Genomic DNA, 60,948 nt, shown 5'->3' on the forward strand with positions numbered 1-60,948 from the left:
AAGTGTTCAGAGGATTCTAGGGGATCAAGAGAAGTAACACCCTACACTTCCCTGCCTCAGCCTGTTTTGGCTATTAGAGCAGATTCAAGAGGGTGGCTTAGTTCAGCCAGAGGATATCTCCCCTCTCACCATATCACACTCTCAGCACCGTCCCCTGGCTGGCAGGAGTCCTGGCTCACCTAAAGTCATCAGGATGCTGGGATTCTTATACCATTTTTCCAAACACTTGATTTGTCACTTTGCTCAATGCCTTCCTCTCTTTGAACCTGTTTTCTCATTTGTAAAGTGGGGAAAATCTTTCTTTTCCTCCCTCTGTTATAGGTTTGTTGTGTCCAATGAGAGTACATTGCTGGTATCATTACTTGTAAGAGAAAAAGGCAGAGGAGGCCTGGACCAGGAGGGAGGGGTGGGAATAGAAAGACCTTCAGCCTCAGGAGGCAAGAAAGCTTTGCAGAGTTATTTAATTCCTCTCCTTACTTGGGGCTATCCCCGGGCAGTGGGTCCTTTGCATTGCCCCTCAATCACTGGTGCGGTGCTGTACTCAGCCTGGTCACCCCTAGAGAAGACATGTGAGACTCAGGGACCTTGTGGGGACTAAGCCTAAAGAAAAGTTTCCAGTCAGAGACCTAAATAGATAATTCCTTGACACAGGTGTGAAATCATCTAGGCCAGTGGTTTCCAAACTTTTTTTCATTAGAACACTTTCTTCATAAGATCTTAAAGCAAACCCCTTATCAGCTACTTCTGAAGAATTGCTGAGACTCCAGGAAGCACCACTGATTTATTGTGCACATGGGAAAAGTGAAGCTTGAAGAGAGGATGGAATGTGACCAATCCACACAATAAACCAGTGGTTAAAACAAACAAATTCTTCAAACCACCTTCAGCTCAGGCCCCTAACCCTCGGCACAGGTGTCTCTAGCTCAGCGGCACCTCAAAGGAAAATGGACAGTGTTTTCACTTCCAGACTACTTACACATCCTGAAGAAGAAGGCTCAGAAAGGGGGCCTGGCGTAATAAATGGGGGCAATGTACTGACACAGTTGTAATACACAAATCTTACTGGGGCGCTGGGGGCTGTAGTCTCCTTTGAAAACAAGAGGGTTTGGCAGGATGTTTCCAAGTGCTGAGCCCCTTGCTGAAATAACGCAGAAGCAGGCCCTGCAAAACTAGACAAAAGGGGATTCCTTCCAGCTGCCTTGGCTCTGCCTTCTCCCTTGCTCCTCTGAGACCTGGCAGCCAGGCTTTGTTGGTGGCCAACATAAGACTGACCCAGCTGCAGAAGAGCCCCAGATGTCTTCCACCAGTGGTTACAGGGCACATCATGAGCTATGAGGCAGAAAGCAACTTTTGGTGGGCTTCTTGGGTTGGCTTCCTGCCCTGGGAAACTGACAGCCTGGGGTGGGGAGTGGGCAGAGTTGACCCACAACCACTCCACATGGTAATAAGGGAGAGGTGGACAGGGATTGAAGACCAGGCACAGGGCATTGTTGCTAAGAGATTTAGAAATCTGACCTCGGTCCCAAAAGAGCTGAGGAAGGCAATTACCCTGATATCCATCCATGTGGCCCAGAGAGGAGGGAGGAATGCACCCCAGCTGCTCAGCTGGGAGGCAGGAAGAGGCAGGATTGGTAAGCATCAAGAGGAGACTCGTGGAACCAGCAGGGCTCCCAAGGCCACTGGGATGTGTTGCCTCCTGTATGTGAATGGGTCCCCACTACTGGCACCTCTGGAGCTGTTGAGGAGGTGAGCCAGGCAGAGGACAGGTGCTACTGGGGACTGACCAGGGAAGGCTGCAGAAGGTCCTGCGGCTGTGCACGCTGGCATCTGCCTGCCCAAATGACATGGCTGCTCCATTTCTCTGATCTAGGGAGTAGGTATTGCCACTAGTTTAAACAACATTTGCTTTCTGAAAGGAGTTGAGGTTGAGTGAGAGGTCCCTGAGCCTGATCTCTCCAGACGGAGATTTTGGTCACCTAGAAAAGAGACAGGTCATTTTGTAGAGGAACTCGCAGACAGGTTCTGAGCAAACCCTTAACCCCAGTCTCTGCTGGGATCCGGCAGGCCACCACATCCTCTATGTTCAGGGCCTTCCAAGCCCCAGCTATTCCTGGCTATGAGAAGCTCTCAGAATGTTCCGGCTGGAGGGGCCTTCAGAGACTAAAGAGTTTTGTGGCTTTCTCAGTGTTCTAGACCTAAGGAGAGGCCTCCACCATAGTGCAAGGGAGGCCAAGGGGTGAGAGCTTAGACTTTCCCCTATTCTACTCAGGACCCCAACTTTGAGCTTCACTACATTGAGACTTTATGAGACTTATGTCCTCTTTAGAGTTTATTCTCATTTTCACTTTGTAGCGCATGGCCTTGAGCAACTTAAAGACCTCTGTGTCTCAGCTCCTTCATCTGTAAAATGAGAAGGATAACAGTATTGTCTTCATAGAGTCATTGTAAGGATTAAGTGAATTAGTGTATGTAATGCACTTAGAACATGTTGAGCCTAAGTTACAGTAAAAAATGTGTGTTAGGAGTGGTTGTTATTGTTATCATTACTATTATTTTAAGATGAGGAGAGTGAGGCCCAGAGAGGAGAAGGGACTTGCTCAAGTGACAAGGAAACTTGGTAGCAGAAAGGTGATGAGCACCAAGGGTTCCTGACTATCTAGTGCACAGGTGGCAAACATAAGGCCAGTGGGCTAACCTTGTTTTATCTGGCCTGGCACCTTGTTTTGATCTAGTGGCAATGCCAAGCTCTTTGCCCCTAGTTAAGGAGTAGTTACATTTATATGGTCCTAAAATTACATTTGGTCCTTTGAAGGCAACTGCGAGGCTGATATGGCTCCCAGTGAAAATAAATTTGACACCCTTGATCTAGTGGAATCCTTATGTCTTAGACATTTTGAGGTTGATCCTCCATGGAAATCTTTGAAGATAAACAAAAGCCCATTTAGGAGAGGCCATGCTGTCTAAGGGGCCTCTGGCACAACCTCTATGGTCCTCAGAAGAGGAGGAGGGGGAGTGAGGGTCAGAAGAGGAAGAGGAGAGGAGAAGGAAGAAAGTAAGGAGGGAAGAAGAGGAGGAGGAGGTAGAAGAAGAGTCTTGAGCCATCTAAGAAATGGTTTCTTAGCTTGGCCTGCTGTAACAAGGTACCACAGACTTGTGGCTTATAAGCAACAGAAATGTATATCTCATAGTTCTGAAGGCTGAGAAGTCCAGAAACAAGGCGCCAGTATGGTCCAGTGAGGGCCTCTTCCTGGTTCATAACTGGCTCCTTTCATTGTGTCCTCCCATGCCTGGTAGAAGGGGCTGGGGAGTCCTCCGACTAAAGTACTATAAATTAGTACTTTATAAGGCACTAATCCCATTTCTGAGGGCTATACCCTCATGACTTAGGCACCTTCCAAATGCCCCACCTCCTAATACTTTCATCTTTGAGGGATAGAATTTCAATATCTGAATGGGGGCCGGGGAGGGAAAAGCCCAAAGCAGATGATCTCCCTGGGGATGCTCTTCTTTTTCAAAGATTTTATTTATTTATTTTTAGAGAGATAGGAAGGGAAGGAGAAAGAGAAGGAGAGAAACATCGATGTGCAAGAGAAACATCAGTGGGTTGCTTCTCACACACCCTCAGTGGGGAACCTGGCCTGTAACACATGCATGTGCCTGGACAGGGAATTGAACTGGCAACCTTTGGGTTTGCAGGCTGTCTGTCACTCAATCCACTGGCCCACACCCAGCCAGGGCCTGGGGTTGCTCTTGAGGGAACATCTTCATTAGGTAGAGGAACTAGACCTCAAAAATATTTCAAGTCTAAGAATTTTGTGTTGGGGGATAAGTACTACACTTTTGGTGGCTCAGGGTCTCAGCCTGATTTATGGCCAGTTTCAGTGCAGTCATAGCCTCCTTTCCATCTGAGCTGAGCCACAGCCCCCAGTGGCCCAAGAGAGGTCAGGGAGGTTGCAGCCAGCTTGGCAGGAACCCTGTTCTTTGTCTGAGAAACAGTCAGTGCTTGTGCTCAGGAGTTAAAGAGAATCTGCTTCTGAATCCTGTCACTTTCTGACTGATTAGGTAAGGTATTTGAACCTAAGCCTCAGTTAAATCATCTATAAAACTGGGATTATAAATCTTGCCTCATAGTATTACTGGGAGGATCAAATGGGATAATGCGCATACTGGCACATAGGAAGTGCTCAGTAAATGCTTATGATTATTGTTATCAAATGTGGTTTCCTGCCCCTAGGTGTGTGCAATGGCTTCCCCATTCTTGGTCCAGCTGGGGCCTATGTTAGTTAGGATTTAGTTTGCCTAGAAAAAAATAATTCCAAAATAGTGGTAATATAGAAAAGACAGAAGTTTATTTCTTTTCACATAAAATCAAGATGGGCGGTCAAGAGTGGAAAGTAGTTCCCAGTGTCTGGCATCCAGACACTACTTTGTAATGTCCATACATGGCCTTGACCTCATGGTCCAAGATGGCAGCATCCAAGTTTAAGGCAATAGAATTGAAGGGATGAAGGAGCCAAAGGGGGCTTATAGCCATGTCTTAAGGAAGGTTCCTGAAGACTGTTGTACAACTCTGTCTGCTTATATGCCAATGGCCAGAACATAGTCACATGATCGCCTTTAGCTGCAAGGGAACCTGGGAAATGTAGTCTTTATTATGGATAGCTATGGGCCCAGCCACATATTGATGTATATATTCCTATAGAAGGGAAGACTGGATATCAGAGACCTGTAGCAGTCTCTGCCCCAAGCCTCTGTCTTGTTCAGGCCAGCTAGGCAGCTGGGAGCCAGGTATCTGAGCACTAAACAACTGAGAAATGAGCATCAGTCGATAGGAGTATGCTGCTTCTACTTAGCCACCAACAGTGGCTCAGTCTGCACTGAGAATGTGGAACTGGAATTGGAACTCAGTCCTCCTGCCATGGGTCAGAGAAAGCTGACCCATTCTGTTTAACCACCCCCAGGACTCTCTCTAGCCTCAACTCTAAAGGCAGGAAGGATACTGGGGAGGCAGCTGACTGCTTCCTTCCAGCCAAGGAGAGGACACTGGACAAAGCACATGTTCTGAGGGCTCAGAGTGGCACAGCAAGTTGGTGGGCTTGGCACAGCTTGATGGCTTTGGCTACAGCAGAATGCATTCCTGAAAATTGTGGGGAGGTCAGGACACCAAGAAATGCCATAGTCCAAGTGATAGAATGGATGGGCAAATCTGCAAAGGGGGTTTCTAGACTTCTTTTCCTGGTCAGGGGTTCTGTCAGGGGTTCAGGGAATATCTTCTCCCCTCTCTCTTACCCTCTTTCACCACACAAAGGTCTTTGAAAAGGGAAGAAAAGTTCACCAGCATCTCCTTACCCTGGTGCTTCTGAAACATGCCCCAGACCCTTTTTGTTTTAGGAGTTACCCCCACTAGTAGCTCCAAGAGGACAAGCAAACCCACTGCCACAGATTCCCCAGCCCTCCCCTCATGTGTGTGCAATAGAAGAGCATAGACAAGGGGAGGGACATCTAGTTTCTAGCCCCAGACCTGTGACTAATTCAGACGAGGGGTCCCCTCTTCTTTTACTGCTCCTTTCTTGGCTGTGCCTTAGAGACACCTCTTAGAAATAAGATTTCTGGGCTCCACTCCAGACTCACTGGTTCTGTTTTAACCAGTTTTCCAGGAGTTATGCGTGCAGTTAGTTTGGAAGCGAAGGGGCTAGTGGCTTTTAAGGTCCAGCTTGGAGTGACTGTTCTGATGGTTCTGAGGGTCAGACCTGTCTGAGATATCAACCCCTCCGCCCTCCCACCATCCTTTTATCCCAGGGACTGGGAGTCTTCAAGCCTCTCAAAATTACGGCACTTGCTTTTCAAGAACTCTGTCCTTGCTGGATATTGGGCTTGTCTCATGCCACTCCCCTCAGTATGAATTGCCCTATCAAGTGCCTTGCTCCTATTTCCACCTGTCAAAATCCTCTTCACTTGTTAAGGCTCCTCTGAAACATGACCTCTTTTAGGAGGCATCTGGAATCTTCCCAGTCAGAATTCCCTTCTCTGGGCTACCACAAATGGTTGTACATCCACTGCAGCTTGCTAGGTTGGGGCAGAGCCTACCTGCCCCACATGACAGGAAACCACTTGAGGTGGGGAATCAAATCTTACTGCAGATCCCCTGCAGTCTGATTACAGGCAGCACTTACCCCTCGGTCCTTGGATACTGAAAGAGAAAAGACAGAGAGGAAGGCAGGCCTGGCTAACACACAACTGAGAGATAACAGGAAGAGCCAACACAGACAGTGAGGTGGAAGGAGCTGGTTCATCCCCATCCCAAGTGGAATGAATGGGCTGGATTCCTAGACAGTTTCAATGGTTTTTACTTCAGAAATACCCTCTTCTCTACTTGGGATGCACTTGTCTGGGCTTTTGGGCTTAAGCCCTTCTAGCCAATAATTCCTCAGTCTACCTAGCATCCCCTTCAGGAATTTCCAGCAAGGAGGTGATGGAGGGATGTAGAGTTTATTCTGCACTTAAAATGCAGAAAGGGTGCGCCCTGGCTGGCATAGCTCAGTGGATTGAGTGCGGGCTGGGAACTAAAGTGCCCCAGGTTCGATTCCCAGCCAGGGTACATTCCTGGGTTGCAGGCCATAACCCCCAGCAACTGCACATTGATGTCTGTCTGTCTGTCTGTCTGTCTCTCTCCCTCCCTCCCTCCCTTCCCTCTCTAAAAATAAACAAATAAAATATTTAAAAAATACATAAAAAATAAAAAAAGAAAGAAAGAGGTTGGGAAGAGAGAAAAAAATGCAGAAAGGAGGCACCTGGAGGAGAAAATTTCCTCCTCTGTACCAAGCCCCTGGAAGGAGCAGGGCAGACAGAAAGGTGGTCTCTGGCTGTTGTGGTTCAACCTTGACTGTTTCTCAGTTTCTGTCTCTGCCTCTGGAACAACCTTGTACTAAGGCTTATGCATGTCCAGAAAGGTTGGGTGGGGTTGGGTGGAGCCCTGGCTATGCTGGGTCATGCCCTGAGTCTCTCTCCCTCTGTCAGGCACAGTACTAGGGAGATTACACACTCACCTGATCTACAAAACAACCCTGCAAGGTACCCATTGTCATCCCTACTTCAGACATTTAAGAAACTGAGACTGGAAGAGACTAGATTACTTGACAGCATTATACAGTCAGATTCAAAGTCATTTGGCTCCAAAACTGTGTTCTTTCTACTCAACCCAGAATGAAATTTCCAGCAACCTGTTTCTTTCCCATCCCTCTGGTGGCAGGGTCTCCAGGGTCCTTCCATCTCTAACAGGGCATCACCAGTGGACTCGCCTCCCCAGGGGCTGACCCCTCAGGGACCCCAAGTTTTTCTCTTCTTTTTCTGCTGCAAAAACCCAAGCGCTTCCCCAAGAGCATCTTTCTAGTGTTCTATTGTATGCGTTTGTTGTATACTTAACCTCACAAAAAATAAGCTGCAAAGCTGAAAACTTCAGTTGGTCACACTCCTTGAGGTGGCATCCACTCTTCCATGTCTCTGCTCAGCCTGAGCATCTGGTCTGATTCTACCTTCAGCCTTCAGATTACATGTGCAGCCCCAAATGTCACAGAGGCCCCACCCAGTCATTCTGCAAGTGGTCCCACCACCATGTGCTTGGTCATCTCATATTGTAAGCTTCTGGGCAACGCCCAGAGTGCTTTTTCAGGGACACTCACTTTTAATTTTTTCTTTGAGAAAGTGAGGAGACTCCTCAAGTAGGGAATGACCCTTGCCCACTCATGCTCCTCATATACAAGGTTAGTCCGGAAGGTGTCCAGCCATGTGATGTGAAAAATAAAGACATTCATTGAGGAAGATAAAAAATACAAGAAACATTGTAAAGAGAACAATGACACCTCAGTCCCCTTCAAAGTAGGCATCTTGGGACCTCACACAGTTCTCCCAATTGCCATCAGCTGCCCCATCGTATTTTCCTGAATCTCATCAATGGTCTGAATCTCTCCCCTTTCAAAGATGATTTTAGTTTTGGAAAAAGCCAGAAGTTGCAGGACACCAAATCTGGGTTGTAGTGGGGCTGAGTCACCCAGATGATTTGATGTTTGGCCAAAAAACTGAATAAGATGTGAAGCATGAAGCAGGCACATTGTCATGATGAAGATGCCAATCACCAGCTGCCCATAGCTGCGGCCTTCTGAATCATCCAAATAGTTTCTGACTATTCAGGCTTAATGCAAAATTTGATGCAGATTCATTGCTTTACTCATTCAGTCATTTGAATACAATGGACACACAGTACACATGCTCACTCAATGGCATTGACCACCCTCACTGACTAGCACAGTGAAGTCGTCATTGTTCACACCTCCCAGTCCACTCTCCTTGGCTGCCAGGTTACATGATATTGTGCAAACCACTCTCATTATATTAACAATGGTTTGACTTTTTCTGGACAAATATTGGTATGCCATCGACCTAGAGCTCCAAGGCTGGGCAGGGAAGAAGACAAATTAAGTTGTGTGTAGCTTAAGTTTTATTTATTTCTGGTAGAATAAAGCATTTCACTTCCTCCCCCAAATCATGGCACTTGTCACCCTGGGTTAAACTTTCTGGCCTCCTGAGCTCTGGGAGGGCAGTGGGATGCCTGCCATTGGACACGCCTGCTCAGGACAGGGCCCGGTACAAAGAAGAAACTCAAATAATAAAGGAACAAGGAGTGGAAACAGATGCTACTAAGCACAGGGTTGACATCTGAATATGGGAACACTGAGGGCACTTTGGATTATCATCAGCAGTTGCTCCTCCATTCCCATCAATACCCCCTGAAATCACATCATGCCTACTGCCAGTCTGTTCCATTGAAACAAGTCTGTTGACCCTGCCAGCCCACAGGGAAGTTTAAGATGCCCTTCATAATGTCAAAGAACTTTCATCAGGTCCTAGTGGTCTGTTGCTCTTTACCCTGTTTCCTTGAATGTGCCCTTGAGTCTCCCTAAATCATGTCCTTTCCATTCAATACCATGATCTTTCTTTTTTCCTTATGGCAAGTCCCACACCATTTTGTACACCTTTGGTCAAACATTGAGTCAAAACCTTTGGCCAGAATACAGTATAAGTAGGAGAGAGAGAGAGTAAACAACCCAGCAACAGAGCTCACAGGCAGGGGCGCAGTAGAAGCCCACTGGCTGGGAGTGGTCCCAGCCAGGCAGTAGCCACAGAGCCTAATGCAGTCTGTCAAGTCAGCTCACATCATCTGAGAGCACCACTTAGCAGCACTGACACCCCAGGAAAATGAACAGTTCCTCTTGAAACGGGGTTGAGGTGGGGGTGGGGGTGGGGCTGACTGCAGCTGAGGTTGGAAGAGCAGCCAGCTCACTGCTATTTCTGAAGGACCCCAATGTGGTTACTCAGGGAGCTGTGATTAAGCTCATCTATAATTTGATGAGTGGAAGCAGCCTCACATTTTATAGAATATTAAGTCTCACTGAGAGAACAGTACAAGGTGTTTTGGGGCCTCAGCATCCCCTAAGGTTGGTCCCCATTTACATTCTCTGCTCTGACATATGTCCATTGATGCCAAGGCCAGGATGGTCCTCAGCCACAGTACTGAGAATACTTTCTGGCCCTGCTTTCTACACCTCCAGCCCTCCATAGTGCCCAGGCCACTGACAGATCTCACAGATACAATGGACACAGTTGCAGTGAGACGCAGGAGACTCAGCCTCCTTTCTGTGCTGCTCTCTGCAAAACTGTGGGCTAGGAAAAAGTTCAGTTTAATGCTCCCCACACCTCACAGGCTACATGGTCAGCCTCTGAGTGAGCAGAGTCCAGCCCAGCTCAAGGTCCCTAATGGGGAGACTGAGGTCAGCTGGGGGCTAGAGGAAGGGGTCCTAGGGAAGGCCTCGGATTCTTTCTTGGCTCTTCCACTTTCTGTATCTTGGGCAAGTAGCTTTACCTTCCCGAGACTCAGTTTCCTCATCTGTAAAATGAGAATATGGTCTTACCTAACTCATAAGCTGTTTATGAGGATCAGATGAAAGGTAAGTTGTAAGCACACTTGATTAGTTGTGAAGGGGCATGTGCATGTGAGGACTTGCCAACAGCTCCCCAAATGTATTCAAACCTGGGTCAAAGCTTTTGGCTGCTTGAGGGGACTCAGGTGGCCACTCAGCCTGGTGTGTGCCATCAAGAATGAGGGCTGAGATAACCACAGCTACAACCTTCTGCTCAGACAGCGAGGAGTATGAAAACCTTGCAGAATGAGGGCCCTGGATTCTTGACCTGACTGGGCCATTTCCAAGTATCCATTGGACTTGTTGAGATTTAAATTGTTCTATGTGGGTCTGAGTCAAGCCAAGTGCCAAAGGAGTTCAGTTAGAGGTGGTAGATTTCCACTCAGTCTTTGGATAAATTTTCCCCAACCAAGAACACACCATCTGGGGAAGTGATGAGTTCTCTGTCACTGGAGGGTTTCAAATCCTGGCCAGCCCCCAGGAGGCCCCCAGGAAGTGGAGAGTCAGGCTTGATGAAGGCTGAGTCCCTTCTTTCCTTCTCTGAGTTTTGGGGGTCCTGGCAGCCTCTCCCAGCCCCAGCTCCTGGCCTGGTCCTTGGTGCTTACCCTATACCTCTAAAGTCACCACTCAGAAACCACCTCCTTTGGAGCCTATAAACCTGGGGAAGGCCTTATGGTGCTGGGGCTTTGTCTGTCAGGCTTCATGAGAGCACACAGCACCACGGCCCTCCTTGTTCCAGCTCCTCACCTGAGGGTTCTCAAGCTCTGTGCTCATTAACCCTCAAGCCCTTTGGGGGCAGCTCCAGAATCTCTCTGTCCAAGGTTTGGGTTTGGGTGTTCATGAAGCCCTCAGAAATGCCCCAGATAGGGGCAGTGTTAGCCCAGACAAGGCAGAGTTCCTGCTGGAGGGCTGCTGGTGAGCTCCTCCAGTACCTTCTCTCCTAGGTAGCGGCACCCAGAGCCCGGAAGGGAGGGAAGCAGCAGCTGGCTCACGTGGCAGCGCACTGCAGTTGTTGCTGGGCACGTGTGTGCAGATTTTCCCACTGTTACCTAATGGAGGTATTTTCCCCTTCTTATTTAGGATCCTGGTGCCAGCTGCTCTGATTTTCATGCATCACTAGCTCTGGGTTGGAGGTTAAATCTGATATGGCTGCCCAGTTGAATCCCTTACTTGCTGAGAGACTTGGAGTAGTCTGTTTCCTTAGGTATAAAATGAGATACTTACTCCACCCTGCCTACCTCCCAGGGCTGCTGCAAGAATCAGGAGAGAGAAAGGGGTGAACTGGCTGTGTAATGGGTCCAAACTATACAGATGTCTCTTGTTGTTACCTGGCATCCTGAGCCTGGTGCCACCTGAGCTGGGGGAGCCTCTGCTTGCTCACATCAGCACCTATACCAGGTTTGCACAGCTTTGCAGAGCTGGGCACTGTTTGAAACAGGTAGTGAACAGGCCTCACAAGTGGGGACTCTTTGGCATGCCCCCTGCTGTGGGCAGCAGAGGCACAGCCCAAGCAGCTTGAGGTAGGCAGGGCCAGGCCAGCCTGTCACCTGCTCACAGCGCCTCTTGGCCCTGGGGTAGAAAGTTAAGCATAGCTCTGGAATAAGGCATTGTCAGGAGCATCTTGCAAAAAAAAAACCCTCCACCAGCCTCCAGCCATCAAGGAAGGTTTAGTGCCTGCTGAAGGCAGCAGGCCATGGGTCTCACAGACAGATGTGCTACTGGGCAAAGTCCGGGGTGCAAGCTGAGCCTCTCCTGACACCTGTCTCACAAGTTCTAGGCTTTATCTACATGCTTCCCCTCCTCCAGCCTGAGGCTCCAAATGAGGCCCTGGACTGAGAGCCACCTGCTGAAGTTCACACCACAGGGGTGGCAGAGTGGGACCGGCAAGGGATGCTGGACTCTCTCCCCACCTCACAGGCTCTGGGGAAGATCAAATAAGATCAGGAATCCTTGGTCCCTGACCCAGGCACCTGCTGACTAGGAGATGGGTGTACATATCAAGGGGCCCAGGCCCGTGCTACAAGCTCAGAGCGGGAGAAGTGTCTTCAAGCCTCCCTGACCCAGTGAATCCTTCCAAGGGGTAGATGCTGCAGATGGTGCTCCTGCCCAAGGCAGTGCCATTTGTTCCCAGTAGGACTGGATAGTGAGAGCCAGGTGACAGCCTCTGAAAAGTCTCCTCCTTCCTCTCAACCCCACAAGGAGGGGCAGCTCTCTGCTGACAATGAGTGAAGAAGGTTCCCAGGGCTGTTGGGGCCACAGGGTGAGTGAACAGCAGCACTCAGGAGCCTTTCATGTTGGTGCTGGGTCTGCCCTGATCCACTGTGATGCCAGAGGAGTCGCTTCCCTTTTGGGAATAGCCATCTCTTCCGTTCTGCCCACCTCAGCAGGCTCTTGTAAGGATCAAAACTAGACTCTGCACCTCCGTAGACACTAAGCTGCCAAAAAATGAATGGTAAATGTGAGGTTTTAACTAGTACTGAGATTATCTGGAAGGGGAGATTCTCTGGGCTTTTCAGTCATGAGGATAAAAATTAAAAATCAGGGCAGCCTGCAGGCCAGCCTAGCAGTTTTCTTTCTCCTGGAGACCCCAGCAGACTTGGAGGCAGGTTCTCCGGTGTTCAGCTTACTGCTGATCCCAACTCAGAGCGTGTGCCCATCTCTGCTTCTTGCTAGTTCCCAGCTATCCATGCATCTGTGTGACAAGTGTTACATTCATTTCCCTTTAATAAACTTAAGCATGAAAACAGAAGATGTAAAAATGCAATTCTGAAAAGCAAGCTCTGTGAGACACACAAGGATCTTATTATTATATAAACATGATGGCCATCAAATGTCCCTCTCTGGGCTCTGGAGAATTGCAGACCTGTCTGCCCTCCCTGTCATCCCTGCAGGCCCTCTTGGCCTTGCTTTGCAGAAGGGAGCTGGGACAGGGCATCCATGATTGAAGACAGGGGACAAAGGCCCAAAGGGCAGGGTGAATTTGCCCATTGTGGGATCCGCTTTTCCTTGAGTTCTGTCTGAGCCCCATGGCCAGTCTCAGCTACCCAGGAATGCTGTTTCTAAAGGGCCTTGCATATTTGTGCCAGTGGGGATCAGGAACCTCTGAGGCTTCAGGCTTGAGTGGAAGCTCCCAGAGGGGAGCAGAGGCTGCGGAGGCAGTGCACCCTCTACCGGCAGGCCTGGCCCTCCCAAGGAGAGTGGAAGGGCCCATTTTTGTGGGAGTGAGCACTCAGGAGCCTGTCCTAGGCCTGCAGCCATCTAGGATTGTGCCTGGTTTTGGTCCAAACATCCAGACCCTGGAAAACTTCAAGGACAGCAGCCTTCAAACCCAAATCCTAGAAGCAATGACACAGACTCTGCCTATTGGTGACCTTGCTTACTAATTAAAAATAAGGCCACAGCACGAAGGCAAGCCATCAACAAAGACCACTTTGAGCTCTACAGAATATGTGTGTGAATGTGTGAGAATATGTGTGAATGTGTGTGAGTGTGAGCACCACGCGAGACAGGAAGAGACTCCAGACCCACACCTGGAGGAGAAGGAGCCAGTGTCTGGCCTTTGTACCACAGCTCCTGCCAAGGATGCCCCATTAACAGAGTTTCCACCCCAAGCAAAACTAAGCAGACTCAAACCAGAAACCGCCCTCTTAGTCAAAGAGCACCTCCATAAGTCTGTCCTAAGTTTTAAGAGGTTGGAGAAATCTGCAAATAGAAACCTTCACAATGTCCCCACTCTCTCCACATAGTTCTGAATTGCCGGCCATGGTGGCACACAGCAGCACCACCCGCAGGCAGAGAGGTGAATGACGGGCACGTGGCGAGTAAGGCCCGTGAGAGGCCACAGACCTCTCAGTGGAGACCTGGCCAGATCCAGAGCACCCTGTAACACAAAGTGTGAAGTAGTGCCACAGCAGGGACAGGAACACATGGCTTGGACCATTTATAAGCAATAAAAAGATTAATCATGTATCCAATTTGGGCTACAAATTCTTTGCGTACAAAAGAAAGAAATCAGTTCCCTTACTCATGAGGTTGGCTTAAGGATCAAATGAGATAAATTTTTTGAATGGGGATTTTGGCTTAAAAATCTAAAGGATCTGGATTCTATTTTATAATAAATCAGCTTTTAATATAAAGATGTTTCCCAAAAATCTTTGTATGAAATCAACTCCAGAAAGAAATGCAACATGTTTGCCCCGAGGAATAGGGGCCCCGCCCACCATTCTGTAACCCTACCCAGGAGGCCTGGGCCGGCCACCCCCGTGGCTGACACTAAAACTGGTAGTGGGGTCCTCCAGGGATGGTGGATTACCCACAAGTGGGTAATGAAGAGGCAACTGTACAAGCTCCTTCTTCCCTCCCTTCTCACCCCTCCCACCAGGGCTCCTGGCAGAGGCCAGCTGGAAACTCTTCAGTGTATATAGATCCTGTCGGAGATCGCCCCAGGCAAGTGGGTCATGATCTGCATTCGCAGCCACCAGTAATAGTCCATGGGGTGGTAGCGGGTGTAAGGCTTGGCAGCAGTCAGGGCATGGGTGACAGCATCGATAACAGGGGACGTGTCAGTGGAACCACTGTTGCAGTAGGTATGCATGGTGGCGGTCTTCTCATCAAAGTACTTCTTGCCGTAGTCCTTGCGCACCACCTCAGGCAGCTCATCCCACATCTTATTAGCGATGGCCTGGATGCGCTCGGGGCTATAGAGGCTCGTGGCAGCGATGAAGTTGCCAGGTTCCACCACACAGACCTTCACACCCAGAGGATGCATCTCATAGCGCAGGCAGTCAGAGAAAGCCTCTACCCCGAACTTGGTGATGCAGTATGGGGAGCGGGCTGGATTGGCCATGCGGCCCAGCATGCTGCTGATGTTGACGATGCGGCCTACAAGGAAGACAGTAAGCACCTGCTCAGAAGGCGCTGCCTGGTGAGGCAGAGGGCCTATGCCTGGCATGTTTCTAGACACCTAGCTAGACCCTGGTCTCCTGGCCCTTGATACTTATTTTGTTGCCTGCCAGGTAAGGGCCCGGCCTTCTGCACCACCCAAGATTGGGGGGCCTTCTTGTTCATAGTCAAGGCCAGGTCAGGCCCACACACCAGCATCAACATCCCTGACATTTTCCAGGTAGCCAGCTGTACTGGGTAGAACAGGGGAGGAGAAATCAGTGAGAACCAGGCCTGCATACGAGGAGGGCACAGTATAATGTGCAACACACAACTAAGTTGTGTCTCACCTCTCCCATTATATCTTCCCCCCAAAATGTTATCACCTGGCAGCACTCTCTCAGCAAGCAGGGAGGTGCAAGGGCAGGGGCAGGGTCCTGAACCTGTCTTCAGGACTAGGATACGTGAGCAGAGTCTCAGGCGCTGGGAAAGAGGGATGACTTCAAGCAACCCTCCCACAGGTCCAGCCTGGGTGTGCTGGGAGCTGACCACAGCTTCTCCCAGCCCTGGGGGTGGTGGAGTGGAGGTGGAGCCCATCCAGACAGACAGCCCAGGCAGACCTGGGGCCTGTTTACCCTAGGTGTGCACCCAGGAAGTAAAGGCACAGCCCTATCCTGGGCCCTATGAGAGGCTCCTTTCAGAAACCTCTAAGTTGGAAGTCACTGAAGGGTTCTTCTAAAACCCTTAGCCCCCTGTGGGTTCATCCTATCATTGCTGGGACCTTGGGACAGATCACATGGATCTCCCCTTCTTGCCATAACATTTGCTGTTCTAGGGAGAACATCTGAATTAGTGACTTCTTAGGTGGTCTGGTTACGTTTGGTTACCTAACATGGTTTGGGCATTTTGCGCTCTCCAAATTTCTAATCTCATTATTGTTTACTTATTAGCACAATTGTCTCTCTCTCTTTTTTTTTTTAAGTATGGCATAGTAACACTAGAGTGGATATACCAATATTTACCTAACCGTATCCTTACTGATACTATGATATATACAAAGCTCTGTACACAAGGGTGGTTATTTCTCTAGATCAGGTTCCCAGAGTAGGATCCTTTGCTGCATAGACTGCCTCTCACAGGCTGCATTGCTTGCCTCTCACCTGAAATACCTTCTTTTCTTTCCAAGATTTTATTTTTAGAGAGGGGAAGGGAGGGAGAAAGAGAGGGAGAGAAACATCGATGTGTGGTTGCCTCTCACATACCCACTACTGGGGACCTGGTCCACAACCCAGGCCTGTGCCTTGACTGGGAATTGAACTGGTGACCCTTTGAATTGCAGGCCAGCACTCAACCACTGATCCACACCAGCCAGGGAGAATCTGAAATACCTTATGAAAACCACACATCCCTTTCTGCCTGCCAGGTGACAGCTCTTCCACCCACCACCACACCCACAGGTCCGACCGGCCCCTGGGAGTCATGTGCTCAGCCTCACTAGGGTACCCACTAGGCTGTGGGTATTGGATATGCTGAGACCTACTCCCATTCTGAGCAAAGATGAAATTGTGGGGCAGGTCCAGGGGGTAGAAGGGAGGTCCCTTTCCAACTCACCTTTGGCTCTTCGGATGAGGGGGAGAAAGGATTTTGTTACCCTCACTGTGCCCCAGAGGTTCACTTCTGCCACCTCCTTGTAGGTCTCCATGCTGGTGAACTCCACTTCCCCGAACGTTGAGATGCCTGCATTGTTAACCAGGCCCCACATGCCTGGATGGGAGGGTGCAGAACCGAGGTCACCACATGTACTACGTCACCCATCAGCCTGCTGCCCACTCTCCTCCCCACTTTCATCCTTTTTCCCTATGACTTGCCAGCTTTGTTCCCAAGGCTCTGGGGATACCTTCTAGAATCACCAAAGAAAACAGGAGATAGACAGTGCTGGCTGTAACCCTCCCTTAGTCTAGACCGTCCAATCCTTATCTTTTTTCCTCCTTAAACGAGCTTCTGGGCCCATGATGACCCAGGCCTGCTGGTGCCCCTAGCCTGGAGTCCCACCTCACCTCACACACTTCCACTCTATTCCAGACCCCCGGGCTCAGCCCCACACTCCTCACCCAGGCAGCCGTGTGTTATCCCTGCCTCTGAACCTTTGCTGGCGTTCTCCCTCTTGCCAGAGGCCCGGGGAAACTCGGGAGCCTTCCCGGCCAAGCTCTTCTGGAAGACCAGAGAGCTGACCCAGCATCCAAAGTCACACAGCAAGTAAGAGGCTCAGCCAAGCCTTGATCTCAGGTTGGGCCCCCAATCCTACTTCACCCTGAGACCCACCTAACCGTGACTCCATGCTCTGACCTCCCTTCTCTGAACCATGCACTGTTGCTGGTTATCATGTGGTGAGCCCCTGTGATCCAGTAATCTTTTCATCACTAACTCATCTGTATTCACCTGGTCTTTGCAGGTACAGAACACCCCTCTGACTTGTGTGGTCCTGTGGGGCTGAACACAGGGTAAGAGCAAATGCATATTCTCCAAATATACCTGGGTTGATTGTTTCCAGTAAGACCAGCAGCTGGCCTTTACAGACACAGAACACTGGTGCTAGAAGGCTCCTTAAAGGTCACTTAGTCTGATAACTAATCTTACAAGTAGGGACACAGAGGCCCTGAGAGGAAAAGACTGGTTTCAGTTGGCCCAGTAAGTTAGAAGCAGAAGCTAGTTGGGGAAAGTGGTGGTGAGGAGGCAGCCATACAATACAGGGCCCCCTTTGAGTTTGGTTTTTTGGGATGCAAGGACAGGACGGGCCAGAGCCTCAGGACAGAACAAGGCCCTGCCACTATGGTGTGGAGACCCTCAGGGTTCAGTCTCCAGGGCGCATGAAAGCCCCTGTCTTGGTGCAGCAGCCTCAGGGCAGGGCTGCCCTCCCGGGGGCTGTCTGAGGGAGCTCTGGCCAGCTTGCTTCTGAGTTATTCATGGACTTTGTGTAAATGACAGAGTAATTGGTCTCAATCTGCCTCCCTTTCGTGTTACCCAAATTAAAGCCTTGTCAACTGACCTTTGGTGTCTTCTCCTTCAATTATGGCAAGTTAAGGACATTTATTAGGGAAAGGAAATTGCTAGTTAATATAGTGCTCATGGAGTTCTCACTCCTACTCCCCAGCAAAAGCTAATGCCTCTGTTCTCAGATTTCACTGGTGACCTTGCACCAACTCAGCCACTACAACCCCCACAGCTGCAGCCCAGCCCTGCATAATTCCCAGTCATCCCCCCACCCGCTTTCTAGGAGGCATCTCTCACCGCTTGGCGAGGCTGACACTTTACCCTCCACCTTCCTAATGGTAAGCCGTCAGTCCTCTCTCCTTTTTGCAACTTCAACTCTTCCATTGGCCCAATCTCCTTCCCTTCAACATTGTACACATTAGGTGCTTAATAAATGGTTGTCAGGTGAATGCAAATACAATGTCTCCATATCCTAAAGAACCTTCTCTTAATCATGCTACTCCCTCAGACATCTGCTCCCTGTCCCTCAGCGGCCAGGCCTCTGAGAACACAAACTAGCTCTCCAGTGCCCCACTTCACGGGCACCCTGGGTCCCAGCCCTACCACTGCTCCGGTGACCCAGAGTGCTGCATGCTAAGGACACCAGACTCTCTCTGTCCTTGCTCTCAACTTCTCCACAGTATGGGTACTGCTCACTGTTCTTGATGCTCACTCCTCCCTTGGCACTAATAAAACCCATACGTCTCCTCCGCCCTCCTCGCCACCTTTCTTCTGCCTGCCCCACCAAGACACAGGGGTCTGGTCCTAGACTGCCTCCTCTGAAATCACACTCGGGGCTCAGGCATCCCCTTCTCTTTATGTTCATGGAGTTTTCCAGCTGCTTTGTGTTTGATTTGTATGGGACAGTATCATACAACTCAAAATAAATCATCTTTTTTCCATCTAATGTTAATTACAGCCAGGAGCTGACACTGATATCCAAAAAAGTTGAACTGCACTTGACCTGTGAAAGCACATTGCTCCTGGATGACAGCTCCATGGCCTTGATCAGAAGTGACAGTGTGTGGGCCCAGGAGCTCACCCGAGTCCTTGGCCAACATTCTGAGTAAACCCATGACATCCCTGCTGGTCTGGGTTCCTGCAGTGACCCCCCTTGCTCCTCTGCAGAGGGGCCCCATGTACCCCTCAGAGACGTGGCTCTCTCCTAACCCCAGTCTCCTCTTTCTGACAGTCAGTTTCACCCAAATGCCCCACCGGTCCCCAGCACACCCTAACCACACCAGTATATCAGGTTCCCAGCTGCCTGACCTCGCTCCTCCTCCTTGTTCATAGTTCCACTTTCATTTCTTCTCCAGCTCCTCTGTTTCTCCTCCCATCTAATGAGTACTGTTACCGTTACTGATAAAGATCAAAAGGCAGCTGCCAGGCCCTGACCTAAACATTTTGCATCTATTAATTCACCTGATCCTCACAACCAACCTATAAAGTAGATATTAAATTGTCCGATGTCTGAATGAAGCAGCTGAGGCTCAGAGAGGTGGAGTGCCCTGCTCATGTTGCCCACAGTGAGGGGACAGGGCAGAATGTGGATCCAGGCCTATGTGAGGACACAGTCCTTATGCTTAACCCTGTGCTGCTCTTGGCTTCCTCTGCGGTGTCACCAGAATTGATGTCTTCTTTCCTGTTTCCATGGCATGGCTTGGGTCCTTTATGCCTCCCTCCTGTATTACAGGAGAAGTTTCTCCTGTGTCTCCCTGTCTTAGTCTTTTCTCCACCTTCACCCTGATCCAATCTCTTTAACCAGAGGTACCTCTGCCAGTCATTTCCTGCTCCGGAGGTTCCCTTCCGTAGTGGAGTGTGTCAAGTCTTTCCAGGCTTTTCCCACCCAGTCCCTTTCAAGTAGTCTGCCTTCATGAAGCCCCACCAGCCTGCTGCTCCTCAGACATCACGGCCCCTCCTGCTTCTGCTGCTTCCTGGCTCTGTGCAGCCTTCCCACTCCTCGGCTTGAGAGCAGCAGACAGGTCTAGGTGTGAGTACTGGATGGCTAGCAAAGCACCTTTTCCACTTCACAGATGGGCAAGCAGAGGCCCACACAGGTGAATACACAATCCCAAGGTTACACTTCTAGTGAGAGGTGAAGCTCAGAGAAAAGCCAGCTTTCTCACTCCCAGACCAAGGGTATCACAGACAACACGGTCTTCCCTGCTCATGGCATAAGGTCTCTGTGCTACCACAGTTCCCTCGCAGGTTCTACCATGAGCTGCCAGCTTCCACTTGGCTGCTATCCAACTGCTAACTCCTCCTGCCAGGTCAAACCCCTGGTGCTCAGCAAGTACTCAATAAATGTTTACTGACTGTGAGGTGAGTGGTTTCAAGATTGGATCATGCCCACAGCCTGTTGGTAGGCCCACTCACTCAGCCTTTCCCTGGGGTGGAGTCACATGCTCCAGATGTCCAGTCCCTCGGAGTCCTGCTGGGGAGCAAAGGGGCTGGTGGCAGCTGGCTCACAACTGTAGCAGACAATCCCTTCATCTCACCCCTGAGACTGGCTCCCCTGGCTTTGGCAGTAACTGTTCCATTGAGCCAGGGTGAAGGGCACCCAACTTGCCATCAAAATGTACCCTCCACTTGTCTCCTGGGAGCTTCCTGCTCCTGCAGAGGTTGAGTCTGAAGCTACCACCCCTTTAGGAACCAGGAGCTGGTCTGAAAACCCTTGGGGGGTGCGCCACCTGGAGTTCAGAGACAGTACTGCCAGAGAAGGAGAGAATTAGAGCTGCTTTACCTACCAGGAAGACAGCCCTGGGAAAGAGGCAGGGGACAGCTGGGAGGGAGGGAGACAGGGAGGTGGGAGGGGGTGATCTGTGCAAACATATACCTCACAGATTTATTTTCTTTTCAGACCTAGAAATCTTCAAATCTTTCCCCCCAAAATGCAGTTTTGGTTAAGTAAGCTCATGTTGAATGGTTTATCAACCTTCACTGAAATGGGTCATGAGGAAAAAGCAGGGAAAGGTTTTTGCATCAGGGGTGGTACTAGGGTTTGGGCACCATCCAAGGACAGTGGTTTGAGCGCCTCGCTCTTGTGGCTCTGGATTCACTCTGCTCTTGCTGGTTAGGCTATCTGCTCAAACCAACGCAGGGAATGGAGGTGGTTCTGCCCTGGTGGCAGGGGACAAGGACTAGAGCCCTGAGCAGCCCCCAGATTTGGTGCAACTCCATGTTATGCTCAGTTCTAGTGATGATTCCTTTACACGGGCATTTTAAACCACTACAAACCCACAGGCCAAAATGAAGTGGCTTTATGGTGCTGACTGCAGCTGTTTCCCTGCCTAGTAGTTTGTGAAGGCAGCATCCCAGCTGCCAGGGAAGGCGGAGAGGAGGAGGATTTACCACGGAGAGTGGGCAAAGCAGAGGGGGCGAAGCAGGCTGCACCGTCTGCACTGGTAATCATCCCAATGGATTTCCCATCCAGACTTTCTTAATGGGATAGGAGCCCTGGGCTGTCTGGTAACTACTAAACAGATATTCTGGAAGTCGCAGGCCTCTCCTTAGAGAGCAGAGAGGCCTGGGAATGCCTGCCGTGGGGTGGGGATGGCACTGGGCTGACAAGGTGACACATCAGTGACAGGCTGGCTGCCAGAGCAATAGCTTCTCTAATATCCACATAGCGCAGGAGCTGCTAAGGTGAGTGCTGGGGACAATGGCATGCCCACCTGACCGATAATGCCCAGCTGAGTGCCCAGCACAGGCCCTGGTCACCCACTTTTTTCTCTCCCCACCCCCAGCAACTGAAGTCACTGCTCAGGGAAGCTGTCCCCACCCCCACCCCATTCTGGAGGAAAGCAGAGGGCTGAATGAGGCATGCTATTTCCACCTGGGCTGTCAGGAAGCTCAAAGGTAGATGTCATAGATGAATTCAGCAGACCAAACTGGCTTCCCCAGGCAGCACCATCTCCCGCTGCGCTGCATTCTCCATGAATGGTGTCCCCTCCCATCTGATGCACAATAGAGCCCTGCCCACCAGGGTCCTCCATGGGCTGAACTGGGGGGACACTTGAGTAATTAACATTATGGAAACTTTCTGTACCATGTGCCCGTGTTGGGTACTACCCCCCAAACTTTCTGTCCCTTCCACGTCCCCAACCTCTCTGACAGTTGCCTCTTCCCCTTCTCTGGTACTTAAATGCTCATGTTCCCCAGTAGATCCTCCTCGCATCTCCCCCCTTCCTAGCCTGGCCTCCAACCTTGGGCACCCAATCTCCAGCCCAGATACTCTCCCCAGGGGCACTTTAGCATCTCCACATCCCTCGACCCTCCATGTGGGGGTACCAGGTGTCCAGGATAGAGGCCACTTGTCTCTTCCTCATCCTCATGTGCATCAGTCACCAAGTCCAGCCAGCTACGTCTTCTCAGTACTTGCATCTGATCCTCCTCTTTCCCAGTACTCACTGCCCTCGTTCAGGACTCTTACACCTATATTGTCCCTTTAAATCCACTCCACACTGTCAGCACAGCCCCCAGAGCAAGCTTTCACAAGTCTGACCAGGTCATTCCCTTCAGGAAATCCCCTTCAGTGGCTCCCACTGCTCTCAAGAGAGTGGCTACTTCCCTTGCCTGGATCCCCAGGCCCTGGACAAGTTCCCTCCCAATCTAATTTGCTGCGATCACCTTCACCAGACTTGACCCCTGACTTGTACCCCCTGGCACACCTTGTGTGCTTCCCACCATTATTCATGGGCTCCCCTCCTCCTGGAACACCCTTCCCAGCACTCTGCCACAGTCTGCCCTAACTGACCCCTTTCCCACCTCACCCCAAGGTGTTCAGTCCCTCTGTCCTGTGCTGCTCCCCAAGAGGGGACCTGGAAATCACCTGGTTTAGTCCCCCAGTGAATTGCGAGGTTCTCAAGGTCAGGGACTATGTCTTGGCCATCTGTGTTCCCAACCCTTAGGCCCAGAACCAGGCTCTGCGTGGGCAATCTATGGGTATTGGCTAAGCTGACCTGAACCAGCACATCCATTCATCAATCTTGTAGATTCTGAAATCACCTTTGGCTTTATTTCGCAAAGTGTGTGTCATTTAACCTACTGTGCAGGAGTTCAAACACTAAAGAAAACCGTCTTTGGCAGGAAACCTGCAAATAGAGGGTGGTGTTTAGAAAGGGCTCCTGTGAAGCACCTTGAGGCCCCAAGGTGCCCCCTACCTTTCTCAGGGTCCTCCAGGCTCGTGCGGACAATCTCCACCACTTTCTCTACCTCCTCACTTTTGCAGACGTTGAGCTGAACAGTTCTCAGTCGATCACTTTTCAAGCTGTCCAGTTCCTTGGCTCCAACATCCCCTTTGTCCTGAGGAAGAGACAGAAGCTGCTTCACCCTCCTGCCTCCAGGCTGAGGACGAGGGCCAAGGCAGGCAGCTGGCCCCAAGTCCCTGCTGAAGTCAGGGCTACTGACAACTGAGGCAGTGGTCCATAGAGGCCCACTGCCTGCTCCACCAGTTGGGGAGGGGGTGGCTGAAGATGTATCAAGCACGAAACTAAGTGCCATAGACATAACTATGAGCCCCTAAATCCTCACTGGCAGGACCATTTCTCTAAGCAGAGGTTGAAAATTCAATACCTACCAGTTCCAGACATGTGGGTATCACATGGTGAGAAGGGGTGATACTCAGGAGTGGAGCACAAGTCTTGTCTCTCAGCACCTGCCAGCTGTTATCCACATGTACATGCAAGCTCAGGATTAACAGATGCTTGTAACTGGAATGTCTGTGTAAAATCTTTTAATTTTTTAAGTGTTCACAACTTATTTGTGTTTTCCAAAAAAAACAATACGTGGGCCAAAGGACATCCACAGGCCACATGTGACCAGCAGGCAGCATTTGCCACCTCTGTTCTAAGCCAAGGGCCTATCACCTGCCAGAGCCAGGCTCTGCTGCCAGCTCAGTCACTAACCAGGCTCTGCACGCTCAGGTGCATCCTTTAACAGGTGCCCAATTTTTCCAGCTACAGTTAGTCATAAGGACTTTGCCACCTACTCTGACCTGCTCAGGTTAATGGAATGACAAAACTGCTTTTTTAAAAGCCTGCTAAGTGATAAAGCACTATGCAAATTCAGGTAATATTACACATGACAAAAGTATCACTCACTCAGCAAACATTTCTTGGGCCTCTATCATATTCCAGCACTGTGCTAAGTACTGGAGACACAGAAATAAATAACAGTGCCTGTTCTCAAAAGTCCGCATTTTAGGGAAGGCAGCAGATGAGTAAGCAAACCGCACAAGGAGTATTTGCTGCAGAAAACCTTGTGGAAGGTGGGGGGCTGCATAGAAGGTGGGGTGGGCAGGCAAGGCTTTCCAAAGGCAGTGACAGCTCAGGACAGGGGCTCCTGAGGCAGCTGTGGGGTGTGAGGCTGGAGAGGTGGGCAGAATCTGTGTGGTGAGCTGCAGGAGGGTTCACATAAAAGCAGGTGTCATTTAGCGAGTGTTTACTGCACTTCACATTGTGCTAAGCACTTGACATGCATTTTCTCATTAGTCCTCACTCACATCATGAGACAGTTTGTATTTTCATATTTCATCTCTTCTATGACATATTTTTTCACAATAGGGATGAGCTACACACAATGTGAAAATGAAACACTGGAGCCATAGTATAATTGGCAGTGATTTTCTCAATGGTGATGGAACAGTAATGCATCTTACAAGAGGATAGGAGGAGCTACAGAGGATAAAGTGGTAAGAAGATTGCCTGCTCTCAGACCAGGGCTTGCCCGGGGCATGTACAACTGGTACTAAAGCAAGGGCTAGAGTAGAAAGCACAGGGATGGTCAATATGTCAGGGGAAAGTTCTCTGTGAGTTAGGCAGAGTCTTGCATAAGCAGTTTGAACCAGGAGGACCCACACCCCAGGACTGGAGCCAATGTCAGAGGGACACACTGTCAGAAGAACTCAGAAGAGAACAGTAAAGGGACTGTGTCCAATCGGGCCAAAGGTGATAGAGATTAATCATTCCGGAGAGAGAATTCAGAGAGAACATGGTGGCAAGAGACCAACCTGTGCTATGCAGCCCAGAAAACAGAACCAGGGCCAAGAAGTCAAATTCAGCTCAAAATGATGAGTGACTTTCACAGGCCAGAGGTGGCATGGACCACCTAGGAGGTGTTCAGACAATGAGGGTGGAGGTGGGGGTTGGGGCAGGGTGGGGAACATGGTGCATAGAAAACCCAGGCATCAGACAGGAAGTCAGGCTGATCCCCCTCCTTTTAGGTATCTTCCACTCCTAAATTGCTATCTTCTCCAGGGAATTCCCCACACCCCACCCTAGCAGCCCTACTGCAGACGCAACACACATGGCTCCTGAGGCCCAGTCTGGCACTGGGAATGGCAGCTACTCCCAAAATCCCCTCTGTACACAGCAGCCAGGTGTGGGGCTTGGTTCACTCAAGGCTTGGCTCTGAAAGACCTGGATGTGCCAGCCTTCCCAAACGACACGGCAGGTGTTCCATCCACAGGACAGACAGGCCTGGACTTTCTGCTGCCATTCCCATACAGGGCTCACCAAAGAAGAATTCCCTGGCATGCCACCTTCAACGCTGGAGGGGCTGGTGCCTCAGGCACCTCTCTTTTCCACACACAGCACACGGGGACCAGGAAAACCCATCTTGTTTTAATGCAGTCTTCGTATCATGGCTCCTCAAATGCCCCTCAGAGCTGAGCCCAAGAAATCTGTCTTCAAAGGAGTGCTGATGTCTACTTCTGATACGAGCAAGTCCAGCTGAGAGAAGCACCTGAGCATCCTTTCCTCTTCCTGGATTTGGCTAATCCTGCTGCCATCTTCAGCAACTCCTGGATGCCACCCCTGACCTCTCCTTGGGCCTGCCTCTAGCTAGCATGAAGCCAACGCTCCTGTAGCCCCCAGGGGAAGCCCCTCACCTCAGGTCAGGGTGTCCAGAAGAGGTTGGTTTGGCAGCTTGGTAGCTAAGAGCTTACTCTCAAAGGAAACTACCCACGGCCTTGAGTTCAGCATTCAGGCCCCCAGGAAAGAAATCCTACCCTCCTACCTTCACCTGACAGACCCCAGGAGTCCTCATCCACCTCTGAGCAGCTTCCACACCCTGCTTCTGACAGCCACCTTAACAGGGAAAGGGCCTCTCATTTTGTCCCCAGCTATTCCAAGGAGACCTTTCCCAACTGCCCTCAGCCTGCAAGCTACAGACAATGGTGGCTCATCCCCTTCCAGATCCACCTGTCCTCAGGCCACGGGCTGCATTGCCTGGGCCACAGTGCCTCCCTGGCTCCAAGGTTTCTCTGGCTTTGTCCACATCTGTCTTGATACTCAGAAACAAGCTTTCAGTCTTGCTGCATTGGTGCTGGTGTAACTAGTTTATTGGTAAACCCACTTCTTACACTATCCCTTTAAACTTCATCCGTAAGCTATTTTTTTCCACCCCAGATGAAATTTTAGGCAAGTCTTATAGCCTTTCCACTCATTCTCAGATAATAGAGAACCTCTTGTTTTGGAACAAAGAGTCCAGTTCAGTCTGGTAATCAAATAACTCCTCCCCAGCCTGGTTTGAAAACTCATACTCTCAAACTTGTATCCAGTTTAGAGCTTGTCTGTCTCAGGCCTGCAGGACTGTGGGAAACCAGTGTGACACCAGGTAGAAGGGGTGGAGGTTGTCTTTCTCACCATGTTCCAGCTCCCTCTCCTCTCTCATTCCTTTGCCTCAGACCTTCTCAGGTTAAACCCAGGGGCTGACAAATGAGGGAGCAAGACTATAGTCTTCTGACTGGTACCATTGCTGTCTGTGGCTGGTACCCTGGGATGGCAGGTACACTAGGGCTGGCCCTCCCTCCCTGGTGCACTTTGGTGGGTTCTGGAAGATCCCTCCACCGGAGACTCCTGTTCCCTTCCCTCCTCCAGCTGGGCATCTTCTCCCTCAGCCTGGGCTTTAGTGAGGCACCCCCTGGTCAGTCACGTGGACCCCTGGGAGTTTCACGGGGCTGATGCTCTTAAGATGACTCCAGGAGCTCTCCCCACTATTCATGTGGGGTTCAGGCAATGGTGTCTTGCTCAGGTAGGACAGCTCTTCCCCTATGCAGCATTCTCTGCTCTGCTTCCAGATGAGTCACTCTGGACTCTTTCTTAGGCCTTCAAACTTCTTTTGGTAAACATAACACTCCATTCTGTGGCCTCAGACTCCAGGGCACAAATGGTAAGCTCTTCAAGGAGTTCTCTTGAGACCCAGTGGAAAATATCACAGCACATTAACATCTCTTTTCAATCTCTCAATGTCCTCCACCTTAATTGATTACAATGGTGAGGCAGGTGATGAGCTAATCCTGGCAGAAAGATCTCACAGTCTCTCAGCATTTATTGTCGGTGATCTAGCACCTCAAGGCAGGATGTAACAACACTCAGCCTGTGTTACATGTGAGCATCTTTTTAAAAAAATATTTTATTTATTTATCTTTAGAGAGAGAAGAAGGGAGAAAGAAGGGGAGAGAAACATTGATGTGAGAGAGATACATTGATCAGCTGCCTCTCACATGCCCCCCAGCTGGGGACCCGGCAGCAGCCCAGGCACATGCCCTGACTGGGAATTAAACCTGTGACCTATCACTCTGCAAGATGACACCCAACCAACTGAGCCAAGCCAGTCGGGTCACATATAAACATCTTGTCACATGTATTAGAAATACTGTTACAAGAGAAGAGAGCCTGGGACATAGTAATAATTATAGGAAAAAGCACAGGAGGAGCTAGCAGAGAAGATGGAGAGAAATCAAGGGAGCAGGGCGCCCACAAAGTCAAGAAATAAAGTGTTACAAACAAGAGCAGTTTGGCAAAGTCTGCTGATGGGTTGAGTGTGACACAGTCTGAGCAGTGAACAATGGATCTGGCAAAATGGGGACTTTTGGCCTTCTTGATAAAAGCCATGTCAGAGCCCCTCCTGGTCCAGCACTGCCCTCCTTTCCCAGCTCACGTCCTCTTCTTCCATGAGGACCACATCAGACTACTGGCAGTGCCTGGATATGCCACCTCCACTCATCACAGCGGACTCCTGCTTATCATTCCAGACGGTGATTACACACCACCTTGGCCCGTCAAGGCTTCCCTATGATCCCAGAGAGATGCAATCTGTTTCCTCTCTTATACAAAATCTTACATTCCCCTCTACACGCCCCTCCCACCCCCACCATTCTCACCTCACACTCCTCCCTCTCACTCACTTAGCTGCAACCACAGAGGCTCCCTGCTCTTTCTCTAACACACCAGGCATCTGCTCTCCCTAGAGCTTTGGCTTAGCTGTCCCCTCTTCCCCAAATATTTTTCAAGATTGCTCGCCTTCTTCCATTGTCACCTTCCTGGTAAGGTCTTTCTACCCTCTTTAAAACTGAACACCTCCTCTATCACATTCACCCCTCCATCTTTTCCTGCTTTATTTTTCTCCATAGCTTTTTACCAACCCACAGAGATGCAATTTACTTATTGTATTCCTTGTCTATCTCCCCACTATACCCCCCATGTAAAATCCACAAAGGTAAGAACTTTTCACTGAATTGTTATATGCACTATTGTCACAGAATTTTGTCAGCTCACAGTAAGTATGCAATAAATATTTGTTGAATGAATGAATAAACAAAGTGGTACAGGCAAAAACCCAGTCCAGGCAGGTTGGAAAGAAAACTGAAAGTAAAAAGGTGAAAATATCTACTACAAACAAGCTGACAAGAATGCTTTTCCACAAAGACAAGCAGAAAAACGGGGCAGCAGTACACGTAGGGTGTGGGGAGTGGGGCACACACCTTCACCACAAAATGATCCAGTAGAAAGCGAGGAGTTAGCAATATATGAGGGTTAAGACATCTGCTATGGCCAAGTCCTTGAGGTGGCCTGATGCACTGAGATATGAAGCACGAGAGGAGGGGAATCTCTAAGTAATGGCCACAGTGTCTGGGTGCAGAGGTAGCTGGAATCTGTCATGCGGCTTTACATCTCAGAAGCAGGCTGTAGACTAATCTCCCCATTTTTTAAAGCCCTAGTGACTTCTTCTTTCTCTAGCTTTTTCCCAGAAAAGATAGATCACAACACTGAAATTGTCAAGAGGTCGACACCAAGCTGACAGTGAGTGGAACAACCTAAGATTACCTAATCCAACTCTCTTACTATAACAAAGAGTAGACTGGGGCTCAGGGGAGTGTTGGCCAGTCCCTGGGTTAGTGACTGAACTGGAACTGGAACTCAAGGCCCTGACTCTGTCTCAAAGGCTCCTTCTTCTGCAGCACTGAGCAGCCTCTGCCCTGCACTCTGGAGTCAGGTTCAGCCCCTTGTATCACTGGATAAGCCAGCACAATGGCTTAATATAATTTGATTCTATTATAAATGCTGTGTTCAGCACAAAGGTACTGAACATATGAACAAAGGAATTTAAAAACACGAAACATTTTGTGGCATCATAGCTCCTGCCAGGCCTGCTGGCAGGTCCACATTACACAGAGAACCCAGCTCCAAATCCATGACCCCCTATACCTCAAATCCCTCCCAAAACAAGTTCCTTCATGCACTGTCAGAGAGAGCAGGCATTGATATAGCCTTTTGGGAAACAACTGGGCAGATTTAAATAAAATCCAAAGTCTATAAACCTTTCCACCTAGCATTTTCACATCTAGAATTTTTTCTTAAGAATTACTAATGAAACTATGCAAAGATATGTGGCTTTGTTTATAATAGCAAAAGTCACAAATAATGTACATACATGTATTTTAATTCCTTTGGGGCAAGAAATTGAACTGAAAAGACTTCACTTTTTTACGTCATCTACTTCTGTATTGTTTGATTCTATTACAAATATGTATTACTTTCATAACACAAAAGAAGTAAAAATTAAAAGAACAAACTCTTCTCTGATCTAGAAATATGTTCAGATCACAGTAATGCAAATTACTTTATTATTTGTACATTTTTATATTACAGAAATTTTTACATTGAATAGATACTGTTTTTAAGATATTAAACCTAATATTAAAAAATTCCTTCCTTGGGTTACTATTACCTTCAAAATAAAGAAAAATGTCTTAACCACTGAGCAAAGGCAATAAGTTGTCCCAAATGCCCATCTTTCCTTCTACCATAGTAAAACCTCTGACTTTAAACAGGGTACGCATTGTCTCAGAATACCCACTACATTTCCCAGCTTTCCTAGCAGTCAGTTAAGGCCATGTGACTAAGTCCTGGCCAACAGAGTGAGAAAGCAGGTGATACTTATGTAACTTCTGGGTCATGCCTTTAAAGAATAGGGGTATAGGGAACAGGCTCACTGAGACCAAAAAAAAAAAAAATAAGGCCCAAATGAAAAAATAGTTCAAAGCTCCAGAAAAAATACAACTAAGGAATGAAGAGATACCCAGCCTATCAGATGCACAGTTCAAAACACTGGTTATCAGGATGATCCAGGAACTCACTGTGTACTTCAACAGCATAAAAAAGACCCAGGCAGCAATGAAGGTTGCATTATGTGAAATAAAGAAAAGTCTACAGGGAACCAACAGTGATAGGAAGGAAACCAGGACTCAAATCAACAGTTTAGACCAGAAGGAAGAAATAAACATCCAACCAGAACAGAATGAAGGAGCAAGAATTCAAAAAAAAAATGAGAAGAGGCTTAGGAACTTCCAGGACATCTTTAAATGTTCTAACATCTGAATAATAGGGGTGCCAGAAGGAGGAGAGGAAGAGCAAGAAATTGAAAACTTATTTGAACAAATAGTGAAGGAGAACTTCCCCAATCTGGCAAAGGAAATAGACTTTCAGGAAGTCCAAGAAGCTCAGAGAGTCCCAAAGAAGTTGGACCCAAAGAGGAACACACAAAAGCACATCATCATTAAATTACCCAAGATTAAATATAAAGGGAGATTCCTAAAAGCAGCAAGAGAAAAGGAGACAGTTACCTACAAAGGAGTGCCCACAAGACTGTCAGCTGATTTCTCAAAAGAGACCTTGCCGGCAAGAAGGGGCTAGAAAGAAGTATTCCAAGTCATGAAAGGCAACGACCTACATCCAAGATTGCTCTATCCAGCAAAGCTTTCATTTAGAATGGAAGGGCAGATAAAGTGCTTCCCAGACAAGGTCAAGTTAAAGGAATTCATCATCACCCAGACCTTATTATGTGAAATGTTAAAGGGACTTACCTAAGAAGAGAAAATAAAAAATATTAACAGTAAAATGACAACAAACTCACAGCTATTAACAACTGAACCTAAAACAAACAAACAAACTAACTAACTAACTAACTAACTAAGCAAACAACTAGAACAGGAACAGAATCACAGAAATGGAGATCACATGGAAGGTTATCAGCGGGGGACGGGGAGGGGAGAGAAGGGGAAAAGATATAGAGAATAAGTAGCATGAATGGTAGGTAGAAAATAGACAGTGGGGGGGGGGTTAAGAATAGTATAGAATGTGTAGAAGCCAAATAACTTATATGTATGACCCATGGATATGAACTAAAGGGGGGGAATGTGGGTGGAAGGGGGTGTGCAGGGCAGAGGGGAATAAAAGGAGGAAAATGGGACAACTGTGATAGCATAACCAATAACCTATATTAAAAAAAGAACAGGGGTGTAGACTCACAATAAGAGAAATACAAACTACACTAAGATGTCTTTTTCACCTATCAGATCAGTACAAATCAAAAGCTTGATGCACACTCATTTGTTGAAACTGTGAAAAGAGGAATGCTCATACATTACTTATGGGAATATAAAATTACACAGCCCCTTTTATAGAAAATTTGGAAATATCTTTTAAAATGAGGACATATTTTTTAAGCCTTTGACCTAAGAGTAATCTCATTCCTAAAAATTTAACTTAAACATTAGCCCCTCAATTATATAAAAATGTATATGTACAAGATTATTTATTGTAGCTTTATTTGTAATTGCAAAATACTGAAAAACAATGTTCATATGTAGAAGACTGGTGGAGTAAACTACAGTCCACCCACACAGTAGAGTACTGTAATGCTGTTTTTAAAAATGAGAAAGATCTCTATGAACTCATATGGAGTCATTTCCAAGATATATTAAGTTTATTTTTAATTGTAAAAGGCTATGTGCAGCATGCAAACGTCCGTGTGAGAAGGAGAATGAAAGGACAGAGCGGCAAAGACGGTGGGCAAGGAACACTGCTCAAAGCACACCTTTTTTAATAATTTTGATTTTAGAGCCTTGTTAATGTTTTACATATTCCAAAATTAAACTAAATCAACAAGAACAAAATACAAATAAATGAATCAAACTGTATTTCAAATAACTAATATAGTGATAAAGACAAAAAAGAGTTAGTCCAAGTAAATTTTAAATATAGCACTTTGTATACCTTCAGTCAACAGATAAAAACACTCTAAGGAAATCTTAAGCTGTACCATGGTGACCATAATATGCCTCCTTCAGGACAATCTGCTGTGGGAGCAGCTGACAGAAGCTGTCCAGGTGCCACACCTTCAGAACCACCACAGCATGGATGCCACAGCCACAGCTATGCTTGCCAGAGCTTCTCTCAGCCAGTGGCTGTGCATGGCAGGTACACTGGGCCATTCCTGCCTGAGGCGGGTCTCCTTTAACAGGTAACCTTGGCTTGAAGACTCCCCGTCACCCCAGCTAAGACTCTCAGACCGCAGTTGAAAGCTCTGCCTACGTAATCCTCCTTCTTACCAATTTCTTTTCACAGACCTGCATTGCAATCTAAAGGGTTTCCCTGCCTCACATGCCTCATTCTGCTTTAGCCTCTACAGGCATTTCCCAAATCAACCTCTTACACATCTAATCCTATTTCAGTATTTGCTTCTTGAAAGATCCAATCTGAGACAACTACTTAGTAGGTTTGCTGTATGTAATGTAATGGGATGAATGTAGCAATTCTGAAGCTATTGTGTAAATGTCATAGGATTAACCAAGTGAGTAAATATATTGATACAGTTGGGAATGAGGGTTCTAGCTGCAGGAGAAAAAAGAAACAAATATGAATGAGGAAAGCAAGAAAGAATGCTGTTGTGTTGAAGTGAAATAAGAGGTCAATACAATCTCATAAATTGTGTGTGATATTTATAGGAAATGGAGATAGGAGATAAATAGATACAATATGTAGATATGTATATATATGTATGTGTATGTGTGTGTGATTATTTATACATCTTCTATTTCTGTCCACTGAGAGGGACAAAGAGCAGAAATGCCCCATTAGCAATGAGCACACTTAATGCTCAGATGTTGGTTTCTAAATTCCACTAAAAGGAAACAAGTAGAAACATATCTACATGGAGAAATGTATGTGAATGTTCATAGCAGCATTATTCTCAATGTCCCAAAATCTAAACATATATTAAAAATGAATGAATTTTTAAAATGTAATATATCCATACAACAGAACATTATCCAGCAACTAAAGGAACAAACTACCTATACATTCTGCAACATGGATGAATCTCATAAATGTTATGCTAAGTGAAAGACATTTGGCACAAAAGCCCGTACATTATACGATTTCATTCATATGAATAGTCCAGAAAAGACAAATCTAAAGAGATAGAAAAAAGTAGCTATTTAGGACAAGAAGAAGGTGTGGTAGTTGTGCAAATGCTCAAGAGGGAAATTTTTGAGAAATAGAAATGTTCTGAAAGTAAACTGTGGTAATGATCTCTAAATTGGGGAAACTGTCCTCTAATTACTTTTGCAGCCTCATGCCCCAGTACTCCCCTTCATGCACCCTAAATTCCACTGACAAGGGTTTCAGGACCATTCAGTGGGGGAAAGGACAGTCTTTTCAGAAAATGTGCTGGGAAAACTGGATATCAACATGCAAAAGAATGAGGCTGGACCCTTACCTAACACCACATACAGAAACTCAAAATGGATTGAGGAACTAAATATATGAACCAAAACAATAAAACTCTTAGAAGAAAATGGTACAAAGGCTTCATGACATTGGATTTGGCAATGATTTCTTGGGGATGACACCAAAAGCATAGGAAATAAAAGAAAAATAGGCAAATTGGACTTAATAAAAATTTTTAAATTTTGTATATCAAAAGATACTACCTACAGAGTAAAATAATAACCCACAAAATGGGAGAAAATGTTTGCAAATCATACAGCTTGTAAGGGACAAATATCCAGAGTGTATAGAGAACCCCTAAAACTCAACAATAACAACAAAAAAAAACCCAACCCAATTCAAAAATTGGCAAAGGGTTTGAAGTGACATTTCTCCAAAGAAGATATATGAATGACCAATGAACACATGAAAAGATGCTCAACATCACTAATCATTAGGGAAATGTAAATCAAATCTATAAGATACCATGAGTATTGGGACCATACCCATTAGGATGGCCACTATCAAAAAACAGAAAACAAGTACTGGGGAGGATGTGGAGAAATTAGAACCTTTGCACACTATTGGTGGGAAGATAACATGATACAGCTGCTGGGAAAGACAGTTTGACTCAAAAATTAAAATAAAATTACCATATGATCGACAATTCTACATCTGGGTATATACCTAAAAGAAATGAAAGCAGGGTCTTGAGGAGATATTTGTATACCTATGTTCATAGCAGCATTATTCACAGTAGCTAAAACATGGAAGCAACCCAAGTATCCATCAATAGATGAATGGATAAATAAAATGTATTATATACATACAATGCAATATTATTCAGCCTTGAAAAAAGAAATTCTGTAAATTGCTACAACATGGACAAACCTTGAAGACATTATGGTAAGTGAAATAAGCCAGTCACAAAAAGACAAGTACTGTATGATTCTACTTATATGAGATACTTAGACAATGTAAATATATTTAATACCACTGAGCAGTACACTTAAAAATGGTTAAGATGGTAAATTTTATGTTATGTGTATTTTACTGCAATAAAAGCACCCCTACAAAACAATGACTATGTGTGAAGGACAATGGTGACGAAGATGACCCATCCCTTACCTTCATCAAGCAGCCAGCAAACACAAGGAAGCCTTTTGAATGCAGATGCTTGGCCAAGGAGAACCCAAATCCAGAGTCACAGCCGGTGACCAGCACAGCTTTGCTGCCAACCTATTTGAGATTAGGTCCCATGTTAGGAACTAGGATCCTGAGGGCAAAGTGGCCAAGCCTCCTCTGGGCAATAACAACTAGTTCTTCCTGAGTGGACTAGGCCTGGCCCTCACTGCCTGGCTGTTTCTGTCTGGAGAAGCATCCTAGTATGGTGGGAAAAGCTTGGACTCAGAATCGGGAGACTGGGTTCTAACCCAAACTCTGCCACCAGCTAATAATGTTGCTTGGGAAGTTACTTCCCCTTCCTGGGCCTCAGTTTTGTCATCTGCAATCACCTGTATCACCATCACCATCATCACTGTCGTCTTCATCATCACTTACCACATGCACAGCACTGTGCATGCATTATTCTGAACTCTCATAATAACTCCATTTAGTAATTATGATTATTATACCATGTTATGAGTGAGGAAAAAGATAGTTTTTAAATGCCCAATATACTAAGTAATAGAACTGAAACTAAAACCAGGTCTGAGGGATTCTAGAGTCTGAACTCCTAACTTCTAAAACTCATTTGATGGGAGGTTTTTAGGGGGAGTGAGGTGGGGGTCAAGAATGCAAGAAAGTGGTTCTGAGTGTCCTGGAAGCTCTAAAGCCCTGCTCTGAAGGTGGCCCAGGGCCTGGGGGCTCTGACCACTTGACTGGTTCCCAGGTAGCTGGGCTGCCACTCACTGGGTTTACTGCATCGGCATAAGTACGATGACCCACAGGGACGAAGGACGCAGAATAAAACTGCAGTGTGTACCTGCAAGAGAAAAGGAAGCCATGAGCACAGGCTGAGGTCACACCTAGACCTTGTTCCTGGGGCAGAAGCAACTCAGAGTACCCTCAGCCACCAGTGAGCAGCACTGACTGTCTCCCCATGCTGAGCCCCTGGGGACAGCTGCTGGTACTACTGAGGAAGAGGTCCTCTTTCCTCCAGGGCTGCTAGGCTGGTAGAAAGTGGGACATCCGTTGCAGTGACCATTTTTGCCACTGTGTGGGAAGAACATTCAGGTGATACAGCTTTGTTAACAAAACTTTTTGCAAATTTCATGATTTATCCCTTGGGTTTTATGTTGCTTTCTGATAGTTTGTTTAATTTAACATTTTATTTTGAAATAATTATAGACTCACATGCAGTTAAGAAATAGTATCAAGAGATACCCTGTACCTTTTACCCAATTTCCCCTCATGTTAACATCTTGCAAAACTATGTATGACACCACAACCGGGATACTGACTTTGAGGCAGTAAAAATACAGAGCATTTCCGTCACCAGAAGGATTCCTCAAGTTACCCTTTTATAGCCACACCCATCCTCCCTCCCACCCTACATCCTCTTTAACCCTAATCTGTTGTCTATCTCTATAATTTTGCCATTTTAAGAATGTTATATAAATGGAATTTTATACTATACAACATTTAGGGATTGCTTTTTGCTTTTTAAAAATTATTAAATGGAATTTATTGGAGTGATATTAATAAAATTATATAGATTTTGGGTGTACAATTCTATAACACACCATCTGTATATTGTATTGTGTGTTCACCACCCAAAGTCAAGTCTCCTTCCATCACCATTTACTGGGGGGTTTTACTCTCTTCTACCTCCCTCCACCCCCTTTCCCGCTGGATCACCATACTGTTGTCTGTCTATAAAGTTTATGAGGTTGTGAGGTTTGGTTTTCCCTTATTTCCTTCCCCTTTTCACACAGCCCCATGGTACTCACCTCAATAGCCATCAGTCTGTCCTCTGTATCTATGAGTCTGTCTCTATTTTATTTGTAAATTTATTTGTTCATTAGATTCCACATATAAGTGAAACCATATGGTATTTGTCTTTCTCTGACTGGCTTATTTCACTTAGCATAATGTTTTCCAGGTCTACCCATGCTGTTGCAAAAGGTAAGATTTCCATTTTTACAGCTGAGTAATAGTCCATTGTATATATGTACCACAAATTTTTTATCCACTCATCTACTCCTGGGCACTTGGGCTGCTACCAAATCTTGGCTACTGTAAATAATGCTGCAATGAGCAAAGGGTTGCTTATATTCTTCTGAATTAGTGTTTTGGGTTTCTTCAGATAAATACCCAGAAGTGAGATCACTGGGTTATAAGGCAGCTCCATTTTTAATTTTTTGAAGTAACTCCATACTGCTTTGCACGGTGGCTGCAAAAACCCCCATTCCCACCAACAGTGCAAAAGTGTTCCCTTTTCTCCACATTCTAGCCGGCACTTACTGTTTGTCGATTTATCAATGATGGCCATTCTGACAGGTGTGAAGTGATATCTCATTGTGGTTTTAATCCACATTTCTCTGATGATGATTAGTGACGCTGAGCATCTTTTCATATGCCTATAAGCCATCTGTATGTCCTCCTTGGAGATGTGTCTATTCAGGCCCTTTGCTTATTTTTTAATTGGATTGTTTGTTTTTTGGTGTTGAGTTTTATATGTTCTTCATTAATTTTGGATATTAATCCCTTATCAGAGGTATCGGCAAACATGTTCTTGGGATTGCTTTTTTCACTCAACATTATTCCTGGAGATTCTTTGAGATTGTTGTATGCATCAAAAATTTGTTTCTTTATATTGCTAAGTTGTATCTAAAGTTTGCCCACTATGCAGAGCCAGTAAGAAGAGCAGGTTTCAGGTGTCAGGGCTGGGACCACGCCTAGACACTCCTGAGGAGGCTTTCATCTGGACAGATGGTGTGTACTGGGCGACCACTGCCCTGAGGCAGACAAACATGGGAAGGGGGGTGGTACTCTGCTCAGGGTGTCACATCTCAAAAAGGTGCTCAGGTCAAAAGGACACATTCAGGTGGGAGACCTGGATACTGATTGGGGAAACCATGGGAGATGACCAACGAAAAAACATGTAGGCGAATGAGAAGTCAGAGCAGTGGGGGATAGGGCTGAAGTGGCAGGGTATCCCTAGGGATAAACATTAACTTGTTCAGTATGAATAGAGAGGGCAGACCCAGGAACAAGGGTTGGAATTTATAGGAGAAATGATTTCTGTTTGATAAGAAGAAGGATTTTATGAGACCACTACCCGAAGGCAGGAGGCCTGCTGTGAGAGGTACTGTACTGTTTGCCCCATAACTGGAGATACAGGGCTGTAAGGTCAGTTGTTAAGGATGCTATCACAGGACCCACCCACAGGTGGGGACAGGATTGTGAGGCCCTTGCCAACTGAGATTCAAGCAAAATGACCAGGCCATAGTTATTCCCCACCTACAGTCCTTCTGTCTGATGCAGGCACAGTGGCCCCTTCCATCCTCCTCACCCACCTGGGCCTCCCTCCTAGGCCTCTGCTGACACATTTGCCCTGAGGACAGCTAATGCCCTCTGACTCAGCTCTGCCCCCTGATCGCCCTGTGCCCAGCCCCTTCAGCCTAACCAGTTATTTCTATAGTCCTTCCCGAAGATTCAGAATCTCCCCATGACAGTCTTTCTTTACCCTGAAATGAGCCAGAAGCTTGACCAATACCTCATTCCCCTTTGAGGATAAAACCTTTGTAAAAGTATTTAATTTCTTTTGGGACTATTTTCTCCTCTATAAAAAATAATCTCTAGAAATCTCTCAAAGTCACATTTGAGACAGGATTTTGCCATTTCTTTTTTTTAAATCATTTTCTTTTATTGTTCAAATACAGTTGTCTCCATTTTCCCACCAGGATCTTGCCATTTCTATGAATCACTCATTGAAAAAAAAATTCAGTAATTCCCCTTCTCAAAAGCTTTTCAGTAGAGCCAGCTATGTTCCCTCTTCAGAGGTGACAGGGTGACATTTTAACTGGAAGGGCCATTTTAACTCTTGTTACATGGTGTCCTCTGTAGTTGAAGCCCCATCTCCAACCAAGCTGCTGTGTCCTGAGGAAATGCTTTTAAGTGACTGTTCCTATAGGCCTAAATGCATGCTTTTCTCAACATATTAATTGGTATAGAAAATACCCATCAATTTTCTAGCTGCTGGGACTTTGAATTTAACCTAACACTTAATTTCATTGCTCTTAAACATAAAAGAAAAAGGTATTATTTTTTCTTGCTCTGGCTGTGACAGAGGAAAATGAGGTAGCAGAGTGCACCGAATCCCCTTGGAAAAGGCAACCCCAGAGCTCTCAAAGAAAAGCTGATTGTTTAATTTGTACTTATCTTTCTCTAAATAACATAAGCAGAACTCACTTCACTGAACTCAGTGAAGTCTCAGGACATTTTAGTTACCTGGCTTCATGTGTAAGGTTTGAAAAGAGCAGTTACCCGGGTGATCAAAGCAATGGCACACATCAGACAGAAAAGTCCTGGGCCTCACGATGCAGTGCACTGAGATGACACCACCTCACATGGGTGGCACTTTCTAAACATGAATACCTAACTCTAAACAGGAGGACATCACACAAACACACATTGAGAGACTTTCTTCCAAAGGTCAAGTTCAAAAACAACAAAGACTCAGGAACTGTCCCTTAATAGGAAGAGAGGAAGGAGACAAAACAACTAAGTGCACTGTGGGACCCTGGTTTGTATCCTGGACCAGTAAAGGTCCATTAGTGGACCATTTGACATTTGACTCAAGTGTGTGTAAGTGTGTTAATAGCATATCATGGTAATTTCCTGCTTTTCATGACTGCACTATGGTTTTGTAAGACACTTGTAAGACATTTGGGGAAGTTAGGTAAGGAAGATACGGAAACCCTTTTACTATTTTGGCAACTTTTGTATCAGTGTAGTTATCTCAAAATAAAAAGTTTAAAAATCTGATGAAAGATATTCTTCTGTGCCCTGTGTGGGTCTCTGTCTTCTGAGGACACCTTTGAGTTTCCTTTGCCAGTCATGGCAGGGACTGAGAGACATTGTTGAGAGTCAGGCTTTAGGACCACCTGTTATCCTTGTGTGAAGAGCTCTGCTTTGCCCAGAAAGTGTGTCCCTCGAGGCCAACTTCACCATTCAGTTTCTTACCTTGTTCCATTTTCTCTGTTAGAGAAACTCAGGGTTTTCCCTGGGAGCTTTGACAGGGGTCTAGACAGGCGGGCAGTCAGCATTGTGGTTATACGAGATGGAATGAACAGCCTCCTCCTGGTGAATTCTGAAACACAAAATGCACTATCAGCATTGCCTTGTTGCCCTCAGAGGTTTAGGCAGGAGGGGCCATTTTTCTTGCAGGCTGTGAAAGTCAAACTGAGCCCTGTCTATTCGACCCAGGTCTGATTAGGCAGGCCTTCCTGCACCTTCCTCTCAAACTGCAGCCTCATGTGATGTAAAGAGTCAGGAGGATGAAACCTGGGTTCTGGTTCTGCCTGTGCCACCAACCCACTGGGCAACCCTGGACGAGTCATCACCCATTTATGCATGAGGAGGGTAGATCAGACCAGTGATCCTCAAACCAAGCTGTGCAGCAACCACTGGGGACTCAGGGACTCAGAGGCCTATCCTCTCAGGGATTCCAACTCCATGAGCCTTTGTGTTCCTCATACCCAGCAAGTCATCAATCTGTGTGACCCAGGACAACAACCTTCAGCCTCAGTTTCCCCACATGCCTCTCAGACCACTTTTCCAGCCCCATATCCTGTATCATTTGCCTTGGCTCCTCACCTCTCAATCCAGCCCCACCAAACACAGGGCCTGGCTCTGAGGCTGGGTTCATCCATAACTCATTACTGCATGGCAACTGCCGTTATATTATAAAATGAGCATGCTTTAATCAACCTAAATGAAAACACACACACACACACACAGTCTCTCCCACCACCCTCCCACCCCCTTTCAAGGTTAAATAAACCTTATTGCAACAAGGCAATGTAGACTTAGTGCTTCCTTAAGGTTACTCAGCACCATAACTACTTGTGTATTATTAACTGTTCATCATGGTGTGGCTTGGTTGCCTCCCTGTCCTAGTCTCTTGTTATGACTCCTCCTGGCCTCACAGAAGAAAGGGAGCCTGGGAGGGAGCTGAGCAAGGCAACCATAGCCAAAGAGAGATCGCCCTTTTCTTGGTGAACCTTCCTAGCCTCTGCTGTGCTTCTGCCTGGAGGCAGCTCCTGTCCTGCCCTTTTGGTGTCTTCACTCAAACCTAACTTGGCCAACAGGTCTGTAATAAGCTCATTAACTAGCCAACCACTGCAAGTTCACTTCAGGAAGCTGATGTGTGGGTCACCGACCAGCAGTGATCACGGAACGCTGCGGATGGCTCGTCGAAACTCGAGAAAAAACATGCACAGAGACAGACCAGTTTCTGTGGAGAAGTAGGGACAGAACGGCCACCCCCTCTAGTAGAGAGTGCCTTGGCCACCCTCTGTTCCGGAGGGCGCCACTTCAGCCACCCTCCCTGGTGGGGAGAGCACGCAGTTCCCCCTCTGGAGAGGCTTTTTATTGGTTTCGTTTGAATGAGAATTCAGGTAAAATCTCATTACTCATTGCTAGGAAGTAAGGATCAAACAATAGATAACAAGGAACTCTGAGGGTCTATTTTGAGTCAGGGTCAAATAGCTGTAAAACTTTAAAGAACAAACTTACTTCTTCCTTGGACCCTTATCATTCGACTGAGAGCATTCTAAACAAAGCAGGTTTCACAGGATTTTACATATTCTTTCTTAGGCCTGATCACCTGGGGAACCTGCCCTTTTCAGCACAGAGCTGCACCACCCTGTCGTTGTTTCAGGCTTAAGTGGAGCTAGGGAACTAAGGCAACCAAGAGATAAGGAGATTTTCTCCCAGATGATGAGGACTCAGGCTCTGTCAAAGCCGAGGAGTGAGGGTCCATCACCCCCTTTTGCTGTAGCCCCCAAAGTCCTTTCTTGGGGGCCTCCCACGTGATCGTGCCTGTCTTAGATCATTCCCCCCTTGAGGAATCTTACCCATCATTGGCTAACCGACCAAGCTTTGGGGTTCAGTTATGAATGAAGCAGCAGAAGCAGCACTCCTGCCAGGGAGATAAGCTTTTGTCTTCTTGCTGGCTTACAGTCCAAGGCTACTCCCTCAGCCTTAGCCTTGGTGGGGTTACAGCTTCTGATACCAGGCAGGGCAGTTCCCAACAGAAAGCAAATAAGGTTTAACCTGTTTAATACTCACAATAGGAAAACAAAAAGGATCTCTTGGTTTATGTGATGTTTCCTGGATCAGGCAGTAGGCTCCTGCTTCCCCTTTGGCTCCTACTCTCCATACTCCATTGCCAGCACTGCAGTCAAGTTATGTGACTCCCTTACCTAAAAGCCTCCTTCCCTTACCTGTTGGAACGGCCTCTGCCTCCTTCCTAACCTTGTCTAGTACTGCACTCCCCTGGGCTCACCACATTGTAGCCACACTGACCGTCTGGAAGTTTCTTGTGTATGCAAAGCTCTTTCCCACCTCAGGCCCTGGTTCCTGCTCTTCCTCACTGTAGATGACTGAGTTCTTCTGGGCTTTCAGACTTCACAAAGCCTGTCCTCAACCCCCCATGCAAGACACAGAGGTGGTACTCTTTAAGATCACTCTTCAATCCAAAATTAATATCTTATTTCATTACTTTATCTTCTCATTCTAGATCATAAGCTTGGTGAGTCCAGGTGCCTTGTCCATCTTGTTCTTCACAGAATCTCCCATGCCCAGAAGAAACCTGGCACCAAGGAAGCACGCAGTGAGTCTCTGCTGAATGGGTATAATCTGTGTGCTCAGAGACCCTGGCCCCATCCAGGCTGGCTCTCCATGGAAGGCCAATGCCCATCATGCCCATGCTGGACTCAGATTGTTTAACTGGGTGACCTCCACCCTACCCAAGCACAGACCAGCTGGCTGAGCACACACATCTTCACCTTCTCTCACCAGAACTGGAGTCTGAGGTCACCACCACTGGGTGTTTTCAAATCCAGTCATCTATAATTAAAGACCTTTCTATCCCTTATGTTCAATACTTGTGGCAGAGAATGCTTCAATATTATCTCCAAATAGAGGTCTGCTTTGAATTTTATTTTCCTCATAGTCAGCAATATCCAAAAGTGCTGGAGTCAAAATAAAGTGCACAAAAGCTCAGCTCCTTGAATAATGAATGCACTATTCACAATGCTGTCTCATATGCAGAATGGTAGACCTGTAAATCTTTTTCTTCTTTTTTTAAGTTTCTTAAAAACATTGCTATTTTCACTCCAAACAGTACTATAGGCAGGGGGATTCCCATACACTCTCCAGGGTTCTTTGCCATCTTAATGCCTTGAGCTGGGCTTCATTCTCTGTAAATATTAAATTCTCAAACTTGAAATGCCCCTCACTTGCCTGTTGGTTTAGAATTAGAAATGACTGTGGGAAGTAGATGCCAGAGAATGGCAGAGGAATTGTGGGGTTTGGGAGACAGTCTCCTTAGTTTTGAATTCAATGAGCTGTCCCAGGGAGACTTGACACAGGGGGTCTTGATTCCCAGCAACCAGATTTATAAGACACTGTAGCAAAATAAAAATTCTCCCACGTCAATTGTAATCTGGAATAAACTTCACTGAAAACACTTGCATCTGCTCTCAGGAGCACCTCCTTTCAATTTTCAATGCATAACCCATTGTAACCTGTGAGCACCCCTAACCGAAAATACAGTGTGCATCCTTGCCCTGATGCTGGGCTCCATTGCTGCATTTGGACAGGACTATCTTACAGATGACATAGCTGGGTTTATTCCTGTGGGTCAGGGTCAAGGTGTCCCCTGCAAGGGACAGACATTCCCAGTACTGACATCCTTGAAAAAGGTGGGGCATCATCAAGAAACAAGTAACATAGAAGGCAGGCCTTAGGCAGGAAAGAGAAGTCACTTATTTCTGGACAGGAAGTCTGAATGGGCCTTGGCACAACCAAGTGGGAAGGGAAGGCCCTGTCCCACTGGGGTGGGCAATCTGGGTTCAGGCAGGAACCATACCATGTAGGAATCCCAAACTGAGGACCTTAAGACCAGCTAAGGTGAGACCCCAAAGCCTAAAAACTGGCAGTCTCTACTATACTTAGCTGTTTCATTTGGTCAGCCTAGTGTTTTAGCTAGGCAGCTAAGTTATGGTTGAACTCAATACAAACAATTTTCACTTACTATCTTAAGCCTACCCAGATCACTGTTGCTAACCGCCTGGACACCATGGGAATCTCAAACTCACCAGATTCCTCATCAGATAGATACATATTATCCTTTGGCCATCTCTCTTCTGATTGCTTATTATATATATAGTGTTGCCTAAAAGTTCCAGCTCAATTTAGCTATGCCTGCTAACTGCACAGTTAATGGGGGCTTCCTTGAGGCCCTGCAAAAGAGCACCCTGACAAGTTTCAAAGCTCTCATTCAAAAAGATGCCTGTTATTCCTTAGAAAAATAACTATTATGGAACAAAAGTCTAAAAGCATTACATAGGAATATCAAATGATATAGTAGACATTGTGCTCACCACCGTTTTATCGTAAATAAAGCAATGACTCTTGTGTACCTGTATTTAAGAGATGCTAATTTGGCAAACCTAATGCTGACATTTGGATTAGTCTGAGGCACTCCAGTCCCCAGATTAGATTTAGGAGATGGCCAGTTCTCTCCAGGAAATACTTCACAAACATTCTCTGCAGTGGTCATCTTTTGGATGTCTGTCCTGATCACTTTATCCCTATTCTCAGACCTGCCTTTCACCCCCATGATTTGGCCTCTGCAGCTGTAGTTGCACAGTGAGACCTCCCTCCAACCATGACGTACTGGGTCGGGGAGAGACACTTGACCAAAGATGACTCCATCACTCTGTCCCCTGGCACTGACTGAGAAAGAATGCAGATCAGCCTCTGTGGGGCAGGAACATGTGGAGAAAGGGGGCAGTTATGCTACATTGGGCCTAATGCCACAGAGAGATGGAGAAAGCCAATCTGCAGAGAAAGAAGAGCCAGGTACACATGCAGAAAGGAATGGCGTTGGAGGTGGAGAGAGCGAGAAAAAAACAAGAGAGTGCGATTCAGCATGTGGATCCTTAGAAAGAAAATGCCTACTAAGAAGGGCTCCTGGTGGCTAACTAGGCTCAAATTTAAAAAACAGAGCCTATCAGCCATTTCCACACAGGGGCCTCTCATGCAAACTGCACTTCAGGGAGAAGCCTGCACTGAACCACTTGCCTCTGCACTGAACTGACTGCCTGCACTGTGTTTCTGCCATCTGAGTCAGACCTTACATAGGAGTTCCTGGAATTCTATTTCAACCAATAAGACTGAGGCTTTCCCCATCTAATTAGAACTGCACAGCTATAGCTCCATCAGCACCTTCACCATCCAATCAGATCAGCTTCATTCTGACAAATCAGGACCATGCTTTTTGGACCAATCAAACTTATGAGGATTTGGAGTCCTCATTCGCATGAGGACAGACCAATCAGGGGCCAGAGACAGGGACTTCTGCCTATATTAAAGTCAGCTCCCTTCTGGCTCTAGAAGCATACTTTCCCTTTCCACTGAAGACTCTGTCTCTCTGCTGAAACCCTAGAGATTTCTAACTGGTGCAGAGCAGACCAGACCAGGCTAGAACAGAGCAGAGCAGAGCAGAGCTATTCAGCCAGAGAGGGGCTGGCCCCAGGGCTGCCTCATTCCAGTGCCTCCTAACAGCTGTGCTGCTTCATAATTGAGCTGTAGTATCATTAAGCTGTTCTCACAGTGGTGCTGTTCTTATAGCCATGCTATATCACAATTGAGCTGCTTGCACTGAATAACATTTTTCTTCACTCCATCCCAAACTGGGGATTCCTGTTGGTGTTGAACTGATGCCAACCATAGGTTGACAGGCAGAACTGCATATGAGGCTGTGGTGCTCTCCTATCCCTCAGCTCTGTGTAGTATGCAAAGTCTTTATTCTCCATATGGATTTAAGCAGCTTTGAGTTTCTGTTACTTGCAGCCAAAACAATATTGGCTAAAACCCACTGAAAGCAGGTTCTTTCTTAGATTATTATTAATTCTTACACTTGTTCCACATTCTGAGAATGCCACACTGTAGATTTTATAATGATAACAGGAACATGGGTCCCACTCTCTCTACTTCTTGGTTTGCTACTGGACTGAACCTCGTCCTCTACAGTTGCTAGCCAAAAGTAAACTCTGAGGTGATTTTATGAGAAGGAACAAATTTTATTTCCAGCTAGCAAGCAAGGATACACCAGGGGTTCACTCCCAAAGTGGCACATCCATGAACAATTCATCTTTATTCAGGGAAATCATGCATACACTTCAAGGTGAGAATCATCATCCCACATGTACGTGGGAATGTTCCTGTGCATGTGCAGTTGGAAAACATGCCTATACGTATGTCACATATTAAAAAATGGTAGAAGATGTTAGTTTATAATGAGGGTATGATAAGAATAGTTCAGGAGGAGGTCAGTAGAGGGTCCTCCAGGCTACTTTGGCTGGCTTCAGGCAGTCTGAGCTGGCCCCTGGTCTTGCAAGGCACCCTGGGCTTATTCCTATAAACCACTCTGGCAATCTTCAATGTCAGGGGTGGTGTACATACAGAACAAATAGCTACTAAGCCTTTCTGTTAGATGCTTTGAAAATTACAAGATAACAGTCACACAAACCTTACAGGGGTGTCCAATCCGTGGCCCATGCCTGTGGGCTGTTTGCAGCTGAGGATGGCTATGAATTCGGTCCAACACAAAACTGTAAATGTACTTACATCACTTTGCTTTATACTAAGTTTTATTATTTAGATATACACATTTTCTATATTAGTGATCACAAACTTGGGACTTGCTTATTTTAAAAGATTATTGAAAGGGCTGCTGCATAATTAGGGTTATTATGCTGACTTTTTTGCTTATCTGTGGTGGCAGATATCACAAAAATTTAGGACAGATCTTTTTTTTCCATCAGTTTTTAAGTGTTTGTGTATGTAACATGTGGCCCAAGATAACTCTTCTTCCAGTGTGGGCCAGAGATGCCAAAAGGTGGGACACTCCTGTCTTACGACATCTAGGGTGAACTAAGTGGATTTACAGGTTAATCTAAGTAAAGTTATGGATTCTAAACAAAAATTAGTCTGTGTGTGTGTGTGTTTATTTATTTATTTAAAGATTTTATTTATTTACTCTTAGAAAGAGAAGGGAAGGAGAAAGAGAGGGACAGAAACATCAATGTGTGGTTGCCTCTAGTGCACCCTTTAGAGGGGACCTGACCTGTAACCCAGGGATGGGCCCTGACTGGGAATTGAACCAGTAACCCTTTGGCTCACAGGCTGGTGCTCAATCCACTGAGCCACACCAGCCAGGGCTTATTTATATATACATATATGGTTACAAATTGGCCTCCCCTGGGGGAAAGTGTTACCAGAGCTCCCAAAATTACAATTGCCAGAGTAAGTAGGAATTCCATCTTTAGGAGAACAGGGCTTGCCTACCGAATTCAGGTCAGACCACTAAGCGATGAAGTCTCAGGGCTGCAATCTTGGCCTCTTCTCACTACCATGGCAAGCTCTCATAGCATTAAATATGATCAACATCCTACCAATTCCCAAATGTTTATCTCCAACCAGGTTTCTCCGCTGAACTTGACTTATATATCCAATTGCCCAACCAACATCTCCACTTAAATGTTGAATAGGTGTTGCAAATGTCACCCGTCCAAACTGAGCTTGTGTTATGGCCCTTAGCATCTGCTCCTTTACATCCTCTTCATTCTTGACTCCTTTCCTTCTCATACACCCCACAGCCAAGCTATCATCAGCCAACCCTGACACCACCTTCACCATATGTCTAGGATCCTCTGCTACTATTTTTTTTTTTTTTAGAGAATACAGTGCTTTACCACTTACAAATCTTTCACATACATTCCATTTGACCCTCACAACAACCCTGTGAGGTAGGCTGCACAGGTATTACCGTATTTTGCTCTGTATAATGCACTCCAGTGTGTAATGTGCACCTATGTTTTTGGCCCAAATTTTCAGGAAAAACACCTTTGTATTTTTATTTTTTTATTTTTATATAATCTTTATTATATTTTTCCATTACCATTTAGTCCCCTTATACTCCTACCCTCCAGTTGTTTTATTTTTTTAATTCAATGACTTATTTATTTATATTTAGAAACAAAACCGATTATCACATTCAAGGGTATTATTTTGCATACAGATATCATTATTGCTTTCTAGAGTTACTTTTAATGCATAAGCATAAATAAAAGAATTAAAAACACTTATAGCTATGGAATTAGTATTACCCCTGTATAATGCACATCTTTATTTTTCCCTCAAAAATTTGGGCAAAAAAGTGCACATTATGCACAGCAAAATGATATTCTTCTCATTTAACAGATGAGGAAAATGAATCTCAGAGCAGTTAACTGATGTGCCAAAGATTCTCAGTTAGTAAATAATTTCTGTTAATATCTGTCTTTGGCCTAAAAATTTAGCACCCAAGCTTCTCCTCATACTCACCCTACCTACTTCACAGGGACAATGAAGATAAAATGAATTCAAGACCAGAAAAATACTTTGGAAGAAAAGAAGCACTGTATAATTATACTTGCAAGCTATAATTTTCCACATCACCCTTTTCATTCCAAGTTGTGTGTAAATCCAGAATTTAATGTTGTCTCTGTTCTGTGTTCAACTAATCAACTAAATAAGGCAGGGGAAAAGGGTGCTCCCATTTAGTTATATAAATTACAATTAGGGTAACTTGTTATTATAGCAAATTGAAAAGCAGCATGAAAAGGCCAGTGTGCGAGTAGGACCCACTGAAGCACAGAGCAAGCAAGGCAACATTATCAGATAGGGCAAGCTTGCATAGAATGAAATTGTGATGTCAGAGTTCAAACTGGCACACACAATGGTTAATTAACGCTTGGTGGTGGCAAAGAAGAGTTATATGTTCTGTATTATATAAACAAGCAAAAGATTAAATGGGAACCCATGCAAAAGTATTTCACGTCACACAGATCTCTCCAGCTGCCTATGTTACCGGACTTAAGGGGTTCACTGCTTGAGATGTTCTAGTCAAGTATGAAACATGGTTGTTGCAAGGTAGTTTTATTTACTTGCAGCAAGTAAAGGAGACAAAGGATTCATATCCAAAGCTGTCTCACTGAAAGGAGGGTTAGCCATTGCTTATATATACTACTTGATCATTACATGCTGATTTCTTCTTTGCAGTTGGCTTCACTTACCATGTTGGGTTTTTGTCAAGCTCATCCTGCTTCCAGTTGGTCTGCACAATACTGTGCTACATTTTAACATTTAGCAAGCATAGCATTTAGTAAAAATGGCCCAGACCTTGAGACCCTGGTCCCATCTAACACCTACAGAAAATATAAACAACAGTATCATCTTCATTTTAAAGAAATGTGCTCATATCCTAAACTAACCAAGGAACAGCTCCATGCTAACCTTCCCTGGCTAAAACAAACTATGTAGTACCATAATTCCTAGTCAGACTAATACACAGAATGTCTTTTCTTTCAGCCAAAGCATTTCTCTCAACAGAATGTCTTTTAAGGTAAACAATTAGATGGCTGTTTGGGTTTATTTTTCAGGATACACTGTGTATCCTCTTGCTTTTAAGACCCCCTCAAAATTGAGTTTTTGTGGGGGGATCAGCCACTTTTCCTCCCCAAGCAGATCATGTCTTGGTAGACTTATTCTCATCCGTGGCAGCTGGGAGGGCCCTGTGTGTGGAGCACCCCCCACCCCCGCACAAGTTTTTATCGGTGATTCTAAGAACATGTGTTTGTAACAATTGATGTGTAATAGGTGAATCTCACATATTAAATGTTCTATAGCATGTGTTCAGAAGATTATACACTATATAAACTATTCAAGTCATATAAAACTATTTTTAGGGTCTTTTTAACCGAGAAGAATAATATTCAGCACATTTCTCCTCCTGTGATTCATACCAAGCAAGCTTTGTTCTGTTTTTTATTTTCTTCTACAATAGTTTCATATTTCTCCTTCATTTCTGCCCATTCTAGGTGAAGCAGTTCTATTTCTAGATTTTCTGGGCTAGCAGCTCCTAGATGCTTTAAAAAATCCAAAGCACTATTAGGTATCTCTGATTCTTCATATAAGGTTACTAATACCTGTCAGCATGTTCAGCACCCTTGAAGTCTTAAAGTAACTCCAGAACTGCTCATGCTTTGAGTCAGCAGCTTTATAATGGGCCATAATAATAGTGGCAGCTGCATAGCTGGCTCCAGAGACTGTGGCTGATGAGCTCTGAGCAGTACTTCCCTCTGCTATCATCTTTGTCTAAGCTTTCATCCCTTCTTGCCTGGATTATTACAACAGTCTCCCAACTAGGCTCCCTGCTTTGAAGCATCCTCGCCCCACTTCAGACACTGTTCAACATTGCCTGTATGATCCTGTGAAATAGAAATCAGACCATGTCAGGAGCTGGGGGACTGGGTGAAACAGATGTAAAGACTGAGAAATACAAATTGGTAATTACAAAATAGTCATGGGGATGTAAAGTGCAGCAGAGGGAATATAGTCAATAATACTGGAATAACTATGTGTGGTGGCAGGTGGGCACTGGAAATATTGGAGGGAATACTTTGTAAAGTATGATTGTCTAATCACTATGCTGTACACCTGAAATCAATTCAAAATAATATTGAAAATAAACTGTAATTGAGAAAAATAAAAAATGCAGGAAAAGGGTAAAGGTACAGAAAGAAAGGAATCAGACCATGTCACTCCTGCACCAAATTCTTGCTCAGAATAAAAGCCAAAAACAGTATAGACTGTCTACAAGGCCCTACATGATCTGGGTCTCCGTGCCTCTCAGATCTCACCACCCTTGTTCATAGCACCTCAGTCACAAAGGCCTTCTTGCTGTCTTTGGAACATGACAGGCAAGCTCCTGCTTCAGGGCCTTTGCCTGTACTTTTCCCTCTACCTGGAACATTCTTCCCCTCACTATCCACAGGGCTCATCCTCTTCCTTAGTCTTTTACTCAAATGTTTACTCACTAAGACATCCCCTGGCCACCATATCAATCCCACCCTGACATTTTGTATCCCCTTTCCCTACTTCCATTTTTTTCTTCCTTGGCAACTTACATTATAGCATTACATGTATTGTGCTTATTTATCTTATTTTCTAGTCCTATTAGAATGTAAAATATGAGACCAAGGGATTTTGTCTGTTTCATTTATCATTTTATCCCAATACCTAGCAGTGCCCTGTACACAGTAGGCACGTAATATTTGAATGCATTAAGAGATTTCAGCAGAAGGATACCATGATCATAATTATGTTTTAATATGATAACTCAGTGGGTTAAGAAGCTATGGCAGTAATCAGGGGCCACAGTGTACAACCATGCGGGTTGCATACTGCACAACTCAAGTGAAATGATGAAAGTTACTCACCCCTGGGGAGACATAAAGGGCTACTAGCCCTAGTGAAAACCTTGGAGGTAATTAGAAGTGGTCAGTCTGGCTATGTTTTGAAGGTAGAGCCTACTATGATTTGCTGACAAATTAAATGTAAGATGTGGAAGAAGAAAGAATTACAGATATTTTCAAGATTTTGTTGCAGACCAAGTCAATCCAACTGACAGATTAAGAAGACATTCTGATCATAAGAGCTTACCACATTTTGAATCAGAGTATACACACTGAGAAACCTGATCCTTACCAGGGCCCCTTCAAATCCCATCTCCAGCTATACTTCTTCCATCTACTCATTATACCACTTGCTACACCATCCCTCAACAAGCCCTATACTTTTCCAATTTACTGGTTTTGCTCATCCTATACAAAATCTGACTTCTTCATCTGACCAAGTCCTACTGACTCAAATTAACACCTCCTTCAAGATGTCTTCAAATTAACACCTCCTTCAAAATGTATTTCTTGATCTCTAAGTCAAAAAATCAATCTCTCCCCAAATTCACATTTCACTACTTGCTTCTGTGCATCTGTAACTGCACTTGCCTAGAGAGGATACTATTTAGAGGTATGTATTTCTGTTTACAACCATTCACAACACCCATGTAACTACCAATCCCCACCTGGACTGTGAGTGCCCCACACAAAGGACCCACCTGTTGTACCACCGATTTCTGGCTCCTGCAAAGTATCTATTATGGTGCCTGACAGGAATCGGAGGCTCTAGAAAAGTGTATTGGACAGAGAGTATGAAAGCTACACACATTTCAGAAGTCAGCTTCCTTGCCCACCACGGGTATATGCCCTGTACCGGACCGGAAGCCAACGCTTGGGTAGAAAGTACATTAGCTGCGTCATACAGGATCCCAGCAGCAAGAGGCTTGCAGGTGGCCATTTGCAATGAATTATTTGCCTCTGCACCCCCTCACAGTGGGGTGCAAGGTTAAACGGAGATTCTACATCAGTTGACTATGTTCAGAATTTCTATGACCAGCTGGAAAAAACAGCACAGAGCTCAACTACACCAGCAGCAACAACCGCTCTCCCAGCAGAGACCTGCACCAGAAGCTCAAAGACCGCCCCAAACCGCTGGGTCTCAAGCCTTCTTCCACCGCGGAGCAGAGCGTCCGACGCCTGAAATGCGCAGGCGCCGCCGCACGCAGTACCACGCAGCCAATCTCAGAGCCAACTTTCCTAGGCGGGCCTGAGGCGGTGGCCGCAGGGGCTCGCCCAGAGCCGAGCTCCCATTGGCTGAAGCGCGTGCCCCACGAAGCTCCGCCACATTTCCACCCTTGGGCCCCCTTGGCTCCCGTCCTCCCTCCCCTACACTAGACTCCCAAGCCTGCCCCTCAGCGCTGCCACCTTGCTTGGTCCTCTTCCTTTCCCAGTCCTGTGGCTCACCCAGTACTCCAGCAGCCGCCGGCTTGGCTAGTGCTCAAGACAGCTGTACCGGAGGCCTGACCTCTGTCTAGCATTCTTCCCAAGGCCACAGTACTAGGGAAGGGAGCATTCCTCACGTCCTTGAGAACAGAGCCTCCTGGGGGGCACCGGAGCGTTAGGAGTGGTGCGGGGCCTCAAGAGGAGATATGGCGGAGAGAGGAGTAGTGCTCAGGGCCCGGGACTGGAAAGCAGCAGTACAGTGTGACCTTGGTCCGGTTCATTCCCTATTTGGGTCGGGACTCCTTTCTGTAAAATGCAGCAGCAGGGAAGGATGAGTCCGGAGAGTTTTATGGGAGCCTTAGGACCGTTTTTTTCAACCTGGACGTCCTCCTGCAGAGCACCTTATACCCTTATACCGAATAATGGCGAGGCTCCAAGGTGGACAGAAGGCCCAGGAGGGCGGCGGGTGAGGATCATCAGAGGCTGAAACAGGTATGGGCGGGATCGGTCCATCTTACTATCTTGTCTACTCCGCAGCCGCCCGTCCCACCAGCAACCCTCGGCAGGGAAGGGGCTGCGCGAGGCCAAACCAAACTAGGCAGAGGGCGCCCACGCACAGCAGCAGAGATACAGACCCCTCCTCTTACCCCAAACCAAATGGGCAGGGGGTCCCAGCTGCGGAGCGCTTTGCTGGCGCGCTTGCCTTAATCCGGCGCTTCACAAGTACTCGCGCTCCTAGCTTGGTGGACGGACTGGGGCACTGCAGCCGTTTCCTTCTCTAAGGCCCTTCACCTCTCCCGAGGCCTCAGATACCCGGATGCTCCTAGACCCCCTCGGGTGCTGGCGTTCTGGCTGCGCAGGGGGTCGCGATGCGGGTCGCGATGGCGGACGTTGCCAGGGCGGGGAGTGCTCCCGCGCCACCTCCTAGGCTCTGGGGCTTCCGGCCTGGCCCTGCTCCAACAGAAGTTCCCCCAATTGTTAAGCGCCCAAGCTACCCGTCCTTGCTAGGCGCCCCCTGCTGCCAGTCGGTCTCACAGCTAAACCGGGTGCAGATCTCACCCCAGTCCGGTTCCTGGAACTGGCCGGGGAAGAGAAGTCACCGCTTCAGGAAATGAGGAAATCCTGGTGTGGAAGAGGCTCCTTCCAGGTCCTATGCATGTTTGCTGTCTTTAGAGCTCACCAGGGTTGGTTGGTTGGTATTTATTATTTTAATACTTAGTATTTTTTTAATTGGACATCTTGGCCAACAAATATCTTTGTAAAGATACAGTCTTAGTGGGGCTGGGGGGAGGGGAAAGGGGGAATATTGGGACAACTGTAATAGCATAAACAATACAGTATTTTTAAAGATACAGTCAAATATTTTTCTTCAAAATGTAAGGCTATCAACATTATTTGTGTTCAATCCAACACGTGTACATATAACTAAAATAATAACAACATAGTAACACCAAAAATTGTAAGTTATGGGCTAAAGAGTCATTCACATTTGAGCTTATTTTCATAAGGGTGTGTCCCTGTTTTGCATGATAGGAATTGTTGTGAAATCTATATAGAGTCCAAAGAATATACCAATATAACCACATATAGTTTAGGACTAGATAATGCTTTTAAATTCCATTGTGTATAAAATAGATTTAATTATGTTGAAACTGATGTACAGAAGTAACTCAGTTACCAAGTGTAGCAAGCAAAATTTCAGCATTCAAATTGCATTATTGCATAACCATTGCTATGTATTCATAACAAATTCAGTAACTCTCAGGAAATTAAATTCTACTGAGTCTTGTATGAGTGTATAAACTACCACAGTATTCACAAATTTAGGAATCCACCAAGCTCCCAGAACATGTTTCAAAGGTACAACATGACCTTATACTGTAGTTCCCTAGTCAGCGTAATACTTAGAGGCATCCCTTTCACTCTTGATAGGCTCTCTTTAGATGAGAGATTAAATGGTTTCCCTGCTCGGTTAGTTAGTTTTTAAATTTATATTTTAATCAGATGAAATTTATTTAAAGATTTGCTCTGAAGAGTTTTTAAAAATAGTTGAATAGTCCAGCTTCCCAGAGTTGCAGCAGTACAATGGCAGAAGATGGTGGGCACAGATCAGGCTGCCTGACCTACAACAAGCCTCCAGAATAAGAAATGAGCTGAGGAGGAAAGGAAATTATTGGGGCAAATTATTGGCAGATAAGGACTGATTGGAAAGGGACCAGGAAGATGAAAATGGGGGATGGGCAGTGTTGCAGAGTTAACTGGCCTGGTGGGGCTTTAAAGAAACCTGTCAGCTCCATACCATGAGCTTCAGGTCCAAGGCTAGGTCTCCTTTATTCCCAGCTCTTGGCACACAGAGCCTTGAAAACTGGCACAGTCATGGAAGGAGGATGCATTTCACAGACAGACTCAAGCCAGAGTAGTTGCTTCAGTGCTGTGTTTCAAAAGAGTTACTCTCTGTATAACAGCCATAACAATGAACTGCTACTTTGAGCCACCAGGTTACACTTTTAGGGTTAGATATTGCTGGAAAAGCAGTTAATTAAAGGGGAATTAATATCCCACCTAGGAAAACTGTAAGTCCTACTTTGGACTGAGGATTAAATGAAAATATAGTCCTATTGATAAAGACAGGAAAAGAATATTTGACCTGCCTGTGGTTATATCAGACTCTTCCTGTGGCTAACCTCATCTTCCCAGCCTATCTTTTTACCCCAGCTTTGCTGTGACAACCAGCTTCATACAGGTGTAACCCAAGAGTACCTTGCCTCAGCTGCACCTGGTATCTTCTTGCCTCAGGGCTTCTCTGTCCCTGTGGCCCGGGACTCCTTTAAGAAGAGACTGCCATTCTGACATGTGCATAAACCCGAAAGTGCAAGGGAACTAACACCTCATGGGACAACCCTTGACCAAGGCAGACAGGAGCTGGTGGAGAAACACTCTCCTTTTCTTCTTGAAGTGGGAAATTCTGCTCCTAAGGTAGAACTCCAGTTGCCCATGGTAGTGCCCAACTTGAGCAACTCAATAATGCACCCTTGGATTGCCTTTTTCTCCCTCCACCCCTTGCCTGTTTGACTCTTCCCAGTCTTCCACTCCTGTTTCTTGGGATTCATTCCCAAAATAAACTACCTGGACCAAGTCCTTGTTCAGGGTCTTCTTGGGGAAAACTCAGATTAAGCCAAAAATTAACCCAAAATACATATCTCAGTCCACTTTCCAGAACTCATTCTCACCAGAGCTTTCCCAGCCTGCTAACAAGGAATTGATTTGTTCAGTTTGAGCTTTTGCTCCTTTTCTTTCCCAGTTGCCTCGCCCTCCAGGACATCACTAATAAGCTCTCAGAGACAGGCAAATCCCCTCAGAAGATCCCACCACCAAGAGAATCACAATGTTTGCTCCTGTCCCTGTATCAGCAACAAAGACTCCCAGGAGAGAGGTCCCACTGAAGGGCTAGACTAGGTAAGAGTCTCACAAAGCCATTCTCAGCCCCACCTTAAACCTCTCCCCTCCTTTCATGGTCCTGGCTGCTCACTTTGAAACTGCAAAAAGTCAGCTCTGGGGTTGAACACGGATGCAGAAATGGTGGGGGACCCAGGTCACTCCCAACACAGCCTGTGCCAAGATGCTGTCCCCTTCCTACGGCCCCCTACCCCACCCCCCAAAAGCAATTCCTTTGCCTGGAAAAGAGGCCTCAGGCCAGGGTCTTAGGTACTTAGCATACTTTCATCTAATTTCAACACCAAGAGAGTGTTGTTGCTAATTATCAAGTTAGGTTTGGGAGAGAAAGAGCTCTTAGTCCCTGCCTTCAAAGAGGTAAATGAGATATGCATATAAGCTAAACAAATTATTAGAAGTTTCCTGTAAGTCTAAAAAAGGGACATGTCAGTGTAGTGGGAGTTCTGGCAGGTGTTCAGGACAGGCTTTGTAAAAGAGGTAGCATCCTAAAAGACTGTTAGTAGGAATGAAGCACCCTTAGAAGATACCACTGGTCAGAGAGCCATAGTGGTTTCTCCTGTCCCTGTATCAGCTCCTAATTGCTTCCCAGCTCACACCCTTCTTGAGTCCTAGCTCAAGTTACCCATTGCCTCATCTTCCTAGGCCCCAGCCCTCCCATGTTAGGTCTGGCCCTGCCCCATCTTTGAATACCCCTGGTCTTCTCTGCTTTCAGTGTTAAGCATTGAATGTCAGATGGTGCAGTGAAATCCTGCAGAGAGCCAGTCACCTCAAAGCCCTGCAGGACCCCATCCACATGTGCAGTGCTCTGAGTTTAGTTCTGCTGGAGGTAAAGAATAATATCGCCATCTCATACTATCTCAAACCCACAGTCTTCTGTTTGTCTCGATGCAATTGAATTTTCCTTAAAAAATTTTTTTTGGGGGGGCAGGAAATCTAACCCTTAACCTGAAGAATTTTTGAACTATCAAGTGGCTTTTTCTATAATTGACAGTGAAGGAAAGAAAAGGCCCGACAAAGTATTTTAAAACAGCTGTGACGCTCAGAATCTGGTGTGCTGAAAAGAGCCCATGATCTTCACATAACTGTAATACTGAATTCTACCAGTGAGTGAGAACTGGAGACCCAGTGTTTTCCCTGAAGTGAATGAGCAAGGAAGACAAGTTCTGGGACCTTAAGGGAGAAAGAGGAGCAGCATCAGTACCTGCATCCCAGTACCCTTTCTGTCTCTTAACTTTTTTAGATTTAATTAATTAAAATGTTTGTTTAAGCCACAGAGTTGGGGGTCATAGACTGGAAATTTAAGCAAAATTCTTATGAGATAATTGGGATCTTTGAAGAGGGTAAAACATAGGGAGATTAAAAAAACAACTGTGACCCCACCTCTGTTCATCCCACCCCAAGCTACAGCAACCGATAAATCTTCCTTCCTTCAGGTGATGTGTACTGAGCTCTTATTATATCCCAGGCATTGGGCTTTGTTTTTGGAACAAATACCATAATAACCCAGTGTAGGTTCCTGTCTTCAGTAACGCAACTTGGCAGTCAGTGACTGATTGCTGTGTACCACACACTACGCCAGGTGCCTTGTGTGCATTACTTCACTTAATCTCTGCAACAGTCCCAAATGCAGCCAGATTATTATCCTCATTTTGCAGCTGAGGAAGTTGAGGCTTCGAAAGGTTAAATAACTTGCCCACAGCAACACAGCCAGGAAGTGACAATGACAGATCCGACCCAAGTCTGTCCCACTAAGAGGACTTTTTTAAGCACACCACCAATTGTCTGAAGGTTTTTGCTTTGAAAGACAAGGATAAAAGTCCACATTTATATGCTATTTGGAGAGCGTAATTTTTTTAACCAGTTGGACATTGTTTCTGTGAGTAATTTAACAGAAGCTGGAATTAGAAATTATATGGCAACTGCTTTTAGTGAGGATAATACAGGTGCCATGATCTGATACCCTCAATTAGGAAAAGTAATTATAGATCCTAACTGATCATATAAACTTTGAAAGATCAGCACACAGGATCCTCTCCAGGAAAGTTACAAGCCAGATACACCTATAATCCTCTTAATTTGCAGTTAATGGGGTATAAAAACACCCCAACAGACCCTTCCAGGCTTTATATGTGTTATTTCAATGCTTGCCTTTAGCTAGGAAGGGAATTCTCATACCCATAATAACTGAAGCCAACTAATGATAAGATACAATTTGGAGTTTTGGATGTTTGTGTGTTTGTCATTGAGGCAAAATTCAGCTTTGTAACTGTTTAAGCTTAAAATGTCTGTGAGTTTGGCCTTCTGACAAGCAGAGAGGTCAAGGATAGATGCCTCTGCTTGGGGGCACATAAAAAACATTACACTAGGCCCTGGTTGGCGTAGCTCAGTAGATTGAGCGTGGGCTGTGAACCAAGTGTCACAGGTTGGATTCCCAGTCAGGGTACATGCCTGGGTTGCAGGCCATGACCCCCAGCAACTGCACATTGATGTTTCTCTCTCTCTCTCCCTTCCCTCTCTAAAGAGTAAATAAAATCTTTAAAAAAAAAAACATTATGCTAAAGGGCAATTCTAACCAACTCCATCTGGAGCTCTCCCTGCCAAGTATGTGTGAGCATAAATGAGCACAGGAACTGGGCTGGACAGAAGGAGAATGTCCCGAACATGACCCAGAATCAGGACGTGAGAAAAAAATTCAAGATGGCTAAGTGACTTTGGACTGGCTCAGATGCAAGAAGGTGGGGCCAAAATATAGCCCTTGAACATCACAGTGGAGGTAAGGAGTATATCTGGAATACAGCTCCCTTAGGGCCTCTCTTAGTATTACCATGCTCTGTGATTAAAGTCAATGGGAAACTACAACTGAATTCAGGCAGGACTACTAATGGCTTAGATCCTTTGTGAATGAAGCTTTGGGTCACCCCACCAGGCTAAGAACCATGACCAGCTGAGAGCGAAGGGAAAATGGAATGAGCAGTGGAAAAAGGTAATTATAAAGACCAGCTACAACCATGTGACCAGTTACACAAACAAGGGCTATAATTGTCATGAGTATTTCTTCCTTATTTTGGGAAAGGAGAATATGTGGTATCTTTTTTTCTTTCTTTTCTAATCTGCTTATCATGTAACATAAGATGTCTTGACTTTATATTCTATCAATGAGATCTTTCCAGAAAAAGTCCAGCCATTGTTAATATAATGAGAAGGGTTTGTGCAACATTGATGTAACCTGGCAGCCAAGGAGAGTGGACTGGAATGCACATGTATGAACAATGAGAGCTTCACTGCACTAGCCAGTGGGGGCAGTAGACACCATTGAGTGAGCATGTGTACTGTGTGATTGTTGAATTCAAAATGAGCAAGCAGAGCAACAAATCTACATCAGATTTTGCATCAAGCTTCAATATTCCTCCAAAAAAACTATTGGGATGATACAGAAGGCTGCAGTTATGGGCAACTGATGATTAGCAGCTTCATCACAACAACTCACCTGCTCATGCATCATGTCTCATGCAGAGTTTTTGGTGACACATGAAATCACTCAGGTGACTCAGCCCCTCTACAGCTCAGATTTGGCACCCTGCAACTTCTGGCTTTTCCCAAAAGTAAAATCAACTTTGAAAGGGGAAAGATTTTGGACCATCAATGAGATTTAAGAAAATATGATGGGGCAGCTGATGGTGATTGAGAGAACTGTGTGAGGTCCCAAGTTGCCTACTTTGAAGGGGACTGAGGTGTCATTGTCCTATGTACAATGTTTCTTGTATTTTGTATGTTCTTCAGTAAATGTCTCTATTTTCCATATTACATGGCTGGATACCTTCTGGAAAGACCTCATATATCATAGTATTATTAATTTTACATCATAGCATTTAAGTTATGGGCTATCAAATAGAGTAAACTTCATAAGGGCTTTTCCTCCTCTTCTGGGGAAAGGATTAGTGCTTTATCAGTTACTTACAGGATAGTTATATCATATTAGGTGGAGTTATGAATTTATTATTGTCTTTATTTGGAGATTAATAATTGTTAAGCTGATTTACATAAGTGCCAAGTTGACAAGGAATGGACAGTGATTGTTAAGTTTATAAGTCAACTTGGTTAGACAACAGTGCCCAGATATTTAGTCAAACCTTATTCTAAATGTTCCTGTGAAGGTGTTTCTGAATGTGATTAATATTTAAGTTGGTGGACTTTGAGTAAAGCAAATTAACTCCATAATGCAGTTGGACCTCATCCAGCCACTTGAAGACTGTAACAGAAAAAGACTGACTTCCCAGAAGGAGAGGGAATTCTGCCTGCAGATGACCTTTGGACTTGAATTGCAACTCTTCCCTGTGTCTCTACCCTGCCAGCCTGTGGATTTTGGATTTGTAAAGCCTCTACAATCATGTCAGCCAATTCCTTAAAATTAATCTTTCTCCCTCTCTCTCTTCCTCTCTCCTCCTATTCCTCTCCCTCTCTTGCTCCTTCTCCTACTCTTCATCCATACACACCCTGCTGGTTCTGTTCCTTATGATAACCCTGACAAAAATACCCATTGTGGTTTGCTACTCTGATTGGAGCCTGACACAACATTGAAATAGATCCTTCTGCTCCGAAATTGGTTCATCTTTCTATGTAAGAGAGGAGGACCCAACAGCAGCAGTAAGAGCCCTTACTTAGAGGCCTGGAGCACAGGTCAGAGGCAGAAGGATTGGTCCCAGGCTAAGGTGAGACATGGCAAGGCTTACTTTTCAACCTCTCCATCACCTGAGGGCTCTTTTGCCACTGCCCTCCAAGTGCTCACAGCCCAATGGGGCAATGCCAGGGATACAG

General features: G+C 46.0%; 1 protein-coding gene and 1 pseudogene across 2 annotated transcripts; both read right to left on the reverse strand.

The window, feature by feature from the left end:
* Positions 1-14,081: 14,081 nt before the first annotated feature.
* BDH1 (3-hydroxybutyrate dehydrogenase 1) lies at positions 14,082-53,699 on the reverse strand. 2 transcript variants are annotated; one of them, XM_045851655.1, is made up of 7 exons: positions 53,384-53,699; positions 39,908-40,034; positions 35,630-35,702; positions 34,847-34,957; positions 23,048-23,189; positions 16,467-16,619; positions 14,082-14,855 (listed from the first exon to the last, which is right to left on the reverse strand). In XM_045851655.1, the coding sequence occupies exons 2-7, from the start codon at positions 39,988-39,990 to the stop codon at positions 14,386-14,388; spliced, it is 1,032 nt and encodes a 343-aa protein (XP_045707611.1). In that variant the 5' UTR covers positions 39,991-40,034; positions 53,384-53,699; the 3' UTR covers positions 14,082-14,385. The 2 variants fall into 2 exon arrangements, with proteins under 2 accessions (XP_045707611.1, XP_045707610.1); XM_045851654.1 differs by having other exon boundaries at positions 53,328-53,698.
* On the reverse strand, positions 49,743-50,131 carry LOC123827454 (annotated as a pseudogene).
* Positions 53,700-60,948: the final 7,249 nt, after the last annotated feature.

This window comes from Phyllostomus hastatus, unplaced genomic scaffold (genome assembly GCF_019186645.2).
Source record: "Phyllostomus hastatus isolate PE091 unplaced genomic scaffold, TTU_PhHast_1.1 phas_contig_86, whole genome shotgun sequence".
In the NCBI taxonomy this organism is placed as follows: domain Eukaryota; kingdom Metazoa; phylum Chordata; class Mammalia; order Chiroptera; family Phyllostomidae; genus Phyllostomus; species Phyllostomus hastatus.

Coding starts and splice junctions, on each gene's coding strand:
- BDH1 (XM_045851655.1), bottom strand. CDS start 39,990: ATGCTGACTGCCCGCCTGTCTAGACCCCTGTCAAAGCTCCCAGGGAAA. Junction 16,620..23,047: donor CCTGGAGGACCCTGAGAAAG/GTAGGGGGCACC, acceptor CCTCCCATCCAG/GCATGTGGGGCCTGGTTAAC. Junction 14,856..16,466: donor CCTCATCCGAAGAGCCAAAG/GTGAGTTGGAAA, acceptor TCTTCCTTGTAG/GCCGCATCGTCAACATCAGC.